Genomic DNA, 72089 nt, shown 5'->3' with positions numbered 1-72089 from the left:
CAAAGGTTCCAAAACCTTGGCATTTGCTATTGATAGGGACTGGCCTGCAGAGCAGCAGGCAGCATTGGAAGTTCTTGCCATGAACAGCTGTATAACATGTGCCTGCCTTCTGCATTCTCCCATCACCTTGGACAGCTTCACAGTACCAGTCACGTTGGCCTGATCCATTGCCTGTGCATTCCTTCAGGGGACCAGAAAACAAGGACCTCTGAGCTCAGCTGACTTGAAGAACTGCTTTCTCGGTGTGCACCTGTCTAGGTCATTCCGTGTCAATGCTGTGCCCCTCTTGCTAGCCTACCACCCGTTACAGCCCCCAGCATTCTGAATGAGGCCCCCTGTTCTTCCTATCTGTGGAGCGTTCTGTGTGCACCATCTACCTGTGCCCCGATGTGCTCTCTCCATGTGGCAGGAAAAGGCCAGAAACGCCTGAGCCTCCAAAAGCCCCCGGAGACTGTGACAGGGCTGTTTCTGATCCAAGATTGTGAAGAAGGTACACATGGATAGAGGGTCTCTTCCGATAGCAAGAATGGAACCGGAGGCCATAAAAGTAAGGTGGCATCCCTACACGTCTTCCTTTCTGTTTAACACTACCCATGCACATGGGAGTCCCCCAACAGATGATGCCCTGGGGAACCTGCAGGTTCTGGGCCCAGAGCTAATGCCTCCGTTGGACAGAAAGCAGCGTTACTATCTCAAATGGACCAAGAGGGCTTGAACCACCCATGCCTCAGTGATTTGCTAAATGCCAAGGCTCTCTTTCAGGTGCTCTCATTAGCCCAGGTAGGACTCCCTACAGTCAGGCATCCCTGCTTCCCTACACAGTACCCGTGCCAAGGAAGCCAGTGCGCGGTTGGGCCCAGGGATATCCAAGACGGTCACCTGGAAGGCAGCTTCCCTCTGTGTCACCTGGGTGCAGATTCCCTACAACACAATCAGAGATTCTGCTCCAGCAAGACTACCAGAATCCTCCTTCAGGTACAGACGTGCACCTTTGACACTCAGGCCCCCAAAGCCAGGGGCAAGACCCCAAAGAAAAGGAGGAATTCATATCAGAACTTTCAGCACAGACCATGGGGTATCTTTGGCAGGACCGCTACTGCCTAGAGTCTGGACCCTGAAAACCAGCAGGCCCTGAACTGCCCCAGGGGCTTCTCTGTCTCCACTCCCCTGAGGTCCCTTAGGACATGCAGTTTACCCACCGCCCTTGTCTTTTCTCTGTTCCCTCCCTCACAGGCATATCCTGGATAGGGTCACACAGGGAAACCCACTTACCCATTCTTAGCCTTTGGGCCCTTCCAGGGAGGCAGGCTGGAAGTGCCTGGAGGCATGCCTTGCTTACAGACCATGTCTCTCCTAGGATGCCTGTGGTTTGGCAGATACAGCATACTTTAGCGCATCTCATGTTTTGTGTCATATTGTGCCAGTGTGTGCCACCCTCAGGGAGGGCGTGTGCTGGCTGCTGGGCTGATCCGGGGAAGCACTGGTCCAGGACCTTCCCAGTTCTCCTTTTCACATGTGTGTGGAACAATCTCCAGTGCAGCAGGCAATCTATGACTCTTTCTCCTTCAGCTCTCTGCCCATCTCGGCAGGACCTTATCCTCACCATCCCAGATCTTGCCATAGCCACGTCCCTCATTTCCAGAGGCCAGCCCATGGCCCCACACACGGAGGGCTCCACAGGCAGTGGTTTCAAAGCCCCACCCCACGTGATTTGCTCTGTGTGAATCCTTAGACCATGAAACCCTCTTCCTGATCCAAGCACACACAACAACACGGTAGAACTGATGAGCGTGTTTTGTATCTGGTCTAATTGCAGATATCTGGAGCCACAGTCTGGAGTTATCACTGGCCATCCTTTCCTTGTTCCCATCCTGGGCAGGGTCAATGCAGAGATGAGGCGACAAACCACCTTCAGCCTGGTCGCCTCATGACTCCTCTTCTGTTTGCTCAGCACCTCCTCTCCTGCCACCTTCATCTCTGCCTCTGCCCTGGGCCGGACACAAACACACACACACACACACACACACACACACACACACAATCACAGCCAGCATAAATAAGCACACGTGTGTATACCCACACATGCTCAGCACGGGGACACAGATGCAAACAACGAGCATAGGTGTTTAAGGAGGTGAAGACGACCGAGGCCAGCAATGTCGGGGGTGGCGACAGTAGGCACCAAGTCCTGCCCTTGGGGCTCCCTGTTCACCTTCTCCACGAACTCTTCCATATGTTCCCAAGGCAGCCTGAAGCCGCTTCCAGCGCAGCATGTTTGGTGGTTGTGAGACAGTGAGTGCTGAATGTGGAAATTCACAGAAGATCCCAAAGTCAGCACACAGGTGCACTGGGACCCCGGAGAGGACAGCTTTTCAATGATAGGCCTTCCCTGGGTAAGGGGCGGGAGTGAAGTGCCCAGGCAATCTCAAACTCAGTGAGCAGCAGGAGGCCAGGTGATGAAAGGACCCACAAAGGATGAGTCTGACAAAGATACTTAATACACACTGCCTCTAGTAGTATCACCTGGACTCTGGTGCTGCCACCTCAGCTGATTTGGTGGAGACTTGCTTCACTCACGGACACACCAAGTCCCCAAATAAACAGTCTCAGGAGGTCACCTGCTACAAGTACGATCCAAACTCAAGCTCCACAGCCAGCTTGCATGAGTCTGAGCATCCCCATTTTGGAAAGGACAGTGTCCCTGTAGTATCACACGAGTGTCCCTTCAGGGCCCACCTTCAGACCCCATCTCCACACATGTTTCTGTCAGTTACTCTCATGGAAGAACCTTCCTGCCCAGGGTACTACTTCAGGCGATCCTCCCACACATCTTGGCCAACAATCCGCTGGCAATACGAGCAAGGTGAGCCAGCAGCCAAGAATCCCAAAGTGAATTGCTGACTGTGTTCAGGCCCTAAGCAACCACACCTCAGCAATCCTGTTTGACTCTGAGCAGTTGTGACCTGACAACCAGCCGAGAAAGTTAAGGCTCCTGGTGTCCACGCTGCGGCTGGATGCTCCCCATTCAAAGTCCCAGAACCAGTGGACAGGAGTGGAACAACGTGCCCTATGCCCTACAGAGAGACGGGAGATGGGTGTGGATCCCACAGGTGGACACTCCACAACCTTGCACACCCACACTCATCACCCCAGGAACCACGTTTCACAAGTGATGTCAAGGTAATTCTACTTAGTGGTCACTGTGTTCAAGAAGTAGGGGGGTCCTGAAAGGAAAATATCAACTTGCAGTGGGACGATGGATGGCTCCGCAACAGCACCTGTCAGGATAGGGAGCAGGGAAAAGGTTCCTGCGCCGCCTCCTCTTCCTGAGCAGCAGACTTCAAAGAGCAGCAGAAAGGATACAGCTACGGCCCAGAAGCAAGGGATGCCCCAGGTGATGGCGATCCTCCAAGCCAAGTCAGGCTTCCTCCTCTGATGGTTCTTGCACATGAACTGGAAGTAGGCCCTGCAGTTCTTCTTATGCTCAGAGCTCAGTTCCACCAGCAGGGCAGCCAGTGCCTGCAGCGCATCTTGCCCTGAAAGCTCAGTAGCGCTCCCGGGCCTTTCCTGGCCCTGCTCCTCCACCGTCTTCTCAGCTCCTGGAAGAACCCCTATTGCTGCTCCTCATCTGCCACAACCTCCATCTCCTCCATGACGTCTTCCGCAAGCAGCTGGAACAACCACCCAATCCCCACCACGTCTCCGTCCACCAGGGGCTCACCGTCGTCCACCGCCTCCACCCTGCATAGCGTGGCTCCTTTGCCTGGCATGACAACTTGTGGCTGTAAGGTCCCAGCCTCAAAAAGCCTGAGGATGGCTGGCCACCAACCCCAGCGCCCTGAAACCGGAGCTCACAACTAGGAAGGTCTGGGGTCCCAGGATGCTCCTGCATTCCTCTGACGGCCTTTCACACTCCTCTTGGCCCTGGTCGTGACCCCAGGCTGGGGCAGATGCCAAGGGATGCGACATAATAGCACAAGTGGTGTGCAAATGCGGCTCAGGTTTCAGTAATCCTGTGGGACCCACTAGCTCTTTGGGGGCGAGGAGTGAGGGGGATGGTAGGGAAGCGGGGGCTGGTGTGTGTCCGGTGGCCTGAGGCTGAAGAAAGGGGTGGCAGACAGCACGGGACAGGGTGAACAGGCCCTGGGGAAATCAGCCGAATAGGCGGATCCCTAGGCTGTGAGCCACGCGTAGGCTGCTGGCCCAAATCTAGTCCAATGGCCGAGAGAGTGGTGGGTGGCACCCTTCTGGATACGCCCCTCAAACGTAGGGAATCTTCCACAGTTCCTGGGCTACAGCGCACCCACATGGCATATACCGCTCCAGGGAGTAATGGGTTTTGCATCTGCTGATACTCCAGGCGCTGTCATTGTCCGGACTCTGGAAATCCCAATGACGGGTTTCTGCTTCACAGTCTGAACAGCTTACTCCTGTGTCCCTCAGGACCCTCAATAACTGAGAAATTTCCCTGAGGATTCAAAGCATAAACAGGGACTCCACGTGGCTGGATACTTTTTCTCCATGGGACACAGAACCTGTTGTCCGGATGCTAGGGGAGAAGGGAAAAACCACACTGTTGGCTACAGTTGATCTCCACTGTTCAGGGACACCAGAGCCTTAGGGTACAGAGCTGGCTCTTTGTCTCTTCATCTCTGCTTCTGGCATAGCACTGTTTTGGGCAATCCTTCCATGTGTGTACCAAGGGCTGGTGTCTGTTTGTCTCCATCTCTCTCAGTGGTGCTCTTGCTGTCTGTCACTCTCTGCACACCAGTGCTCATACGAGAAGTTTATATGAGAAGGCAAGCCCTGCTCCTCCTTAGTGAGTTGCACCCATGGGAGATAGGACTTTGTTAGTCCACACATTCGGAGAGTGCTTTCTCAAACTTGAAAGTCAACGGTGCGCGGTCACTGCTGAACTGCAGAAGGTGCCGTGTGACCCTCCCTCCGTCGCTGGACAGACGTGAATAGTGCAAAGGCCTCAGGTAGCTTGGCCACACTTTGCACAGATGGAGAAATGGGCCATGGCCTGGGGCCTGAGGGAACTCCCTGAACATTATTTGAATACCTGCCAGGGAGATGGTAAGGACAGCTCCCCATTAAGTTCCATGACACACTGGTGCCAGAAACATGCATGGCTGCCAATTTACCCTATCGAGGCCCTTTCTAAGCGGTTCTGTTCTCCATGTGAGAACACATTCAAGCCTGCCTGGTCACCCAAGCCTGTGTGGCTGGGAGCAGCAAGAGGATCAAGATAAGCCATCCATCCTATATTCCTGATACCAAATATATGTGTTCTGCAAGGAGTACAAAGGGTGATGATTCAGACTGGAAGACTGCAGGTAGCAGGTGCTTATGCTGCAGTTATGGTCCATCACTGAAACCACACAAAATAGGCAAGGGTTGCTCATGCTCATGGTAAGGTCAGGGAAAGTATGCCTGGCACTTGGGAAGGATGGAAAGGCCCTTGTATCAGGGTGTTCAAAGGGCTGTGGGGTCACCCACCGTGGCTTCTGTGTCTGGGATTGCAACCTGTTCTGTGTCTCAGATCTTCTGCACTCTCACTGGTCACCCCCAGGCACTTTATTCCTGCCTCTCCTTTCTGCCAGGCATCCTTGCTGTACCACTGTGATTCCACTCAGAACTTGCTCACTCAGTGAGATAACGGGGATCAGAAAGTATGCCTACATATGTTCTCTGGGTTTGTGTATGTGTGTGTGTGCGCGCACGCACGCGTGTGTGTGACTCCCACATCTAAGTTATTTTCGGAATCATTCACCTTTACAACAATAACTGTCAGCTAAGGTGGCTCTGATGTACTGTCTCTGGTCATTTCTGACTTAGAGGCTAATCCTCCTCAGATGCAGGCCTGAAGGAGACACAGAGACTCATGGCTGCAACACTTACAGGAGTGGCCCTGCCCGGACTCTACTCAGCTGTGCCTTTGGAGCCTGCCAATTGCCCAGTACCACACTTCCTTCAGGGTCCACCATTCTGCCCCCTCGCCTCCACCCCTCCTCCTGCTCCTGCCTCTGCACCTCCCCCTCCTCCTGAGCACTGGACCACAACGAGTAGCAGAAAGGATACCACATTGGCCCAGAAGCCAGGGATGCCCTGGATGTTGGCACTCTTCTGAGCCAAGTCACGCTTCCTCCTCTCATGACTCTTGCACATGAACCAAACGTAGGCCCTGCAGGTTTTCTCAGGCTTAGAGCTAAGTTCCACTTACAAGGTCGCCAGTGCCTGCATCACATCTAGTGCCGGGAGCTCACTCGGGCCTCCAGGCCTTTCCTGGCACTGCTCCTCCAATGTCTTCTCCTCCAGCTCCAGGGAGGACCCCTGTTTCTGTTATTCATCTGGCACAACCTCCACATCCTCAGTGATGTCCTCTGCAAGCAGCTGGAAACCCCGTCTGATCCCTGCCACCACTCCGTCCACCTGGGCCTCGCTGTCCTCTCCTGCCTCCACTCTGAAGAGGGTGGCATCTTCGCCTGGTGTGGCCACTGGTGGCTGCAACGTCCCAGCCATTCACAGCATCACCAGGACAGGCTGTTGCTGGCCAGATGCTAGGGGAGCAGGGAAAAACCCCACCGTTTGCCACGTTGTTCTCCATTGTTCACGGACACCAAATGGGAAAGGGGACGGAATGAATCAAATTCCCCTTTTGATCACTCAACAGGAGGTCCTAGTCACCAGGTCCCATTCATGTTCCTGAAAAAGAAAGCTTGTACTTCAGCACATAGACAAGTTTCCTCTCAGCGATGTTACTGTGTACACGCATATATTTGTGCACATGTGCACGTAGAAATTTTAGTGCTTACCAAAATTCAAGGTCTTGGGAAAGAAAGCTTGTACTTCTGCATATGGACAGGTTTCCCATCAGCGATGTAACTGTATTCACCCATCTATTTGTGCACATGTGTGTGTAGAAATTTGAGTGCTTACCAAAATTCATGTTCCTTGAAAAGAAAGCTTGTACTTCCGCATACGGAGAAGCTTCCTCTCAGGGATGTTACTGTGTACACGAGTGTGTTTATGCACATATGCGTGCAGAAATTTTAGTGCTTACCAAAATTCAAGTTCCTGGAAAAGAAAGCTTGTACTTCTGCATATGGACAGGTTTCCTCTCAGCGATGTAACTGTATTCACCCATCTATTTGTGCACATGTGTGTGTAGAAACTTGAGTGCTTACCAAAATTCATGTTCCTTGAAAAGAAAGCTTGTACTTCCGCATATGGAGAAGCTTCCTCTCAGGGATGTTACTGTGTACACGAGCGTGTTTGTGCACATATGCGTGCAGAAATTTTAGTGCTTTCCAAAATTCAAGTTCCTTGAAAAGAAAGCTTGTACTTCTGCATATGGACAGGTTTCCCCTCAGCGATGTAACTGTATTCACCAATATATTTGCGCACATGTGTGCGTAGAAATTTGAGTGCTTACCAAAATTCATGTTCCTGGAAAAGAAAGCGTGTACTTCTGCATATGGACAAGTTTCCTCTCAGGGATGTTACTGAGTACACGTGCATGTTTGTGCACATGTGGGTGCAGAAATTTGAGTGCTTACCAAAATTCAAGTTCCTGGAAAAGAAAGCTTTACTTCTGCATATGGACAGGTTTTCTCTCAGCGATGTAACTGTATCCACCAATATATTTGCGCACATGTGTGCGTAGAAATTTGAGCGCTTACCAAAATTCATGTTCCTGGAAAAGAAAGCTGTACTTCTGCATATGGACAGGTTTCCCCTCAGCGATGTTACCGTGTACACATGTATGTTTCTGCACATGTGCGTGTAGAAATCCCTGCCAGTTCGCTTGTGTGTATGAGCTACTGCAACTGACCTAGCCAGGTGATAGAAGTTGGACAGCGAAACCATGAAGTTCTTAGGGAACGGTACAGAGTCTCTGGCCAGCAGAAGCACTGAAGCCAGGGAATCGCTCCCCGTTTGCTCACTGAGCAAACACGTTCTAGGCGGAATCACAGTCGTGCACCAAGGATGCTTGGCAGAAAGGAGAGGCAGGAGGAGAGAGCCTGGGGAGTGTGAAGACGAAAGTCCACTACATCTGCAGTTTATGAAAAGTAGAAAAAGTATCTAATGAGCTGGGAGGACAAACTGTACTTAATTAATTATCTAAGAGGATTTCCATCCAAACAGTCAAAAGTGCTTCCTGGTTTTTTCTTGCTGCCTGTAGTAAAACATGAAGGGAATTTTTTTTTTAATGTTTAATATAAAGATTATTAAAACAGGGGACAAAACTTGCTGATTTGGGAACTTTCCAGTCATTTAAGATGACAGAAGTTGTTAAAATTAATGACTCTCAAGCAAGATCATATCCAGGGCATTGAGATTAGGTGGTCTAAATACAACATTTTACACCACCGATAGGCCAGTTCTTCTTCATATTATTTTTTATAAACAAAGGTGTTCTAAAGACGAGTGTGACTGTAAAATTCTTTGTTAAGCCTCAGAAAGCTGGAAGGGGATGCCTCATGGCATTATTTAGTCAGGCCAATACCCTCCAAAGAGTTTAGGGGTGTCACTCAGAGATCCTTTCAGTCACACAATAAGACTTCTACCAAGGTTCAGGGTGTTATCCCTCAGCTATCTCAGCAGAAAACCAAGACAGAGTAAGCCTTATTATGAAGACATGTGTGATTGTGGCTTTGGAGTGGGGTGCTTTGCCTTGAACACCAGTAAGAGTATCAGGAGACACACCAAGGTTTTCAGATAACAATTTTAGTTCAGCTCGGACTGAAAGGACCAGCAATAGTACAAAATAGGAGCTCTGGACTTCTACCTTCTACAAGCAGGAAGCAGGCTAGGGAGACTGTTTCATGTAACCATATACTAGCCACCTTTCATGCAATGGCATCATGTCAGGGGGTAGAATGAAAAAATCAAGAGACTGAAGCATAGGAAGTGTCCAGGCCTTAAATACTAATCAAAGGACTGCCCGCAAGAACCCATGGGATTTCACAACTGCTACTATTGACTCCCATCTCCCCTCCCCTTTCTGGAACAGGAGTGTCTATGAAGGTTATCTATGCCTGAACCACCACTGTATGTTGGCTGTGAAAGGGAGCAGATTAACTCATCTCTTTTGTTCACACATCCTCAAGTCTAGAGGAACTAAACTTCTATAATTTGAACTGATGTGTTGCAGACTTGAGAGGCTCTTGGACTGCAAGGAGATCAAACCAGTCAATCCTAAAGTAAATCTCTCCTGCATATTCATTCGAAGGACTGATGCTGAAGCTGAAGCTCCAGTACTTGGGCTATGTGATGGGAATAACCGTCTCATTGGAAAAGACCGTGATGCAGAAAAAGCTAAAGGTAGGAGAAGGGGACAGCAGAGGATGGGATTGTTGGATAGCATCATCGAATCAATGGACTTGAGTTTGAGCAAGCTCCTGGAGTTGATGGACAGGGAAGCCTGCAGCGCTGCAGCGCATGGGGTCGCCAAGAATACGACACAACTGAGCAACAGAACACGAGATACTGTACACGTGGACCCTGATCCATAGCTGGACCTGACTTAGATGACAAGGTCCTGAACTTCAAGTTAATGCTGTAACAGATAAATTGTTTAAAAGCATTGGCAGGAAAAGGCATTTTGGACATACACGCATGTGAACAATTTCTGGCCATGTGTGTACCACGTGGTTTTAAATTATGTCCACGGTTCCTTCCTCCGCCCCTTCACATGTGTGGTGGGCTTAGTGGCTCACTTCTTATGTTAGAATACGGTAGAAACGAACAATGAAGCATCTGAGACTAGGTCATAAAAGGCACTGCAGCCTCCTTGCTCATCCTCTTGGATCACTCACTCTAGAAGCCAGCTGTCATATCTCGAGAACACTCAGGTAGCCCTTTAGAGGCCCATGTGAAAGAACTGAGGCCTTCTCCCAACAGCCAGCAAGCAAACTGGTTTCATCAGCTATGTAAGTAAGCTATCTTGGAAGGAAATCCACCAGCGCATGTCAAGGCTTCAGAGGATGGCAATCTCATGAGACACTGAGCCACAACACTCAGCTGAATTACTCCTGGATTCCCAACTTTCAGCAGCAGTATGGAATAATATTGTTTTAAGCTGCTAGTTTTGGCTAACTGCTTATGCAGCACTAGTTCATTAATGCACTGCCAACTTTGGGCAATGTCTTTATTCAGGGCTGCCTGTCCATCTAGTCCAATCTAATCCAGAATCTGCTACTTCAGTTTAGAAAACATAGCCCACCCTTGATCTGACCACCCTCAGTATCAGATCAAATATCATTTCACTCACCTGAATATCTTATCAGCCTTGCCTAGCCTCAGCAATGATCCTCTCAGTTGAGCCAGAGTCCACCCTCACGCTTATAGTCCTCATTTTAATACGTTTCCATCCACTGACACCCATTCTGTTATTGTTGTCCATTGCTTTTCAGTCTCCCATCTCTGTCTGCAATCCCATGGGCCCACCCTGTTCCTTAGCTATAAATCCCAGCTGCACCCCTCCTGGAGTCACACATAAGCTCAATCTCTCTCCCATGTTGTAATACGCCACTGTAGTACTCTTACCTTGAATAAAGTTTTTCTTGCCACCTTTCGTAAGTGTTATGAGTACTTTTTGAACATTCCCAAGTTCTGTTAGTAAGGATTACTCTCAAAGGAATCTAGTTTTATATCTTTATTCTTTATACTATATTCATTTGGGGGAACAAATTTCTAGAATTAAAACATTTCATGTTTTTACCATACAAACAGAAAATATCTTTGAAAATGCATTTACATATCTTAAAACATGTAGTAATCTGAAAAGGATGTGTATATAGACATGTCAGTGTATATACACACATACCCTCAGAGCTCCAAGGAAAACTTAATTCTCAGTAAACAATAAATGAAAACATTCAGCCTGAAAATAGTGAACTCTTTGGATTCAACTTGCCAAAAATCTTAGACAATGAAATTTTAATTAAAAAACATGGATACATAAAAATATTTGGGATTCAGACAAAATTGCTAAATAAAGATAGGTTTACCCCTAAATCATCTATGGAAAAAAAAAAAAGAAATCCTCAGTATCATGTATAACCTATAATGGAAAAGGACCTACAAAAGAATAGATACGTATCTGCATAACTAAATCACTCTGATATACATATGAAATTCAACATTGTAAATCTAATATATTTACAGGAAAAAAATTCTGAAGAAACTTCTAAAATACAACGTTATAAAGAAAAAAAAATCCTAAAGAATGTAGAAAGTAGCTATGAATTGAAACAAAAATAAAAAACAAAAATAAAGCTTGTTGGGATAAGACGACAAGAGCTGCTTCTTGGAAAAAGAAAATCAGAAACATTGATACAACTGTGGCAAATCTAATAAGGGGACAGGGAGGTTAATTCCAATACTAGAAATGAGGAACGAAATGGGATTCTGAGAGGATAACATTCAACTCTGAGTGGAATTCCTTTTGTTTCAGGAAAGGTCCAGTCAAGCAACAACCTGGGGAAAGAAAGGGAAGGAAAGAAAGAGGAAGAGAGACAAGGGAAGAAAGCAAGAAAAAGAAAGGAGAGGAGAAGGAAGGGACAGTAAATGTCTCAACAAATGTTGTAAACTATCCAATAAAACAATTCTCTTCAAGATCTAAAACCAGAAACGGAAATTTACTAAGCCAGATACTCACTGCTTTTGATGGTACTCAGAACAAGAAAGCCCACTTACACATCACTGTTTAGAAGTTTAGAACTGGCCAACACAATACGATTATTTAAAAAACATAAAAATATGCCATGTTATTTGTAAAAAGACAGCAGAAATAATTTTTAAAACATTATTTCTACAAATACTAATTTTACTTACAATGTTTTGGCAACATTAATAAAATAATAAATTTTTCCTGAAACAACAAGCAAGGCAGACAAGGGAATTCACAAAGGGCAGTAACAAAATAATAATCTTGACACATCTTCAATAATTTGTAAAGAAAACAAAGTGTCATTGTGTGAACAAAATATAGAGGTATCAAAAGAAAAACAGAGGAAGCTCCTGAAAGAATTCAACTCACTATTAACTATCTTTGATTTGCAGGCACAGAAACTGACTCAAGTTAATTCTAAGAAGCAAAGCCCTGATGTTATTATCTCTTCTCTTTTTCATTTTTCTCTTTCTTTTTTTTTTTTTTTTTGTGAAAACTTAGGAAATTTAGGCTGGAGAGGGAAGAAGAGGATAGAGACTTCAAGTGCCTTTAAGGAGGAGGAGGAAAGAGAGGGGGTTGGAGATTTGATTGTGTTATTTGAACAGCATTGGTGAAGCTCAAACAAGGGAGCCATGCAGGCCTACGGGAAGAGTATTTCCAGAAAAACAGCACTTGCAGTCTGGATCGGGAAGAAACAGAATTTGATGGAGGAAAACCAAGGCCTGTGTTGTCAAAAAGAGTACATTAGTGGGGAAAATAGTAGAGTAGAAGACAGAGAATGGAAGAGAGGAAGCAGTCAGGGACCATATTGTGGGAACCTTTTAATTTGGCAATAAATACAACTTGTACTCCTTAGGGGCATACTTCACAGCAACTAACAGCAACCGTGTTGATGATACTAAGCAACAGTAAAAACACGTAACTAAAACATTTCGTATTTTTTACTATAGAAATCGAAGAAAGCAGATACAAATGCAATAGTCTGCATATTTATTTATACAGAGTTTTCACCTGAGACCAGAACACACACACACTCTTTATACAACTAAAAGTGGTTTCAGCTGACACTTAGCAAAGCGCTTTGGCCCAAGTAAACTAACCGGAAAGGCCTAGTAAAGTATTCAAAGTGCAAATAAATCAATCAAGCTTTGAATAAATAAACACAATTTATTTGAATTTGAATTTATACTCACGAATTACCTAAAATGGAGACAACAGATTCATTACAGCTTCATCATCTGTAGTCCTTCCTCTTCAGTTCTGAGAAGGATGCTAACCGCTTGGTGATGATCTCTTTCCAGCATTTTGTGAAAGCTTAGAGGACTTAAAGAAATTGAGGACTGGGGAGAGTGGCGAGAGACAAAGAGGAGGAGAAAGGAAGAGGAAACGGAGAGATTGCTCCTGGCATAGGTCTACAGACAGGATCCCAGCTTCCTGGAATGGTGCACAGAGATTGCTAGGTATCCATGCCAGAAGTGGAGAAGGGGTGACATTCAACTGCAGGAGGAGACTCAACTCCAAGAACCTACAGAGGCAGCCAAGTGTGCTGATGTTCAGGCACCAATACTTAGAGGGTACCCCACAGGTCTGTGAAAGAGCCCTTGGAGACCGCAAGAAAGAAGGTTTCCACAAGTATAATCACAGATTAGATGGTTGGATACATTAGAGGAAGGGTAACTCTATGACCTGATAATTACTGAAATACATGAGACAATTCTTGCACATCAGACTGTGTCAAGAAAGATGGAAACTCAGTAAGTTTGATACAATGGGAAATTACAGACGCAAAGAATTAGCTGTTAACTGTACTACATTTGTGTCCAAGGCAAGATAAGATACAGAACCGAAATCTTCACATGGTCAACTCGGGTAAGACACATGTAACTGGAAAATGGAAGGAAGAGTTCCAAAAAGGCTTTAATCACCCTGGACTATTTTTGTCCAATATATTTACGATTCTTGGACAACTCTATTGTAGCTTAAGGGTAAGAGAACTCAATTTAGCCCAATTCAAAAGCTGAACAGATTTCCTGTGTTTGATCCTTTTCAGTTACATCTATGGGTCCAGCGCAAATCAAAGTGGACGTCAAGGCTCTTTTTCCTTTGGGAATTTTAACTTGCTTTGCTACTGTGTCTGACACTGATATGCCGACCTCACTGTGACTACAGGCCAGCCAAATGGGAAATGGGACAGAATGAATCAAATCCCCCTTTTGATCACTCAACAGGAGGTCCACAGGCACCAGGTCTCATTCTATTAACTATCTCTGCTTCTCCAACTGCAGTCAGTGCTACACAGGGCCTGCTTCATGCTTGCCAGCGTCTCTCACCAAACACAGGCATTTTAGCGGCTGGCATCCTTGAGATGTCCCTGGGCTAGGTGAAAGCACTCTGAGACAGTGTTCCTTCTCCCTTGGCTCTGTGCCTGCAGTGAATGTATGCCTCTTCCTCAGCTGGGACAAGAAGCCACAGCTCTTCACTGATTAAATCCCGTGTCTGGTCCAAACTCACATCGTAGCTTCTCCATCAACCTCCACTGCACGCTTTCACAGCCAGGTTATCTTAGATCAGCCCAAGAGGCACTTCAGAGAGTGACATTCAGATCTGGCTATATAGCTGATACTGAGATCTGCAAGGCATGAAAACACTTCAAAATTACGTTGCTAAAAAACTCTACAGATTATATGTATAGGAGAGCTTTCGAACTTACAAGTAACATCAAATACCAAAATAGGTTCTTACTTTTCCTTTCTCCACTTCTCTCATTCTCTCTCTCTCACACACACATGCGCACATCCTTTTTACATGTTAAGACAATTACACGAAAAACAGATCATAGATTTTTAAATAACATCTCAATATGCAGATCAAACAAAACTGTACTTCCTCTATTTAAAACAAAATCACATAAATTACCCATCGGTTTCCCTATATTTGATATTACTGAATAATGCTATAAGTTGATCTTTTTGTTTTTAATGGGATTTTTAACTTTGACTGAAATACTTGCTTCAGACTTACTGAAGGCAGAATTAACTATTTTTTTTTTCTGTTTTGACCTCCTCCTTTTAGATTTGGGGGGTGATGATTCAAAATCAGATGTGTTCACAGTAATGGATGCTACTTCCACCAATCCTGGGTGAAGGGGTCCCAGTGATACATGAATAACAATTTTTGTTTCAGGAGACAATCCTTCTATCTGCTTAGGCTTCTTAAACATTTGATGACACTGGGTCTTGTGCTCCCTTTCCTCTTTGGAAGTTAAAAACTGTAGCCGACATTTGGAACACTGGTGAAAACTCTTTTCCCAGTGCCCTCGATGATGACGTCTGTATGCTGTTGCAGTTTTAAAAAGTTTGAGACAAAACGGGCAAAGTAAATTCTTGGTGTTACCACGGTATGCTCTGAAATGTGCATCCACATCTGCAAAAAATGATGATCTGTAACTGCAAACCTGGCATACATAGGGCATTTCACCAGGCTTATGATTGTCTTTCATGTGCTCTAAGAGAACCTGATCTGTCTCAAAGGACAACTCACAGATGTGACAGACTGCGGAGGGCTCCTGGGCCGTGTGGACACTTTCAATGTGACACTGCAGCTGGAAGGGAGTCGGAAACTGGCGGAGGCAGTGCTGGCAGGTGGTGTGGGTTTTCCAGCTGTCACCTCTCTGCCTCTCAAGTTCCAAATGGTGCTTCATGTGATTCATAAACTTGACATTTTTTAGAACTTTCAAGCAGCTGAGGCATTTAAACGCCGTGTGGGTCTTCGCTTCTGGCTGCCCAACTCCTCTATGCTCGCCATAGTAGAAGTCGCGAAGTAACACAATCAGATTTCCTTCTGTGGGATCACCAATTTTCTTTGGACTTGCCAAACTTGGAAAATCAGTTTTTGTCCGTCCACTTTCCCCTAAAGGTCTTACAGGCTTGCAATGAACACTGTCCTTTGGAAAAGGTGTTGGACAAGGTTCTCCATTCTGAACATGGCTTAGTGAGGTATGGACACGGTCTGGTGTGCTTTGCTGAGTGGTCTCTGTATGAAAAAAACCTGGCGGGGAGAAACCTAAAGAATGTTCCCCTACAATGCCATCACTGAGTTTAGGCCTTCTGGGATTTCTGCGATTTGTTTCACAAGGGGAAACTCGCTTTGATACATGAGGACTTTTATTCATATCTCCTGCAGAAACTGCTGTTTCTACTGGATGCTGCAATGAACTTGTGAAGGTAATCAAAGAAGAACATAACTCCTTCGAAAAGCAATCAGGCACTATTTGTGGTGAAATATTTTTATAATCAGCTTGAGACGGAGGTTCAATAATAATAGGACTACCTGTTGATCTTGAGTCAGAGTCAGACACTGGAAAGACAGCCTTTGCTTCTGATGTAGGAGTCACATGACTCACAGGCTGTAATCTGTGAGCGTTACCTCTCCTGAAGTGACCATACCTTTTCCTCCTTGAATAAGAACTTGGGGTATCTCTGTTCAGTATGTTTGAAACGACTGGTTTTGAAGCTGAGCTCATCCCAACAAAGATCACGTCAGCATCGTCATTTACATGTTCCACTCCAACCAAGATCACTTCATCGTCATCATCATCATCATCTACTTGTTTCGTCTCTCCCTCCCTTTTCCGTACTTCTGGCTCTTGTTCTTCTTCACGTAACATACATGGGAGTTCCATATTTTTAATACTTTTTTATTCTTAGAGGGTGCGGCCACAAGTCCCAGTGCTTCCTTTATACAAACTGCCACCTAAGTGTAAACATACTACAGATTAGTTAAGTACAGAAAAATGGGCTATTTGATTATCTCAAAATCTCTAGAGTACTTATACACACCCTTATCTTACATACAAAGACACTGAGTGTCAACCAGACTCAATGACAGCTAAAAAATCTACGACTACAAGTCTACATGGCTCTAGAATCATAGCTTTGTCGCATGTTCACTTTAACCTCTTCTACTTAAAAAAATAAAGAGGGGAAAAAAAACCAAAACGCCACACTGATCATTACGTGAAATCACATGTAAAGGATGAGTATTTTTACAAAAGCATTGTTCTACAGCGTTTCGAAGCATGGACTTTGGAGTCATAGGAGATTAAGTTGGAATTCTAACTTAAGCACACACCAGTTGCGTCTTCTTGGGCAAATTTGTAACTTTTAAATGTGTGTCTGTATCTTAAAGACAAACATGCTTATTTCTTAGACTTAAGGTTAACAGCTTTTTTAAAAGGCATCAGCTATTCAATGGCATCTTGTTTTGTAGTAAAAATGGAAGAAAATGTATCTTAAATGCACATTACAACCGATCCACAAATTCTAATTTCGTAAATGTTAACAAACAAAATAGGTAGCAAATTCAAAGTATAATCTATCTATACCTAGTTAACAAACAGCATAATTCAATGTCAAGCACTTAACAGAGGCCTAGGAAAAGGAGAATGGGCTCTCTTTGATAATCTCACCCCAATTCCACACTGATATATCCTAAATTTCTCCCTCTAATCCTGGCTAAACTTCAATCCAACAATGCTTCATCCTTTATGCCACATGTCTCTTCACCACATAGCAGGCAAAGTGATGCCAGTCTTTCTCTCATACCAATATCAGACAGAGATATCACTCACACACACACACACACACACACACACACAAACACACACACACCTGATATCCCTCATGAATACAGGTGAAAGAGTCCTCAACAAAATACTGGCAAACAAAATCCAACAGCATATAAACAAGACTGTATACCATGATCACATGGGATTTAGGGAGGTATGCAAAGTTGGTTCATGACAGGAAAGTCAACCAACATTATGCCATTTTAAAACAATAAAACAAATAACACATCTGCCTGAAGAAAAAGCATTTCCTTGAATCTAGCACCTTTTCATAACCAGGGTTAAAAGAACACTTAATAATTAAGAAGAGAAGAGAACTTTCTCAATCAAAGGGCACCTGTAAAAAGACCCACAGCTAACATCATACTTAAGAATGAAAAACTGAAAGATTTCCCTCTAAGACTGGGAACAACACAAGGAAGTCTATTACACACTTTGGCTCAACATTATACTGGCAGTTTTACAACCAGAGCAATCAGGTAACAAAAGAGAATTGTTGCTGTAGTTTAAAAAAAAAAAACAACACAATGAAAAAACAAAAAACCGCTTTCAGAATGGAAAGGAAAAATCAAAATATTGGAGATAACATACCTTTGTATATAGAAAATCTTGAAGAAAACACAAGTATTAGAATTAATATATAGCTTGCAGAATAGAAGACAAATATTTTAAAAGTCAACCACATTTTACACTGTAGCAACAAATGTTGTTGAGTAAATACTTGAATCTACACTAGCATTCAAAAGAATACTTAGGAAGTCAGAAAGAGGAAGACAATATATTCTTTCGAATGGCTGAGTAATACTCCATTGTGTATATGTACCACAGCTTTCTGATCCATTTATCTGTTGATGGACATCAGGGTTGTTCCATGTCCTGGCTATTATAAACAGTGCTGCGATGAACACCGGGGTACATGTGTCTCTTTCAATTCTGGTGTCCTCAGTGTGTATGCCCAGCGGTGGGATTGCTGGGTCATATGGCAGTTCTATTTGCCATTTTTTAAGGAATCTCCACAATGTTCTCCATAGTGGCTGCACTAGATTGCATTCCCACAAACAGTGTAAGAGGGTTCCCTTTTCTCCACACCCTCTCCAGCATTTATTGCTTGCACACTTTATAGGAATCAATTCTAATGAGACGGATGAAACTGGAGCCGATTATACACAGTGAAGTAAGCCAGAAAGAAAAACACCAATACAGTATACTAACACATATATATGGAATTTAAAAAGATGGTAATGATAACCCTGCATGAGAGACAGCAGAAGAGACACAGATGTATAGAACAGATTTTTGGACTCTGAGGGAGCGGGAGAGGGTGGGATAATTTGGGAGAATAGCACCGAAACATGTACACTATCATGTAAGGTAGTCGCCAGTCTATGTTTGATGCAGGATACAGGATGTTTGGGGCGGTGCACAGGGATGATCCAGAGAGATGATATGGGGTGGGAGGTGGGAGGGGGGTCAGGATTGGGAACTTATGTACACCTGTGGTGGATTCATGTCAATGTATGGCAAAACCAACACAGTGTTGTAAAATAAAATAAAGTAAAAATAAAAATAATAAAAAGGAGAGAAGACAAATATCATATGGTATCACTTACATGGACTCTAAAATATGACACAAATGAACTTATCTATGAAACAGAAACAGACTCACAGACATAGAGAGCACACTATGTGATTCCCAAGAGGGGAAAGTTGGGGTAGGCACAGATTGGGAGCTGGTGATTAGCAGATGCAAACTATAATATATACAAGAGAGAAATAAGAGCGTACTGTATAGCACAAGGAACTATATTCATAATTTGTGATAAACAATTATGGAACAGGGTATGAAAAAATTGTATGTGCATATGTGTGTGTTTACATATGAAGGAAAGGAAAGGACAACTGTTGGCAAGCACATACAGAAATTGGATCCTTGTGTGTTATAGATAGATTTTAAAATGGTGCAACTGCTACAGAAAACAGTTTAAAGGCTTCTCAAAAAACTAAAAAACTAGACCCGATACATGATTCAGCAGTTCCACTTGCGGATATAAAATCAAAGAAGTTAACATGGGGTCTTGGGATATCTGCAGAGCCGTGCTCACAGCAGCACGAAGCACAACAACTAAGAAGTGGAAGCATCGAAATGTCCATCAAATGTGATATATACACATAATGAAATATTATTTAGCCATATAGAGAAAATTCTGTCACATGCTACAACATGCATGATCATTTCGGACATCAAGCCAAATGCAATAAGCCAGTCGTACAAAAAGACAAATACTGTAAGTTTCTACTTGCATGAAATAGCTAACACAGTCAAGCAATAGAAAGGAAACAAAAAAGAACGATGGAGTCCATGGTAGGTCAACGGGCAAGAAAAGAGGACTTGCTGTTTAATGGGACAGGTGATGGGTACAGAGTTTCGATTTTGCAAGCTGTAAAGGTGTAGAGATCTGTTTCATAACAATGTGATAAGGAATTCCCTCGTAGTTCAGAGGTTAGGACTCCACAGTGTCCTATCAGGGGCCTGGGTATGATCCTCAACCAGGGAACTGTCATTCAAGCTGCACAACACAGCTAAAACAATGACAACAACAACAAATCAACACTGTGACTACGTGTGTGTATATGTCTTAGTCACTCAGTTGTGCCCAACTTTGCATCCCCAGGGACTAAAGCTCACCACGTTCCCTTCTCCATCAGATTTGCAGTGGGTTGCCATTTCTTTCTCCAAAAGGCTGATGAAAGTGTGCAAAATACTTAGCATGCAAAAATGGTTAAAATGGTAACAATTTAACTTAGATGTTTTCTACAACAATTAAAAATAGAAAAGCATTTAATAACCAGGAAAAGAATTTGAATAGACATTTCCGACTCTTTGAAACCCCATGGACTGTAGTCTACCAGACTCCTCCATTCATGGGATTTTCCAGGCAAGAGTGCTGCAGTGGATTACCATTTCCTTCTCAAGGCGATCTTCCCCACCCAGGAATTGATGCCAGGTCTCCTACCTTGCAGGCAGACACTTTCTCTTCTGAGCCACCAGGGAAGCCCTGAGCAAAATGTCAATCAGTCTCACTGAGATACTACTTCACACCCATACCACTTCACACCCAATCAAAAGGACGAATAATAACAAGTGCTGCAGAGGATGTGGAGAAAAGGAATCTTCATGATATTGTTGAGGTAATTGCTGTAAAATGGTACAACCACTCTTGCAAAAGTGGTTGGTCAGTACCTCAAAAATTAAATGTAGAGTAGACATATGATCCAAGAATTTCCATCTTTTGTATATATGTACCAACACTGAAAATGTTCAGTCCATGCAAAATCAGTGTTCACAGCAACATTACTCGCAATAGCCACAAAGAGTACACCATCCACGTATTATCCATTCATTGACGAATGGATAAACAAACTGTGGTATATGCTCAAAATGGACTGCATGGAAGCCATTTACCATATTCATATACCATATTCAGCCATAAAAATAAAACAAAAACATTCACTGCTATACAAGCATGAACACGATGAATCTTGAAAGTACACAAAAGAGGGGACTTTCCTGGCGATCCAGGGTTTAAGACTCTCCACAGCTGCCATCCCTGGGCTGGGAACTAAGATCACACATGCCACATAGCTAAATAAATAAATATTTAAAAAGAAAATACAACATCTGAATAAAGCCAAACACAAAGGTCACACATTGTATGTGGGAGAACTGTAGGTGGAAGACAAGCAGGAAAGAGAAGCACTCTGTAATCGAAGTGAAACATTTTTTTCAGGGAGGAGGAAATGAACTATGCTGATAAAGGCTGCCAACAAATTAAATAAAATAACAATTAAAAATTCACCACTGAGTTAAACATTTGAATTCACCTGTGGCCTTGACAAGAGTGGCTTTATGGGAAAATGAGAGAACTCGAGATAACAAAGTCTAGGAACAACTCTGCAGAGGTCTATAACAAGCAAATATGAAATAAAAGCAGCAGAAGCAGGAGGTGTCACCAAAAGATGGATTTTTAACGACAGGTCACATTATAGTCCGTCTGTTTGCTGATGGGAACCATCCAGAGAAACAGAAATCTTAATCCAGGAGGACAAAGAGGAGACTTGCTAGAATATCAAGAAATGAGTAAGTCTAGAAATGAGCAGATCAGGAATTGAGTACATCAAACCACAAGAGCACACAAGCTGGAGAAGGCAATGGAAACCCAAACCAGTACTCTTGCCTGAAATATCCCGCAGACGGAGGAGCCTGGTAGGCCGCAGTCCATGGGGTTTCGAAGGGTTGGACATGACTGGGCGACTTCACTCTCATGCACTGGAGAAGGAAATGGCAACCCACTCCAGCGTTCTTGCCTGGAGAATCCCAAAAAAGGGGGAGCCTTGTGGGTGGCTGTCCATGAGACTGCAGAGTCAGACACGACTGAAGCGGCTTAGCAGCAGTAGCAGCACACAAGAAGGTTACACAAGCCAAATAATTTGCTCACATTGACAGAGCTGAGATCATATAAAAAAAAGGCTGGCATAGTGGATTAATGGGTATGGTAACCAGCCTTCAAGTGAATTCAATCTCCTGATATTCCCACCCCTGTGTAGTTCTCTCTCAATCTATCACAGGGTAGACCTGTGAGACTAAGCAAATACACAAGTGCAGATGTGTAACATCTCAAAAAAACTCTGCACTTGATCATGGGTGCAAGTACTTTCCTGAATCACTCATTCTGAGTAAAGACAGCAGCCTCCACAAGAGAAGCCCCTTGAAGAGGCCCACAGAAGGAGGAACTGAGGCTTCAAGAGTACAGACAAGTGAGAGAGCTTAGATTCAACTAGCTGTCTTCAGAGGTTGCCAAGCCAGACAAAAGCTTGACTACTACCTCAGGAGAGATGCTAGGCCAAGAGATAACAAGTGGTAAGTTCTTTCAAACTATTCCATTTTGAGATCATATGTACAACACAAACATTTCAAGTTCGAATACCATTCACATCATACTTACACACAGAACAGTTCTCCTATAAATATAGCAAAAATCAAAACACACACAGACACACAAACACACACACACACAGACACACACACACACACCCCTATCCACAGCACCGAAACACAGGAGTTGCCTGGCAGTACAGTGGTTTGGTTAGGACTCAGCCCTCTCACTGCCAGGATCCTGTGTTTGATCCCTGGCTGGGGAACTAATATCCTATGAAGCCACATGTTGTGACCAAAACAAAACATGCGGTGAAGTTCAAAGCTGTACCAGCAAGATAAGTATACAACACAGCTGTAGGCACAAGTTGCTGGGCATAGAGATCCTATGATCTTGTTTACGCGCATGAAATGAACTCAGATGGTGCCTCACCCCCATCCAGTGGAGTTCACTTACTTAATGAAGAAAAGCCCTTAAGGGTACAGAAATGAGCAAGTAATCTCACGTGAACATGTTAAATCACAGGATAATTTCTCTGAATGAACCACCGAATTCATTCATTCATTTGGCCATGCTGTTTGGCTTGTGGGGTCCCAGTTCCCTGACCAGAGACTGAATCCAGACCACTGCAGTGAAAGCCCAAAATCCTAATCACCAGGCCACCAGGGAACCCCACACCTGCATTGCTTTGCTTTCCTAGCTAAAACCTTAGGATATGTGCATTGCCCCATTTTAGCCTCACCAAGTGGTAGGAGTCAGCTCTACACAGCTTAAGACCCATGGTGCTCTTACTTTTTTTCTTTCAAGAAGGCAGGAGAAAGCAAGTCACCCTGCCTGTTTTTAAGCTTGCCACTCAGAAAGCTGCAAACCTGAAACCATGATGGCCCTGAAGTCAGCACCCGCAATCAGGGTCAGGTAATCCCCAATCAGGAATACTCTCTCTCAACAGCACCGTGTTAGCCGACGAATGAAAGGAGAAAAACACAAAGTAAGAAAGCCACAACTTTGTCCCTTGTTGTAAAGATGTCTGTCACCTTACCTCAGGGGCCCACTGAAATCCTGAGCGCTTGAGACCTCCCAGGCAGCACACGGTCACATCCTGGGGACAAGCAGAGGAAACGGCCAGGGTGAGTCCCCTGTTCCGGGAACATTTTATCCCCCCAGGCCCTACCTGGTCCTACCCTACGGATGCTGACCAGGCGTCTCACACTCAACCAGACCAAGTGATTGAACTCCTTTGCCCTGAGCTTCTTCCTCACACCTCCCTTCTCTCAGTAACAAACAAATACCTCATCTGCCAACTTCCCGAACCAAAGGCCTGAATCTCAGGGCCCCCAGGGATGGGGCAGCCCTGGAGTCTGAGGAGAGGCCGAGGAAACAGGAAAACGACCAAAGCACCAGGGCAGTGAAGAGGCCACTAGATCGATTTTTTTTCTTTTTTTTTGCTGCGCTCGCCTGACTATGCCTGGGTGCAGGATGGGGTTGGGCCGTGAAGATTTGTGTTTGTGTGTGTTTAAATCATTAGGTTCCACAGGAGAGCTGGGGGTGGTGCCCGGAGCCAGGGGCCTAAGAGGCCCTTTCCTGGAGCTGGCTTGTCCCACCCGCCTCCCGGGCCGGAAAGCTGCTGGAGAGCTGAGCCCGCCCAGACTAGAGAGGAGAGAGGGCGAAAGGCACCTGAGGCCTGTGGGTCCTGCCGCACGCTCCCTCCTGAGGGCCCGCGGGCCCTCACCAGCCGCCCCACCGAGCAAGGCCTCGTGAGAGTGGGGACACGAGAAACCCTCCCTTTAGCCGTCAGGCACCGCTTTGGCTGATCCACGCTCCAGTCCTTACCAGCCCCCGTTGACGGAGGAGACAGAACTGCCTGCGGCTCACCTGCCTTAGGCAGTTCCCGGATCAAGCCTGAGGAGGCGAGCCCGAGGGGATGAGGCCTCCTCAGGTCAGGGGCGCCGCCTCAGCTCCCTCTATAGGCGAGCGGGCTGCCTCCGATGATTGGCTGCCAGGTGTCGGCTCCTGCAATCTGATTGGCCGCCAGGCCGAGTTGGGCGCATGCGCCCGCGATAGACACCCCACCCCCTCCCCCCACCCCATAAAAGCACCCCCTGTGGGCGTGGTCAGGCTGAATCTGAATCTCAAGAGTATTGGGTCAAGATTGCTCAGCTCACCAAACGCGAAGAAAGAAAAAACAGATGGCACAGTCGCCAGGGCTCAGGGCTGAGAACGGCCTCCGAGTCTACCAGGGGAGTCCAGTGATGGTGTCCGGCACTCACAGCCCTCAGGGGTGACCTCCCTTAAGCCAGTTCTTTGCTTAAGGAACTTGACCTTACAGTGCATCTTGGCGCCCCTCCTCTTGGAATTACATTTCAATCAAGGCAGGGCAGCCTGCCCCTGTTTTTGCACTGTCTATTGTGAGCTGAGAATGAGCTTTACTTTTTCTTCTTCTTCTTCTTCTTTTTAATTTTAGAGCTTTACGCTTTTAATGGCTGAGGAAAACCGAAAAGACTTTTATTTTCTGACGTGGAAATTGTGTGAAATTCAGTTTTCGGAGTCCTTAAATTTGGAACAGGGACTTGCCAGTTTCTTTCGTTGTTGTCTATGGCTGAAAACTTAATCGCCAATGATCATATTCGCAAAGCCTAAAATATTTCTTTTTTGGCCCTTCACAGAGTCTTTTTTAAATGCCCTGTGCTGCTGGAAGTCTCCTAGTAGACCGTTGAGATCTCCTATGGGAGGATAAAGTTTTGGTTTTGTTACATTATTTTCTTCTCTATTATATTCATTTTTCATTCTTTCCTAATTTCATTCCTTCACATCGCTATAAGTTTGTTCTGTTGCTCATCTTTACAACTTTTTGAGATAACTGTTTGTAACTCTCATTTCTCTTGTATCTAATGCTATAAAGTTACCTTAATTTGTTGTTGTTGTTCAGTCCCTCAGTCATGTTGGACTCTTTGCAACGCCATGGACTGCATGCAGCACACCAGGCTTTCCTGTCCTTCACTGTCTCCTGGAGTTTGCTCAAACTCATGTCCATTGAGTTGGTGATACCATCCGAACATCTCATCCATCGCCGCCCACTTCTTCTCCTGCCCTCAGTCGTTCCCAGCATCAAGGTGGTTTCCAATGAGTTGGCTTTTCCCATCAGGTGGCCATACTATTGGATCGTCAGATTCAGCATCAGTCCTTCCAGTGAATATTCAGAGTTGATTTCCCTTAGGATTGACTGGTTGAATCTTGCTGTCCAAGGGACTCTCGAGAGTCTTCAACACCACAGTTCAAAAGCATCAGTTCTTCGGCACTCCACCTTCTTTACGGTCCAGCTGTCACATCCATACATGACTGTGGGGAAAACCATAGCTGTGACTAGATGGACTTTGTCAGCAAAGAAATGTCTCTGCTTTTTAATAGGCTGTCTAGGCTTGTCATAGCTTTTCTTCCAAGGGCCACATATCTTTTAAGCTCATGGCTGCATTCACCATCCACAATCATTTTGGACCCCAAGAAAATAAAGTCTGTTACTCTTTCCATTGTTTCTCCGTACAACTTTAACTGTGTCCCGCAATTTTTGCGAATAGACTGTTCATTATCATTCACGTCCGAGTATATCCTAATATTCTCTTCTGAAGACAAGCCTAAATATTGCATGGGCTTCCCTGGTCACTCAACTGGTAAATCGCTTTCCAGCCAATGCAGGAGACACAAAAGGCCTGGGTTCGATCCCGGGTCAGGAGGATCCCCTGGAGAAAATAATGGCAATCTGCTCCAGGATTCTTGCATGAAAATTCCATAGAGATATGTGTTAAGATAGTTATTTCTATTTTCCAAGTGAATGGCATTTTCAAAGATGTTTCTTGGTCAATTTCTCATTATTGCATTATAGTCAGATGACACAGTCTAAATATTATTGATCCTTTGTATTCGAAGATTTCCGTTAAGTATGCCGTACTTCAGATTTCCATCTCCGTGAAGTCAAAATGAAGTGGGTGTTGTGTAGAGAAAACACTTGCAATGTCTGAAATGTATGTATGTGAAATGACTTCCTTTATGCTTCACAATTATTCCAGCATCTTTCAGTAGGGTACCTTTAACTAATTTCCAGGGTTTTCTCAAATTTTACCAGTTTTTCCACAAATGTTCTTTCCTAGTTTCATAGTCCCATATAGGATACTGAACTGCATGAGAATATAGAGCAAAAAGCTACAGATACCTCCCTTAGCTTACTCTGGTCTATAGCAGTTTCTTAAACTTTCCTTGTTTTTCAAGACTTTTGACAGTTTTCAGGAGTCCTTCAGGGACAGGTATTTTGCAGAATGACTCTCTATATGGGTTTGGGATGTTTCTCCTGATTGCCCTGGGGTTTATATAATTTTAGAACTATACCTCCAAGGCAAAATATCTTTCTCATCATCTCCCATCAAGGATTCATACTATCAATATGACCTACCACTAGTTCGTCTGCTATAAAGTTGTCTCCTTCCTGCTGACGTATTCTGTTCTTGGAAACAAGCCGCTACACACAGCCTACATTTAGGGAGGGGCATGGAATCTCATCTTAAGGAAAATATCGAAGACATGCACAAATTACTGAGTATACAAGTTAATTGAAACTCCTTTGTAAGGAAGATCTGGTCCTTCTAGCCATATCTTTTAATGTTAAATTAATTAAAGTAAAGATTTAATAGGTTTCCAGTTGGTGCTAGTGGTAAAGTACCTGCCTGCCAATACAGGAGATGTAAAAGATGTGGGTTCAGAGGAGTCTGGTGCGCTACACTGATGGGGTCGCAAAGAGTTGGACAGACTGAAGCCGCTGAACACACACAAAGATTTAATACCGCAGTCACACTGGCTACATTTTAACATTTGCAAAGTGGCATATTAGACACGGACATAGAAAATATCTTTTACTGAGAATTCCTTAATGATCGGGTTGTTAGAGATTTGTGCTTCCACTGCAGGGGGCAGAGAGTCAATCCCTGGTTGAAGATCTAAGATCCCTTAATCCTCACCGCCAGGCAAAAAAAAAAAAAAGAAAGAAGGAAAGAAAACAAACCCTGCCGGATGAACACTCCATCTGAATATACAGATAAAGGATATAAACAGAACACCTCACAGAAAAGAAAAAAAACATAAGCATTTATATATGTGAAAAGCTGATCGCCCTTATGAGGGAATACATGTAACAATTATGAAAATGTTTTCTATTGCTGCAGAAAGGTCTGTGAATAGCACTGACTTAGGTCATTGTTTTTCCAACCTTTCTTCTTTTCAAATGTGATGCATATTAACACATGAAACTGCTTTAGCTCTGTCTCAAAAATTTGCTATTTTCACTATCATTCAGTTCAAATAATGTTTTTCCCATAACAATTTCTCTTAGGAGCAATAAGTTATTTAGGTTCAGAAGCAGGAGAAGGAGAAGCCTAAACCACAACATTAAAGAGGCTTGTGAATTACAGAGGTGCCGCTTTTGCACTTTGGGTTCCTGGCAATCCTTACTCTATCCTCAGCCTGTGTGCAGTGCCATTGCTTCATTTTCAAACTTTGGGAGTTCTGTACTCCTCAGTTATCTTTCTGGGGTTTTGTTTGGTCATGCCACAGAAGCTGTGGGATCTTAGTTCCACAACCAGGTGTTGAACCCTGGCCATTGACAGTGAAAGCATCAAGTCCGAACCACTGAAGCAACAGGGAATTCTCATACCTCTTTCTTTCTTTCTTTCAAATATTTGTTCATTTACTTGGCTGTGCTTGTTTTTAGTTCCAGCACAAGGACCCTTCAATCTTCATTGTAGCATGTGGGAGCAGGGATTTTAATTGTCACATGTGGTATTTTTAGTTGCAGTATGTGGGATCTAATGCCCTGACCAAGGAATGAACTTGGACGCCCTAATCTGGGAGCACCGAGTATTTCCACCGGACTACAGGGATGTCCTTCCCATGAATGAACCCAGGTCTCCCACATTGCAAGTGAATACCTTACTGTCTGAACCACCATAGCTTTGACTATAAGAATTTTGGTCAGCAGAGTGATGCCTTAGCTTTTTTTTTTTTTTTTCTTTTTTGATGCTGTCTATGTTTGCCATAGCTTTCTTCCAAGGAGCTAGCTTCCTTTAATTTTGTGGCTACATTCACCATCCACAGTGATTTTGGAGTCCAAGAAAATCAAACGTGCTGTTATTTTCAATTGTTCACCATTTCTTTGCCATAAAGTGATGGGACCAGACGTTGTGATCTTTGTTTTTTGAAATTTGAGTTTTAAGCCAGTCTTTCACTCTCCTCTTTTGCCACCATCAAGAGGCTCTTCACTTTCTGCCCTTAGGGTGACATCATCTGCATATCTGAGGTTGTCGCTGTTTCTCCAGCAATCTTGATTCCAGATTGTGCTTCATCCGGCCCAGTGTTTTTCATGATGTACTCTGCGTTTAAGTTAAATAAGCAGGGCAACAGTATATAATCCTGACGTACTCCTTTCCCTATTTGGAACCAGTCGCTTGTTCCATGTCCAGTTCTAAGTGTTGCTTCTTGCCCTGCATACAGATTTCTCAGGAGGCAGGTCAGATGGTCTGGTATTCCCATCTCTTTAAGAATTTTCCAGAGTTTGTTGTGGTTCACACAGGCAAAGGCCTCATCACTTCATGGAAAATAGATGAAGAAACAATGGAAACAGTGACAGAATTTATTTTCTTGAGCTCCAAAATCACTGCAGATGGTGACTGCAGCCACGAAATTAAAAGATGCTCACTGCTTGGAAGAAAAGTTGTGACAAAGCTAGGCAGTGTTTTAAAAGAAAGAGACATTACTTTCCCAACAAACGTCCATAAAGTCAAAGCTATGGTTTTTCCAGGAGTCAGGTACAGATGGAGGAGCTGCACCATAAAGAAGGCTGAGTGCTGAAGAATGGATCCTTTCAAACTGTGGTGCTGGAGAATGGAGAAGACTCTTGAGAGTCCCTTGGACTGCAAGGAGATCCAACCAGTCAATCCGAAGGGAAATCAACCCTGAATCTTCAGTGGAAAAACTGATGCTGAAGCTCCAATACTTTGGCCTCCTGAAGGGAAGAGTCAACTCATTGGGAAAACAAAACAAAACAAAACAAAACCCTTGATCCTGGGAACTATTGAAGGCAGCAGCAGACGGCATGACAGAGGATGAGATGATTGGGTGGCATCAGCAACCCAACGGAATGAGTTTGAGCAAGCTTCAGGGGATGATGATGGACATGGAAGCCTGGCATACAGAAGTTCATGGGGTCGCAGGGAGTCAGACACGACTGAGCAACTGAACAACAAAAGCCAGGCAGGGTCTTTATGTACAGCTGGCTGAACCTCAATGGGGCTTTTCTGAATTTCTGGAGGTGGGTAGAACATAATTTTTTAGCCAGATCCCATGCTGCAGCATGTCTGGAATATTTTGTGCTCGTAGTCAATCTTTTTTGTGTGTTTTCTGGGTGGCACTTGGGAGTCAGTGTTCCTCACAATGATGGATGCTGTCTCTCTCAGTCCCAGCTGAACTGAACTTTGGATCATGACCTCTGTATCAGGAGGCAACCCTGGTAAGTTCTCTGGCTGTTTGAATGACTGATGATTCTTGGTTTGGTGCTCGGTCTTTTCCTTCACGTTCAAACTTTGTAGCCAGCACTTGCAACATGGAAAGACCCTCCTGTTGCAGTTCCTCTGAGCGTGATTTACAAAGGATGTCACCTATTTGAACATTTTGAGGCAAACCAGACAAACAAATTGTTCATGTTTCCATGCCATGTTCTAAAATACGCCTCTACATTGGCAAAAGCTGACAATCTGTAACTGCAAACACGGCAGACATAGGGCATTTTGCCAGGTTTGTGACTGTCCTTCAGGTACTGTAAGAGAACCTGATCTGTTTTGAAGGACAATTCACAGATATTACAGACCGTGGAGGGCTCCCAGGAAGCAGGGACACTTTCCATGCGACACTGCAGCTGGAACGAGGTGGGAAACTGGTGGTGGCAGTGCTGGCAGGTAGTGTGGGTTTCCCAGCTGTCACCCTTCTGCCTCTCAAGCTCCAGATGGTTCCTCAGGTGGGTCATAAACTTGACATATTTTAGAAGACTCAAGCAGCTGAGGCATTTGAAGGCTGTGTGAGTCTTCTGTTCTGGTGCCGTCTCTTGTATGCTCCAAAGTAAAAGCCATCAAATAACATTTACTCTCATCAGTGAATTTGATCCCAGATTTACTTTCATGGGATCAACAGTCTTGCTCTGACGTGCAAGAGTCAGAAAGTCCATTTTCTCCAGGCCTGAAAAACTACATGTTCCTTCTGGATCCATAAGACGGAAGCATGCCTGGCCATTGGTGCGAGTCCGTGAAAATGATGCCCCACCATGCACACGGCTCGGTGAGGTCGGGGAATCTTCCAAGGTCATAACCGTGTTTTTCCAGGAGAGATACCTGGAGGGGCCATGGTGGAGGCAGGTCCCCCTGGGATTCCATCGCTGAGTTTGGGTCTTTTGGGATTCCCACTGTTAAAATTCACATCTGAAGTGGGACACCGCTTTGAATTAAGAGGGCTTTCATCCTTGCCTCCTAATGAGAGAACGGCTCCAGAGAGACAGGGAGGCCGCAGAGAGAACAATTCTGAATTGTGAAGGACAGTTTCCGGCGAGCTCGTTTTCTAATCAGGTTTAGATGAAGGCTCCGAAATAATAGAACTGCCTCTTCCTCCCCATGCACACTGAGAAACTGGTGATACGGCAGCTGGCTCTGATGCTGGGGTCCTCAGATTTGCAGGTTGCCACCTGCAGGAGGGATCCGGATTCACGTGGTCCTTCATTCTTCTTGAAGATGAGTCCCTGGTCACTCTGTTCAAAACATTAGAAATGACTGGCTTTGAAGTTGAAATCACTCTGACAAAGAAGGTTTCAGCATCCTCCTTGACGTGCTCCACTCCAACAAAGATGACCTCAGCATCGTCATTGTCCTCACCTCTGGATTTGGACACGGCGGTCTTTTTCTCGGGTTGTGGTGGTGCTTGTGCTTCCTCACACGGGAAGAGATGGGCCATTTTGCAACCACTTGTGGCTTCAAGTGGCCCCTTCTAGTGTTTTTCTCCCCCTAAAAGCAATCACCAGGCAAGGTCATCCCCTCTGATCTCAGGTGTCAGTCTCTGTGGTTTCAGGTCACCCTCAGTTGGTCACCGAGAATATTAAATGGAAAACTCCAGAAATATACAACTTATGCATTTTAATCTGCAGGTAATTCTGAGGAGAGTGATTGGAATCTCACACCATCCTGCTTCCTCCTGCCCAGAATGTGAATCGTTCCTTAGTCCTGAACATCCCACGCGTCTGTCACTCGGTTACCACAATGACTGTTGAGATGCCACGGGGCTTGTGACCAAGTTATCCTTACTTTACTCAATAATGGCCCCAAACCGTAAGTGGAGGGATGCTGTCCATTGACATATGCCAGAGAAAATCCATTAAGTGCTACCTTTCAGTGAAAAGATCGAAGTTCTCAATTTGATATAAAAGAGAAAGAAACAATGTATGCTGAGGTTGCTAATATCTGTGGTGAATGTGAAGAAGAGAAAATAAATCTGGGTTAGTTTTGCTGTCAAACCTCCAACTGCAAAAGGTATGGACACAGAGCGTAGTAAGTGCTTAGTTAGGGTGAAAAAAAATCGCTCAATTAGTACAGTAGTATATTTTACATAGCGACTAGACTCACAACACTTTTATAAAAGTATATTGTTATAATTGTTCTATGTTATTATTACACCTTCCCTGGTGGCTCAGATGGTAAAGTGTCTGCCTACAATTCGGGAGAGCCAGGTTCAATGCCTGGGTCAGGAAGATCCTGTGAAGAAGGAAATGGCAATCCAGCCCAGAATTCTTGCCTGGGAAATCCCATGGACAGAGGAGCGTAATAAGCGGCAGTCCATGGGGTCGCAAAGAGTTGCACACGACTGAGCGACTTCACTTTCACTTTCCTGCTATTTTTAGGCAGTAGCTATCTCTTACTGTGCCTCTATACAGTAGACTGCATCACAGGTGTGTTTGTATAGAAGAACCATTGTGTATATAGAGTTTGATACTGTGTGAGGTTACCGATGTCCCCTGGGGGTCTTGAAACTTACTCTCTGCCGATAAGTGGTGATGATTATATTTCTTTCAAAAGACAAAATTAGTACCTGGTTTAATCACTGGCTGAAACATTGAGATAACTATTAGCACCCTTAGACATAAGGAAACATCTCAAACTCAGTGAAATGACATGACCCTTTTAAACTTCCTTCTCCAGCCACCACTTTTGCCTTGACTCCCCATGGTGGCCCCCGTGCTCCTGTTAAACTCTGCAGGAGAGCTGGTAGGCACCATTTTGCTTACAGATCTACAATCTCACTCAGAAATGCTGACCGACAGAAAATGTCCAAAAGAGCCCCCAGCTGTCCCTTGGGGGTGCCTCTCACTCCCTCCACTCTCCGAGTCCAGAAGGCACCATAGTCTATACATGGATCCAAAATATTTGTTTTAAATCCCAGCCATTTCTAATAGCAGGACTTGAACCTGCCTCATGCTGGCAATTCTCTCTCTCTCTCTCCCTCCCTCCCTCCCTCCTTCTCTCTCTCCCTTCCTCCCTCTCTCTCTCTCTCTCTCTCTCCCCCCCCTCTATTTCTCTCTCTCTCTCTCTCTCTCTCAGAGAGGGAGAGCATTTACACTGTACTTGAAACTACTTCCACAGCATCACCATTGTATTAGGTATTATAAGGAATGTGGAGATGATTTAAAACATGTGGGAGTATCCCCTTACGTTACATGCAAAGACTGCACCATTTTATGTAATGGACTTGATCACCCATTAATTTTGGTGTCTTCAGGTGCAGGGCTCCCAGACCCAATCTCCCAAGGGTACCGAGGAGGGAGGGACGGGACTTCTCAAGACTTCTACTGCTCCCCCTGCCTTGGATGCTGTCTCAATTACCAGCACCCAACTCCTGAGCTGCCTCGGTCCACAGTTTCTCTGCCAGGCTTTCCTGACCATGATGTCAGAAATCACAGCCTCCCCCAACTCACATGCTATTTTCCCCTCCAGAGCTATTGGGCTGCTGTATTTTGGTTTCTAGAACAACATGGAATGTCTGTCAGTGCTACATGCCTGCTGCAGAAATAAACAGTAACTGTTATTAAACAATCATTTACCTGTACCTCAAGCTCGGCCCACTCATTCCTGGCTCCCCAGGTACTTACACTTGATCTTAGCCAAAAGGCTGAGAAGCAATTTCTCCAAGCATTTGATGACTTCCAAATCTGAATGGATTAAAACTATCAGGCAAGAGAGAAAGTCAGCCAGTATGTAGCTGGATGCTGACAGGGGCAGTGGTGCTCCTTGAAATTAAAGGTTTGTAACACAGTTTCTCTCCATATAATACATTTGTTGATAGTTTCCATGCCATTAACACGTTTCATAGACATTAAAGGACATTCTAAAGTTTACATTTGGCCATTTGTGATACCAGATCACATTTCATCAGTAGCATATCATAGTTTGTTTGCTTGTGTGTAAATGATGTCCCTAGCGGTAAAGGTCCCTCCTGCCAATGCAGAAGACCTAAGAGATGCAGGTTCCATCTCTGGGTCAGGAAGACCCCCTGGAGGAGGGCATGGCCACCCACTGCAGTATTCCTGCCTGAAGAATCGTATGGACAGAGAAGAATCGTGGGCGACAGTCCATAGGGTTGCAGAAAGTCAAGCATGACTGAAGCAACTGAACACACACGCAGACATATGTATATAAATATATATTTTATAGTGGTATGAAAAATAGTGCTGTGGGACCTCCCTGGTATTCCAGTATTTAAGACTTCTCACTTCCAGGCCAGGGACACAGCTTCAATCCCTGGTCAGGGACCTGTGATCCCACATGCCACTGGGTGTGGCCAAAGGTAAATGGAATAATGTATCTTACAGCTGATGTCATCTTAGATTTATTGAAGATTTCTATTTTTCATAAGCAGAATCCAGCCTACTACATTCATGTCACAAGTCACTAATGGCATGCTAGCTGCATTATATAGGCAAGTGGTTTAGACAGGGATTGACAAATCGGCTTGCTTCCCGATTGTTTTTTTTTTTTTTTCTTTTAATTTTTAAAAACGTTTAATATTTTTTACATTGAGGTTTAATTTCGGGAAAAACAAAGGAAAGGTTTGTGACATGTGAACATTATATGATATCTAAATTTCAGTGTCACAAAGAAAGTTTTATTGGAACACAGATGTGATCATTTGCCTCTGCCTGAGGCTATTTCACCCTGCTAATGGGAGAGACCTCATGGCCCTTAATGCCTGGTTACTCTCTAGCCCTTAGCAGAGAAATTTTGCAGACTCATGGCTGCAGAGAACAAAAGGAAGCATTCCAAACCCCATGGCTCACCAGCTCCTGAAGTCCAGTTGACTCAGTGCAGCTAAACACTTCCTACTCTGAGACCAAGTGGAGGGTGAAGCTGGAGTGTCTTTGTCTCCACGTCCCAGAAAGATTTCTCTGGGAATAGCAGCACCGCTTCCTGTGTCCAGTGTCCGTGAAACTCCTACCTGGCTCTCCAAAAGCCTTTTCCCAGTGAGGCGGCATCAGGAGATTCCACGCCTTTTAAAGCCCATTCTAGTCCAATCCATAGTACCCAAACCAGGCTCCAATCAGGTTTCTGAACCAGTTTTTCCCCATAGGATCTTTCAACTAGAAACCTTTCTAGCAAAATGTTGGAGAGGGGAAAGAATCTGAGTGGGGCTTCAGGGCCCCTCCCAGGGGCTATTTTCCAGGTCTCAGTGTGGTGAGTCCCCACTTGCATCTCCGGCATCCAGAGGCCCACCACCTTATCTCCAGTTTATCTGAGTCTTTAGATATTTGGGGTTCAATAGCTCAAGGGCAAGGGAAGGTGGTCCACACAGCTATTCCAACAGGGCATGGGCTGATGTCAGGAACCTAAAAAGTCAGGAGTTCTCTTCCAATGGCAAAAAATTCTCCAGCTGCAAACAGCGAACCCCTGTCCTCTTCCGAGGGCAAGGGGGTGGGTTGGGGAGGAGGCAGGGTGAGGAGGGCAGGAAGCAAGCTTACTCCCAAGTGATCTGCACTTGAAGGCTCAGCACCCGCTGGATTCCCAGGGTCCTCACTGTGAATCTACATGCTGAACCCCAGGAGCTTTTTCTAGGCGGGGGCTCATGCGTTCTTAAACCACGTCAGGGGTGTCAGGTCACACCCTCACCGCCCTCCTGCACCCTTCCCCCCTGACTCGCCCTCTTCTCTGTCCTCCTTTGCAGCACCTAGATTATATCTCAAGCTTTCCCTCCCACTGCCTTTACAGCCCTGTGCACACAGATTCGTGGGTTTCAGAGAGGGTTTCAGAGAAGAAACACGTGTATTTCCATTCATTATAAGGTAATAGAGTCACTGAATTAGAACAAAAATGATGTCCACTCATGAACGTGATCTCAAATGCTGTGATCAGATACAACATCAAAGACACCATTATCATCAAATCAACATGTTCTCCCCTTAAACTTACAGAAGGTATGTCCATTACATCTCAATGAACCAGGGAAAAAAGAAGAAAAACTGACCATTAGAAAGAGCTCGTTTTAGACTCTTTTAAGAAGCATGATGGCCGGTGCTGTGCCTAGGAGCTCAGCTGTGTCTGACTTTTTGCGACCCCATGACTGCAGCCAGCCAGCCTCCTCTACCCGTGAGTGCACCAGGGAAAAATGCTGGAGTGGGTTGCCATGTCCTCCAATGTCGGTGAGTATCAGAACCCAGGGCTAGGGATTTCCTGGCGGTCCAGTGGTTGAGGATCTGCCTTCCAATGCTGGGAATGTGAGTTTAATAGGTGGTGGGTAAGATCCCACATGCCAGAGGGCCGTAGAACGGACAAAGGATCCTGCATGACACGGCTAAGCCCCGAAGAAGCCAAATAAGTGAATAAAACTGAATATTTTTAAAACTCTATGCTCTTTACATTCTTCTGGATATGTTTGAAAGCACGATATTAACAGTTTTATTTATTTATGGACACACCATGAGACTTCCTGCAGGAGCTTAGTTTCCTGACCAGGGGCTGAACCCCGGTCACCAGACTGAAAGCATTGAACACGAAGTGCTGTCTTGCCAGGCAATTCCTAGTTTGATGTACTTAAAACGGTTTATTTTGATTGTCTGCCATAAGGTACATCCTTTGCAGTGTTTACACTTACAACAGAAACATTTTGGGTGTCAGTTTTAAAATGTTTGCAAAAACTTAGGAGAGAGGAAGAAACATTTTGACTACCGATTTATGCTTCTAGGCATCCCTGATGGCTCAGAGAGTAAAACATCTGCCTGCAGTACAGGAGACCAGGGTTTAATCCCTGTGTCAGGAAGATCTCCCGGAGAAGGAAATGGCTCTCCACTCAAGTATGCTTGCCTGGGGAATTCCATGGACAGAGGAGCCTGGTGAGCTACTATCCATGGTTTGGCAAAGTGTCAGACACAACTGGATAACTAACACTTTCACTTTCATATGCTTCTGAAGATTGCTCAAATCTCAGAATCACCTGGGACATTAATAAACACAGAGATTCCAGGGCTGCATATCACACCTAAGAAATTCAAATTGCCCTAGGAGAGGGCCTGCAAACCTGAAAATTCAAAGCTCACCTCACTTGATTCTGAACTGAAGTGAATCCCACGGTGTAAAGTCATCCAACACTTTGGGAAAGATTGATCTCTGGTGGCTCAGCAGTAAAGAATCCACCTCTTAATGCAGGAGACCTGGGTACAGTCTCTGGGTCGGAAAGCTCTCCTGGAAGGAGAAATGGCAACCACGCCAGGATTCTTGCCTGAGAAATCCCATGGACAGAGGAGCCTGGCAGGCTACAGTCTATGGGGTCACAAAAGACTCAGACACACAACTTAGCAACTCTGCCGCAACAGTGAAAGTGAGAGGTGCTCAGTTGTGTCCAACCCTTTGTGACCGCGTGGACCATATGCAGTCCATGGAATCTTGCAGGCTAGAATACTGGTGTGGGTAGCCTTTCCTGTCTCCAGGGGATCTTCCCAACCCAGGGATCAAACCCAGGTCTCCCGCATTGCAGGCAGATTCTTTACCAGATGGGGCGCAATGGGAGCCCAAGCAACAATAAGAACAAGCTTAAAATGCCCAAGAATATACGCCTTCAGGAGACCCTAAGGGTTGAGGGTCAGGAATGCATTTTTTCCTTCATGTGACACACTGAGCACCTGCCTTGGGAGGAGCAGGTTATTGGCAATTCAATAAACTAAAGAGATGTAGCTTGAGCTGGGAGCTTCATCCTCCCCACCACCCTTCAGAGATTCTAGGAGCTCCACACCCTCTTTGGGGGCTTCTGGAGGTCCTTCGTATTGAAGGAAGTTAGGATATAATCAAAGCTGAGAGATCTGGATGCAGACATCTCCGTTTGGGCCACACTTTCAAATCTCCTGGGCTGTGCTTCTTCACCGTCAGTGAATCTAAGGAATTGCCTATGTGTCTTGTGCAAAAACACATTCTCATCCAACAGTTGTGGGTGGGGCCTGAGAGTCTGAGTTTCTCCCAAGCTCCAGGTGTTGCCCAGGCTGCTTAAGGTGTCCATATTAAACAGTGAGTACTAGAGAGCTTTTGAAAAGTACGGACGTTCTGATTGATTCTGTCAAGCTTACTCCCTGCCCACAGACTCAGTGTCTCCAGGAATGGGACCAGGGAGTCAACATTATTAAAGGTCTCAGGTATTTCTAAGGAGCAGATAGGGTGCAAATGTGTAGCCAGGCAAATCACCCTACCATCAACCCTGTTTTGGGCTTCATTGTGTCCTGCAAAATCCATATGTTGCAGGGACTTTCCCAAAGGTCCAGTGGCTACAACTCTCCACTCCCAGTGCAGGGGGCTGGGCTTCTGTCCGTGGTCAGGGAACTAGATCCCACGTGCTGCCAGGAAGACCGAAGACCCCACGTACCACAACTAACACCTGGTGCCGTCAAATAAATTAATTCATTAAAAAAATCTGTAGAATATCTAAGCCCCAACACTTTGGAATGTAATCCTCTTTGTAGATTCTGCCTTTAATGAGGTGATTAAGTTACAACGAGGTCACTAGGGTGGGCCCTAGTCCAAGCTGATGGTTCTCTATATAAAAAGAAAGAGGGAAATTCCCTGGAAGGCCAGTGGTTAGGGCTCAGATCTTTCACTGCCAAGGGCCCAACTTCAATCCCTGGTCTGGAAACTAAGACCCAGAAGAAAAGCAGCATGGCTGGAAAATAAAGAGGAAATTAGGACACACAAGACATCAAGGATGCATGGACATAAAGGGACAGGAGGACACGAGAATGCGGGTGCCTGCTCATCAAGGAAAGAGACCTCCAGAGACACCACACTGTCAACACCTTAATCCTGGATTTCTAGCCTCCAGAACTGGGAGAAAACAATTTCCTGTTCTTTAACTCTCATGTATTTCTGGTGGCCACCTGAGAACATTAACGTGTTCTTTAGATCAGGAGTCCCTAGAGAGGGTTCACCTCAAGGACAGTAGGGGGTATGCAGGTGATGACTCGGCTTCCAGCTGACTCCCAAACATCAACAAATGCCGCCCACCCAGATCTTCCAGGACGCAGCCTGCTCCTGTGGACCCCATCTTGCAGACCACTACTGCTAAACGTCCCCACACAAATCTCTTTCTGCCCCCCCCCCTTTGTTTGTTTCTTTGTTTGTTTGACTTCTCTCCTAGACTCTGAGGGACAGAACCTTGAGAACAGAGTGAGGCCTGTGCTCACACCATCCTGGATGTGAAGGAGAGTATGTGTTTTAACCCCCCCCGCCAAAAAAAAAAAAAAAAAACAACAACAAAAGGAAGAAAACCCAAAGCTGTCAAGCAGAAGCTTGTCACCAAGTGTACAGAAAAGCCTTCACATGATAGGTTAGGAAGAAGCAGAGGACATGATTTCAACCTCTTCTTCAGGGAAGGTTTCCAGGAAGGAGGATAGCATGCTTTCTGTAGATGGACTGAGGGCAGATGAATTTATTGGAAGGCATTGGGTAGCCAGGAAAGGAATATGAGTGGAGAGGGGTATGTCATCCATTCTGTCAAGTTCCAGAAGTTTCTATGATACGGGCCACGGTCACAGGTCTCCCAGAGGTCAGGGAGAAAGGAACGTTTGGTGACCTCATCAAAGCCTGGCCCATAGAAGCCTGGCTCTCGGCAGCCAACATCAGGCTTCCAGGGCATCCACCAGGCTCAGGAAATGACCTACTGGGAACTCTCTGGTAGTCCTGGGGTGGTTAGGACTCTGCACTTTCACTGCTGAGGGCATGGATTCTATCCTTAGTTGGGGAACTAAGATCCTGCAAGCTGTTTTGGCTGGCCAACAAAAGAAACCAAAAAAGAAAGACAGACATGACCTATTCCTGCCTTTCGTTCCGCGGACAACCCCAAGGCCAACTCCGGTCCGGGTTCATTGCTGTGGTCAAGGAGGAAGCTCCCTGGGGCTTGTGGCCGTGGAGTGATATGTGGTCAGCCTGAGTGTCCACCAACAAGGCTGATCATCTCACACCAACTGAGAAGCTGGTACCCAGGAGGAGATCAGGCCCCTGGGACAGGGCCGTGTGAGAAGTGGGCTCTACAAGGTGTCCAAAGGGCACACCTTTCAAGACAGCACTAATCCAGGTGGCTAGCCTCTATCCACTTCCTCCATCTCTAGGGGAGAGCTTGGCCCTTCCATTGTTCTCACAAATCTTTTCCTCTTCTACTCTCCCTGGAACAGCTTCATCTTAAGAAATTGTTGTTGTTCTTTTGCTCGGTTATATCTGCAACCCCAGGGACTTTAGCGCACCAGACCTCCCTGTCCCTCACCGTTTCCTGAAGTTTGCTCCACTTCATGTCTAGTGCATTGGTGATGCCATCCAGCCATCTTATTCTCTGTTGCCCTCTTCTTCTGCCCTCAATCTTGTCCAGCATCAGGGACTTTCCCAGTGAATCAGCGGCTTATACCACATGACCAATATAGTGGACCTTCAGCTTCAGCATCAACCCTTCTAACAAGTACTCAGGGTTGATCTCCCTTAAGATTGACTGGTTTGAACTCCTTGCTGTCCAAAGGACTTCCAGGAGTGTTCAGCAGCACCGCAACTCGAAGGCAACAATTCTTTGGCGCTCTGCCTTCTTTGTGGTCCAGCTCTCACAACCGTACATGACCACTTGGAAGACCATAGCCTTGACTCTACAGACCTTTGTTGGCAGAGTAACGTCTCTGCGTTTCAACACACTGTCTAGGTTTGTCATAGCTTTCCTGCCAAGAAGCAACCGTCTTTTGATCTCATGGTTGCAATCACCATTGCAGTGATTGTACAGCCCAAGAAGAGGAAATCTGTCAGTACTTCCACCTTTTTGCTTCTATTTACCATGGAGTAATGGGGCTAGATGCCATGATCTTAGTATTTTGAGTATGTAGGTTTAAGCTGGCTCTTTCACCCTCCTCCTTCATCCTCACCTAATCAGTGCAGAGCGTCTGGCTTCTTGCTGCTTCTTCCCTCAGTTCGAATTCCCTGAGTAAGAAATCATAAAGGGATGGTTTTGTAGCTTCAATGCAAGGGTGGGACAGACAGGGACCAAAACATGGGATCATGACACATTGAGAAACTCAACCAATGACGACTTGCACCACCTGCTTACCTACAGGATTAAAGGTGACGTGAACGTGTTAGTCAGTCCTATCTGATGCTTTATGACTTCATGTACTGTAACCCAACAGGCTCCTCTATGGAACTCTCCAGGAAAGAATACTGGAGTGGATTGCCACTCCCTTCTCCCAGGGGATCTTCCTGATTCAGGGACTGAATTCTGAGCCTCCTGCATTGCAGGTGGACTCTTTACCACCTGAGTCACCAGGAAATCTCAAACCAAGGCAGTGCTAATTTCCAGGACATTACTATAGCAAAATTTTGGTGGTCCATGCCGGTCGCAGCTTCTCGGTCACAAAAAGTGGTATAGTTGGAGCCCACCACTCTGAAGGGGTGCTGTTGTTTGGTTTAGCTGCTAAATCTCCTCTGACTCTTAGAGGACTTGGTCTCAGTAAAGAGCTCTGGTGGGAAAAGAGAATTAGTTTAAAAGCCTTAGTACGGCCAGGTTGGCAGAGAACTAGGATTTGGAGGAAATTTTATCTTTACCATTTGGCTTAAGCTAAATACCTCAGGAATAAGGTTTTATTAAAAAAAAAAAAGTTACAGATGAATGACACCAAGAAGAAAAATGCCAAGTTACACTCAACACTGAAATACTGAACTCATCAGTGACATTTTTGGACGATCGGGAATAGATTTCCAGCAGCCTTTGAGTAAATATTTGTGTGTGAAAGTGTTTATTCATGTAAAAACAGAATAAAACGTGTGGGGATATGAGTGACATAAACGCACATTTGGACAATGGATTCGGGGATGTTGGGTTGTCTCTTAGCAACTGGAGGCTTGCCTGGCTGCTCAGTCGTGCATGCAATGCAGGAGACCCAAGTTCAATCCCTGGGTTGAGAAGGTCTCCCGGAAAAGAGATCTGTTACCCACTGTAGTATTCTCAGCTGAAGAATTCCATAGGCAGAGAAGCCTGGCAGCTTACAATCCATGGAGTCCCAAAGAGTCAGACACGGCTGAGCAGTGGGAAAACTGGCATGGGCTGGTGGGTCCCAGAGGCTCCAGGTGGACTGCGGGTGAATATCACCCAGGACTCTGGGGCTGATTTTGCACAGTGAACCCATTTTGGCACCGCCAGGGTACGAGATGGAGGATTTGCATCTGCTGAATCCACTGGGGAAAATGCTCCAGTCCAGGGCCTGGGTGAGGGTCCCTTGGAAGAAGGTTCCTCTAGTGATGCTCACTCCTGGACACTTAGTTCAGCTACCAAAGAGGGAATCAATGCAACACATTCAGACAGACAGACTAGGCCGCATCCTCTCAGCTTTTATCACTGTGTTCAAGGCAGAGCGACAACCTGCTATTGAGAATTTCCTATGTAGTCAGAAGTCTTAGAGGAAAACAAGAATTGTAATTTGGACTTAGATTGGAGCCACTTCAGCAATGATGCTTATGTAACTTTTTATCTTCTCTGGACTGCTTAGGAGCTGCAATTTCCCCTCACGGTCCCTCCTTGTCATCTCGAGAATCACCTACTTTCCACAGCTCACCTGGAGCCTAAAACAGCTCAGGACAAATGTGGCAGGTGGGAGGGAGAAACAGAGTTTCGGACTTCAAACCTCACGCCTGATGGACCAATGTCCTCCTTGCTTAATTATTTGTGATCGCCTCAGCTAAGACATCATTCTCTTGGAAAGAATTCCCAAGGGCATCACACCTGACCGCCACCGTGCGGACTCCCAGAAAGAAGTCCGCTTTGACAGCATCTAACCTAGGCCACACCTCTGACCCTAGTCAGGAAGGTGACTGACAAGAAGCCCGGGGACAGAGCGGCAGCATCGTGAGGACTTTCGAGTGACCCGGGCACCCTGGCAATGTCCACAGCAGGCACAGAGTACACGTCCTGACGGCAACGAAAGAGAGAGGCCCATTCTGGTCTACGGAGCTGGCGCCATGCCTTACCTGAGCACCCGGTGCAGGCGGCTATCGAGGAAGGAGATGGAGTTCAGGTAGAGCTCCTACAGGTGGGGCAGGTTCAGGAACTGGGCCGTGAGCTGGGTGATGCAGTGCTCCTCCTGTTTGGGGGCTGTGTGCGGCAACACATGGATGCGCCAGAGCGGCAGCCGGGGCAGGTTGCCCATCTGGCCCAGGTGGAGCACAAACCTGCCCAAAGTGGCCCGATTCCAGGTGCAATTCACCTCCAGGTCCTCGACACAGTCCAGCTGCAACACCTTCAGGATCCTCCTGATGCTCCGCGTGGGCATGGTGGAGATGCTGAGCTTCTGGCAGCTCAGGTGCAGCAGGCTCCTCCTGTTTGGCCTTCTTCAGCAGGTAGCTGAGGGTCTGTTTCAGGGTGTCCTCCTTGAGGCACAGGTCGAGCAGCACCTGCACAGGGGCCTGTGCCGGCTATAGCCCACCTGCACCTCCACCCTGCACCTCTTCTGCATGGACTGGGCTGGCTCGGGCTCCAGCAATGAGCAAACACTGTCCGTGTGGCTGGATCACATGGTCCAGATGTCCTGGTGGGCTTTCCAGTGCAAGTTCAGCAGCTGCAGCTTCCACTGCCTGCAGGGCCACAGGAGACACGCTGAGCTGTGCAGAGGCTGACTGGCACCAGGACCACGCGAGGGCTCTGCACTCCATATACCACTGCCCCCCCTGGCTTCAGGAACCCCCTTGGTCCCTACCTTAAGGGACACTGGTGGGGAGCACACGCCTTTCGTCCCTTCTGCCCCTCAACCAGTCCTGTACATCTGGACGCCTGTCCAAGTGAACCCCTCATCCTCCTGCTCTGGCTGCATCTTGCTCACACCCCCAGGCCCCACCAGTCTGCCCGGTTGACCTTACCTGGGTTGGACCCTCTGAGCAAGCACGACGTCCAGGTCATCGAGTGGAGCCTGGAAGGTCTCCAGATGAGGCTGGTGTTCCTTCATCAGGGTCCCCAGCAGAGGCAGGGGAAGGGCCTGGACTGCACCACCACTTTCAGGGCCTGGGTGTGCCTCCCGGCAAAGGCCACCATAAACAGTGGCGGGAAGAGCTCTAGGGGCAGCTCCTCCAGGGCCACCATGGCCAAGGCCTCATTCCACAGCAGGCTCTGGCCCGCCAGGCCCAGGAGTTGGGGTGGGTCCTGGACACCCGTTCTGAAGAACCTAATACAGAGTGAGTCATGGGGGGATGTCAGAGAGCAAGTGGGGGCATGGTCTTCTCTGGCCAAGGAACCGGGGAGAACTTGCTGTCCCTCCACCCTAGCAGAACCCAAGGCAGGCTCAGAGACATCCTCTGGCCACAAAGACACAGTTTTGGCCACACTTGTACCCGGAGAAGCATCTCTCCAGGCAGCAAAAAAAAAAAAAAAAAGGGACAAGGTGACCTCTTGCCCCAACCCGTATCTACCAGTTGCTGCATTTAATCCTAGCCCTGCTGGCCAGTAGATACTTAGGAGCCTGACAGCTGGCCCCACTTTCTTCAGAGAAAGCTTCTGATTATTACTCAAGGGCTGAAAACAGGAATAAGGAGGTTAGTCCACACAGTCTGTCTCTAAACTCCAACCAATAACTCACGCAATGGGTGCTGTTATGCCACTTAATAAAAAGACATACCTTACACTCTGTGTCTCTTCTACAAATGTTACTACCATTCAGTTCAATGGATAAGTCACAGTGACCGCGCTCACCACACACCTGAGCTACTCGGACGTGGGAAGGACACAAAAGGCAGTCCCAACCGAACCTGCGCCTCTGAGGGCTTACCTGAGCACCGAACCTGAGGTCGGCTTAGACCTGGGAGGTGCGTGCAGCCTAAGGCCGGCCTCAGACCCTGGAGCAACGTAGAGCCTGAGCGGTGTGCACCATGAGCAGGGGCAGGCCCAGTGCGACTGAGACACTGAAAGCACACACAGGTGTTAGTTCTTTGCAGCATCCCTCCCTCCCCACAGTGCAACTGAACAAGAGAGCCAAAAAAATAAAAAATAAAAAGTGTCCACCATGCCCTCCCCCCGCCCCTTATTAGGACGGAAATCAGACACTGAAGATACCAGCAAACAGAAGAAATTAAATGGAGGGAACCGCCTTGGAAATAACCCCACAACACCAGAGAAAGGGCCAGAAATATCTTTACTATTTTTATGACCATTTCTTTTTCTTTTTTTCTTTTTCGCTGATGTTGTTGTGTGGTAGTTTTTCTCCTTTTCTTTTTCTTCTTCTTCTTTTTTTAACTTTTAGAAATATTTAAGTCCTCTATGTATCCTTTAATTTTTATTCTTATATCCTACTATTACTTAAAAAGAAACCTATTTTTAAAAGCAAACACTGTATATAGTCTTTGTGTGGTTGTTGTTGTTGTTTTAATAGTTCTTGTGGTTTTTTTTTCTTCTTCTTCTTTTCCTTAATATTGCATTTTTTAAAATCCAACCTCTATTCTAGATTTCTAATCTTTGCTTTTTGGTATTTGTTGTCAATTTTGTACATTTAAAAACCCAAACTTCACTACCCAATTTTACCTGAGAGCGAGATTACTGGCTTGACCACTCTCTCCTCCTTTGGACACTCCTTTTTCTCCACCAGGTGGCCTCTGTCTCTTCCCTCCCCCTTCTCTTCTCTACCCAATTCTGTGAATCTCCGTGTTCCAGACGGTGGAGAACACTTCAGGAACTGGTTACTGGCTGGATCTGTCTCTCCGCTTTTCATTTCCCTCTTTTATCCTCCTGGCCACCTCTGTCTACTTCCTCCCTCTCCTCTTCCCTGTATAACTCCGTGAATACCTCTGAGTGGTCCAGACGGTGGAGCACACATAAGGATGTGATTGCTGGTTAGCTTGCTCTCTCCTCTTTTTTTTTTTTTTTCTCTCTCTCTCCTCTTTTGACCCCACCTCATCTTATTCCAGTCACTTCTAACTAACCCCTCCCTCTTCTCTCCTCCATGTAACACAGTGAACCTCTCCGGGTGCCCCTCACTGTGGGTAAACCTTTCATCTTTAACCTAGATGTCTTATCATCGGTGCTGTATAGGTGGAGAGGTCTTGAGGCTACTGTAAAAATAAAACTGAAAACCAGAAGCAGGAGGCTTAAGTCCAAATCCTGAGAACATCAGAGAAGTCCTGACTCCATGGAACATTAATTGATAGCAGCTCATCAAATGCCTCCATACCTACACTGAAACCAAGCACCACCCAAGGGCCAACAAGTTCCAGAGTCAGACACATCATGCAAATTCTCCAGCAACACACGAACACAGCCCTGAGCTTCAATATACAGGCAGCTCAAAGTTACTCCAAAACCATTGGCGTCTCATAACACATTACTGGTCACTCCATTGCACTCCAGAGAGAAGAAATCCAGCCTCGCCCACCAGAACTCCAACACAAGCCTCCCGAACCAAGAAATCTTGACAAGCTACTGATACAACCCCACCCACAGTGGAGAAACTCCATAATGAAGAGAACTCCACAAATTCCCAGAATATAGAAAGGCCACCCCAAACGCAGCAATATAACCAAGATGAAGAGACAGAGGGATACTCAGCAGGTAAAGAACAGGAGAAATGCCCACCAAATCAAACAAAAGAGGAAGACATACGGAATCTACCTGAGAAAGGATTCCAGATATTGATACTGAAAGTGATCCAAAAATCTTGAAATCAAAATGGAATCACAGATAAATAGCCTGGAGACAAGGATTGAGAAGATGCAAGAAAGGTTTAACAAGGACCTAGAAGAATAAAAACGAGTCAATAGATAATGAATGACTCAATAAATGAGATCAGAAACACTCTGGAGGCAACAAATAGTAGAATAACAGAGGCAGAAGATAGGATTAGTGAAATAGAATGGTAGAAATAAATGAATCAGAGAGGAAACAAGAAAAACGAATTAAAAGAAATGAGGACAATCTCAGAGACCTCCAGGACAATATGAAATGCTCCAACATTCGAATTATAGGAGTCCCAGAAGAAGAAGACCAAAAGAAAGACCATGAGAAAATCCTCCAGGAGACAATAGTTGAAAACCTCCCTACAGTGGGCATGGAAAGAATCACCCAGTCCCAAGAAAACCAGAGAGTCCCAAACAGGATAAACCCAAGGCAAAACACCCCAAGACACATATTAATCAAATTAACAAAGAGCAAACACGAGAACAAATATGAAAAGCAGCATGGGAAAAACAAGAAATAACACATGAGGGGATTCCCATAACGGTAACAGCTGATCTTTCCAAAGAAACTCTTCAGGCCAGGAAGGAATGGCAAGACATACTTAAAGTGAAGAAAGAGAATAACCTACAGCCCAGATTACTGTACCCAGCAAGGATCTCATTCAAACACGAAGGAGAAATCAAAAGCTTTACAGACAAGCAAAAGCTGAGAGAACTCAGCACCACTAAACCAGCTCTCCAACAAATGCTAAAGGATATTCTGCACACAGGAAACACAAAAAGGGTGTTTAACCCCAAACCCAAAACAATAAAGGAAATGGCAACGGGATCATAATTATCAGTAATTACCTTAAACGTGCTTAGTCACAGCTCCAGAAAGCTATTCTCTTTTCCTTCTAAGGACAGGCTTACCTCTGTGGGGCTTGGTATTTAAGTATTCCCTTTGGTTAGATTCCTTGCCTTCAACCCCAGCTCAGCGCTGACAACCTTCAGGTCTCAAATAGCATACTATGCAACTGGTGCATTTTACATTCTTACCAAAGAAAGTAAGTGTCAGTTGTATCTCCACAGTATTAATTTAGCCACAAGGAATCTTCGGCAAAACTAAACAAAACGTTAGAGAGATGACAGCACTTCTACGAAATATGTTGTCAGCTTTACAAACGACCTATAAACTACAAAGTCATCACGAAATAGACATCTACTTAATACACATTTCATTATTAGATTCTTTCTTTGTATATAACCATTTTATACTTTCAGATTTGCAACTGATACTTTTCCAAATAAAACTGGTGCTTTTTTTTTGCTTGTTTTTAAGCCAAGATTTAACTGATGTCTTTAAGATGTTCATTTCAACATTGACATCATTCATAACTCCAAATACATAAAAGATGATGACAAAAACATCATAAATACAAAAAATAAAAATGTAGCAATATTACTATCGCCTCTGATAAATGATAGCAAAACTGGAACAGAAGCATTTTAAAAACACTTAGTGATGTTTCAACATTTTTCTAATCTTTTTTGATTTCATATTTCTCATGTGCTTTAGAATGCATTACAACATCAGTAGAGTATTGGGCTTCCGTGGTGGCTCAGAGGGTAAAAAGTCTGCTTGAAATGGAGCCCTGGGTTCTAATCCTGGGTTAGGAAGATCCCCTGAAGAAGGAAATGGCAACCCATTCCAGTATTCCTGCCTGAGAATCCTATAGATGGAGGAGCCTGTAAGGCTACAGTCCATGGGGTCGCAAAGGGTCAGACACGACTGAATGGCTCCACTTTCACTTTAGTCGAGTATTGTCATATGTTTAAAAATCTATAAAAATATGGTAAATAATACCGGTACAAATTTCATCATTAAACATACATATTCAGCTGTTTTAATGCATGATGAGAGAACTCTGAAACAACTTGCGTTTTCATTGTTATTGGCGACCATGCCTGACCTGCCTCTTGAGAAATCTATGTGCAGGTCAGGAAGCAACATTTAGAACTGGACATGGAAAAACAGACTGGTTCCAAATAGGAAAAGGAGTACATCAGGCTGTAAAATGTCACCCTGCTTATTTAACGTCTATGCGTAGTACATCATGAGAAATGCTAGACTGGACGAAACACAAGCTGGAATCAAGTTTGCCGGGAGAAATTTCAAGAACCTCTGATATGCAGATGACACCACCCTTATGGCAGAAAGTGAAGAGGAACTAAGAATCCTCTTGATGCAAGTGAAAGAGAGTGAAAAAGTTGGCTTAAAGCTCACCTTTCAGAAAATGAAGATCATGGCTTCCGGTCCCATCACTTCATGGGAAATAGATGGGGAAACAGTGGAAACAGTGTCAGAGTTTATTTTTTGGGCTCCAAAATCCCTGCAGATGGTGACTGCAGCCATGAAATTAAAAGATGCTTACTCTTTGAAAGAAAAGTTATGACTAACCTAGATAGCACGTTCAAAAGCAGAAACATTACTTTGCCGACTAAGGTCCGTCTAGTCAAGGCTATGGTGTTTCCTGCGGTCATGTATGGATGTGAGTTGTACTGTGAAGAAAGCTGAGCACCGAAGAATTGATGCTTTTGAACTATGGTGCTGGAGAAGACTCTTGAGAGTGCCTTGGACTGCGAGGAGATCCAACCAGTCCATTCTGAAGGAGATCAGCCCTGGGACTTCTTTGGAAGGAATGATGCTAAAGCGGAAACTCCAGTAGTTTGGCCACCTCATGTGAAGAGTTGACTCATTGGAAAAGAACTCTGATGCTGGGAGGGATTGGGGGCAGGCGGAGAAGGAGACGACAGAGGATGAGACGGCTGGATGGCATCGCTGATTCGATGGACGTGAGTCTGAGTGAACTTCGGGAGTTGGTGACGTACATGGAGGCCTGGCGTGCTTCATTTCATGGGGTCACGAAGAGTCAGACACAACTGAGTGACTGAACGGAACTGAACTGAACGGAACTGAAGCTAGGGACTGTTGGTGGCAGAGGTAGAGGCCCTAGTCTGTGTATCCAAAGTTGGAGTGATGGAATACAGTTTAAAGTTACTGTAAACATAGGGAATTTAGAAAGATGGTAACGATAACCCTGTATGCGAGACAGCAAAAGAGACACAGATGAGTAGAACAGTCTGATGTGAAGAGCTGACTCATTTGAAAAGACCCTGATGTTTGGCAAGATTGAAAGCAGGAGGAGAAGGAGACGACAGAGGATGAGACAGTTAGATGGTATCACCGACTCAAAGGACATGAATTTCAGTAAACTGCGGGAGTTGGTGATGGACAGGAAGGCCTGATTTGCTGTAGTCCATGGGCTCACAAACAGTCATACACAACTGAGCAGCTGAAGTGAATCAAACAAAGACATGCTCACAATTCTCCTGGCAAGACTTTAACAGCACATTCACCTAGAAGTTGCAAATGTTCAAACTGGATTTAGAAAAGACAGAAACCAGAGGTCAAATTGGCAACATCCATTGGATCATGGAAAAAGCAAGAATATTATTGAAAAAAACAAACAAACTATGTCTGCTTTATTGAGTATGATAAAAATCCACTGTGTGGATCACAACAAACTGCAGAAAATTCTTAAAGACATGGAAATACCAGACTACCTACATGCCTCCTGAGAGACCTGTATCCAGGTCAAGAAACAACCAGTGAGAACCAGATAAAGAAGAACAGACGGTTTGAAATTGGAAACAAACAAACAAACTACTACATGTGTCATCCTGTTGATTTAACTTATATGCAGAGCACATCTTGGAAAATGCTGGGCTGGAGGAAACACAAGCTGAAATTAAGAGAAAAATAGAAATATCAATAACTTCAGATATGCAGATGACACCACCGATATAGCATCAAGCAAAGAATAACTAAAGAGCCTCTTGATGTAGGTGAAAGAGGAGAGTGAAAAAGCTGGCTTAAGACGCAACATTCAAAACACTAAGATCCTAGCATCTGGTCCTATTATTTCATGGCAAATAGATGGGAAAACAATGGTAACAGTGAGAGACTTCTGTTTCCTTGGACTCCAAAATCATGGCAGGTGATGACTGCAGCTATGAAATTAAATGACACTTGTTTCTTGGAAGAAAAGCAGTGACAAACCTAGACTGCATGTTAAAGAGCAGAGGCATCCCTTTGCCAAGAAGCGTCCATATAGTCAGAGCTATATTTGTGTTTTTTTAAGCAGTCATGTGACGATGTAAGTTAGACCATAAAGGAGGCTGAACGTTAAGGAAGTGATACTTTTGAACCACAGTCTTGGAGTAGACTCTTGTGAGTCCCTTGGGCTGCAAGGAAATCAATCCAGTCAACTGTAAAGGACATCAATCCTGAAAATTCACTGGAGGGGCTGATGCTGAGGCAGAAGCTCCAATATTATGGCTATCTGATGTGAAGAGCCAACTCGTTGGCAAAGACTCTGATGCCGCAAAAGATTGGAGCAGAAGAAGGGGACGATGGAGGACCAGATACTTGGATGGCATCACCGACCCAGTGGATTTGAGTTTGAACAAGCTCCGGGAGATGGTCAAGGGCAAGAAGGCGTGACATACTGCAGTCCATGGGATTCGAAGAGTTGGAGATGACTGAATGAATGAACAACATATAACAGCCAGCAACAACAAATCTACAGAGTGCCTTTGACCGTGAGTAGTTTCAGGAGCTCTTGAAGCATGTCACAGATCTGAAACCCAAGATAGTGGCAAACCACTGAAGGTGTTTGACTTGGAGTTAGTGAAGCAGCCATTAGTATGTGCTACAACATTGAAACAATGAATGTCGATAACCTGTATGGTGTATTTGTTGTGGAGTAAGTGAAGAACCACTTGAAGTGGGTTTCATGACTGAAACACTGTATGTTCACACTTCAGATGGTCTGTGTTTGATCTTGTATATAGAAAGAAGCACAAGGAGCCTGTCACAACACTGAAACTGGATCATGGTAAATCATTGTGTATGAAGAGCTGTGGTAGTTGAAAAATCAATGAAAGTATGTACTAGCCCTGAATCAATGGATGGTGATAAACTAAGAGTGTGCTCAACCTTGAGTGGACAAAGGACCTTTTGAAGCATATGCCAGAATTAACACTCTGGATTGTGATAAATTATTGGTTATGTATTTTCTGCAGAGAATGACGAAGCAGTTGAGCAGGAAACAGCCTTGAAACACTGGATGATGATAAACTTCGGGGTTTGTTTGATACATGTTGAATGAGGAGAAACTGAAAGCATGGCACAGACGAAAACATGGGACCATCATAAACTTCTGAATGCGTTTTATCTAGAATGGCTTAAAGAAGGACTTTAAACTCAGCACAGAACCGAAACAGGAATTGTGATAAGCTACCTACCATATTTTATTTGGAGAGGATAAAGAAGTACATGAGGCATGCCACAGTACTGGAACACTGGATAGTGGTAAACGACAGGGAGTGTTTGACTAAATGAGACAAAGGGACCCTTCAAGCCAGTAATAGCGCAGCATCAACGAATGATGAAAATGTACAGGGTGTGTTTTACCTGGAGGGGATGGAGGAGGCTCAAAACATGTCACAGTACAGAAAAAATGGATGGTGATAGCTGTCACATTAGTTTCTTCTGGAGTGGATTAAAAACCACTTGAAGCATATCTAAACTTACACACTGGATGGGGATATAATATTGTGTGTATTTAATGCCAGTAAGAAATAGAGGGAACAATAGAATAGGAAAGACGAGAAATCTTGCCCAGAAACTGAGAGACTGTAAGGGAATATTTCATGAGACATGGGCACAATCCAGGACAGAAGGGGTATGAACCTAGCAGAAGGAGAAAATGTGATGGAGTGCTGGCAAGAGTATAAGAGAAGAGCTGTACCAAAGCAAGGTCTTAATCACCTGCTGCCGCTGCTGCTGCTGCTGCTGCTGCTGCTGCTATGTTGCTTCTCTCGTGTCCAGCTCTTCGTGACCCCATGGACAGCTCACTACCAGGCTCCTCTGTCCATCGGATTTTCCAGGCAAGAATATTGGAGTGGGGTGCCATCACCTTCTCTGCTTAATCACCCACATAACCATAATGGTGTGATCACTCACGTAGAGCAGACAACCTGGGGTGTGAAGTCAAGTGGATCTTAGGCAGAAATACCACAAACAATGCTAGTCAAGATGATAGACTTGAAGCTCAGCTATTTCAAATTGTAAAAGATAATGCTGTTAAAATGCTGCACTCAAGGTGCCAGGACATTTGGAAAACTCATCAATGACCACAGGACAGGGAAAGGTCAGATTCACTCTGATCCCAAAAAGGGGCATTGTGAAGCCATGCTCAAACTGCTGCACAGTCGTTCTCACTTCATATGCTGGCTGGGTAATGCTCCAAATGCCTCCATCTAGGTTTCAGCAGTATGTGAACTGAGAACTTTCAAATGTACAAATTGGATTACGAAAGGCAGAGAAACCAGAGATCAAATTGCCAACATTCATTGGATCATAGAAAAAGCAGGGAGTTCCAGAAAATGACCTACTTCTGCTTCATTCACTATGCTAAAGCCTTTGACTGTGGGGGTCACAGAAACTGCGGAAAATTCTTAAAGAGGTGGGTATACTAGACCACTTTACCTGGCTCCTGAGAAACCTGTATGCAGGTCACGAAGTAACAGAATCAGACAGGAACAATGGAGTTGTTCAGAATTGGTAACGGAGTAGGTCAAGGCTGTCCTGTTGTCACGCCACTTATTTAACTTACATGCACAGTATATCACGCAAAATGTCAGACTTGATGAAGCGCAAAGTGGAATCGAAATTGCTGGGAGAAACATAAATAAACTCAGACATGCCCATGACAGAAAGCAGACGAGGGATTAGAGCTCTTTGCTGAGATTAAAGTGGAGATTTAAAACATTGACTTGAACCTCGACATTCAATAAATTAAGATCATGTCATCCAGTCCCACCTCTTGATAGGAAATAAATCAGGACACAATGGAAACTGTGAAAGAGTTTTATTTTCATGAGTTCCAAAACTACTGTATGTATTTGAAAGAGGATAGTTGAGGAAGCACTTGTGCATTAATCAGCACTGAAAGAACGGATGTGTGTATTAACCCAGAGCAGTTAAGGAAGCACTGTAGTATGTCACAGCACTGATAGAATAAATGGCGAAAAAACAGTTGTTGAGTTTCACCTCTGGGGATCAAACAAGCGCCTACTAAATGCCACAAGTTACGAGCCTGAAACCTTGGCTAATGATAAAATGCTGGGAATGTTCAACTGATGTGGACTCGTAAGCACTTGAAGCATATCACTGTACTGAATATTGGATGATGATACACTAATGAGTATGTTTTTCAGGAGAAGATGAAGCACATGAAGCACATTACAGCACTGAAGCACTGAAGGGTGGTAAACTCCAAGGAGTGACAGGCCAGGATTGACAAAGGAGCATACTCAGTGATTCACAGTACTGAGATACAGATGTTGGAAAACTATTGAGTATTTGACACCAGGTGGACAAAGAAGCATTCGGAGCATGTCCTCTGTCAAGGCACTGAGCACTGCATGGTGATAAACTACAGAGTGTGTTTTTGCAGAGAGTGGATGAATAGGCACTTGAATCACGTCATAGCACTGAAACACTGACTTTAGTAAAGTACTGGATGTATTTTTCCAGTCTGGATGATACAGCAGTTTGTGTCACAGCTTGGAAGTGCTGGATGGTGATAAACTGCTGGTGTGTTTGATAAAGATGCACTTGAACTTGTGACAGCAGTGAAAAGCAGCAAGGGATAAGCTGGTGAGGCTATTTTACCTGGGGTGGAGAAAGATGTGGCTGAACCTCCTCTCTGAAGTGTGGATAATAAGCGACTTAGTGTGTTTGACCTGGGTGGATGGAGAAACACTGAAAGCATGTCACAGCAGTGCAACACTGGATGGAGATACACAACAGGATGTGTTTGACCCAGGGTGCATGAAGAATAACTCGAGGTGTCACTGCACTGAAGCAGTAGACGATGATAATCTATTGGATACGTTCAGCCAGTAATCAATGAAGAAGCACGTGGAATGGCACTACATTGTGATAAACACCTGCTTGTATTTGACCAGTGTGGATGAAGAAGTTCCTGAAGCATGTCCAATCTTTGCAACCCTGGATGCTGATATGTTCCCATCAAGCAATGTGTCTCTTTCATATGAGGTGTAAAAGCAGGCACTTAGAGCATGTCACAGGGCCTCTCCTGGTGGTCCAGCGGTTAAGCATCCACCTTGTAGTGTAGGGGATGAAGGTTCAATCCCCGATTGGGAAAGTAACATCCCATATGCTACAGAGTAACTAAACCTGCATAGCTGCAAATACTGAAGTTCTCACACTCCCGAGACTTCATGCCATGGTTAGAGTTGGCTTGTCTCAAGGACCATCTTACGTGACGCAACTAAGACCCAGCACAGCCAACTACATAAATGAAGAAGAATCACGTCTCAGGTGAAGCAGTGGTGACAAACTGCTGAGTGTGCTTTACCTGGAGGAAATGAAGAAACGCTTGAATCATCTCTCTGCACTGAAACATGGGATAGTGATAAGCTACTGGGTACGTTTGACATGCGGTGCATGAAGAAGACTTGTGGGATGTTCCGCAGTTAAGACATTGGATGATGATAATCTACTGAGTGTGTTAGACCTGGAGTGGATAGAAGCCCATCACAAAATGAAACACTAAGGGTGGTAACCTACTGTTGTGTTTAACTAGGGGAGGATGAAGAAACACTGAACCTGTCACAGCACTGAATGCTAGATATGTTTGTCCCAGAGTGAGTTGAACAAGCACTCGAAACAGGTTACAGAACTGAGAGAAACACTGGATGGTGGTAAGCGACACAGAGTGATGACCAGAGATGAAGAAGCAATGGGAACATGTCATGACAGTGAAACACTAGCTGATGATGAACAGTATTATCAGTGGCAAGATGCCTGCTCCAGAGTTCCGGTTCAAGACGCAGCATGTTTGCACTAGAATGCGGGCTTAGTAAGTTTGTGATGCCTCCCCTAAAGTGCAAGTTCAGCATTTACCACAGCCTACCCTGGATCGTGATGTCAGAAAGGGTAAAAGGAGAGCTGGAGGCTGCAAGCTCAGAATGTGCACGACGTGCACTAGAATGAGGGCTCCTTGGTGGCTGATATATGCATTAGATTGCAAGTTCAGAAGTTGTGACATGGGTATCCCATATCACCCATGTTGTAAAACCTCACACTGGTCTTCTATTTTTTACATATGGTACCGTACCCATTTAAATGCGCTTTTCTCAAGGCATCCCACCTTCACCTTCTCCCACTGAGTCAAACGTCTGTTCTTGAGATCCTTGTCTCTTCTCCTTGCCTGCGTAGAGCCCATCTTTCTAAATTCCACATCTGTGCATTAATATACAGTTTTGTCTCTCTCTTTCTTAGTTCCGTCATTCTGTGTAATAGATTTCGTGCTCTTCCCACTCATTAGAACTGACTCAAATGCATGACTTCTTATACCTGAGTAATACTTCATATGTATATGTAGCAAAACTTCCTTAACCATTCATCTGCTGATGGACCTCGTGGTCACTTTCACATCCTTGGTATTGCAAACAGTGCTTCAATAAACATTGGAGTACTGTTTCTTACCATTCTCCTTTCCTTGAAGTTCATGCCTAAGAGCGGGATCGCTGGGTCATATGGTATTTCTCTTTCCAACTTTCTAAGGAGTCTCCATAATGGCTGTACCAGTTTGCATTCCCATCCACAGTGTAAAATGTTCCCTTTTCTCCACACCCTCTCCAGCAGTTATATTGTAGATATTTTAATGATGGCCAATCTGACCAGTGTGAAATGATACCTCAATGTGGTTTTGATTTGCATTTCTCTTATAATGAGTGATGCTGAGCAACGTTTCTGTGTCTCTTAGTAATCTGTGTATCTTCTTTGCAGAGGGCTTTTACCTGTGTTTTGATTGGTGGTTTGTTTTACTGAGTAGTATTTGTAGCTGAGTATTGAGATGCGTGAGCAGCTTGCACATTTTGGAGACGAATTTTTTGTTAGCTTTTCAGTTGCTATTCAGTTCAGTTTAGTTCAGTCGCTCAGTCGTGTCCGTCACTTTGCGACGCCGTGAATCGCAGCAGCCCAGGCCTCCCTGTCCATCGCCAACTCCCGGAGTTCACTCAGAGTTGCTCTTATTTTCTCCCAATTCTGAAGCTACATAGTCACCTTAATTATAGTTTCCTTCATTGTACAAAAGCTATAGACTTTAATTAGGTTCCTTTTTTAAAAACATTTTTATTTCCTTTAGGCAATGGGCCACAGAGGACCTTGCTGTGACTTATTTTGTGGTGGTTATACCTATATTGTACTCTGAGGGTGGTATATTTTCTGGTCTTACTTTTCCACCTGTAATTCATTTTGAGTTTATTTTTGAACATGATGTTAGATAGCGTTCTAGCTTCTACACAGAGCTGTCCACTTTTCCCATAACACTTTTTTGAAGAAAATGTCTTTTTCTGTTGCGCATTTTTGCCTGCATCGGCAAAGATAATGGGGGCAGGAATCTATCATTGGACTTCATATTTTTTTTCCCATTGGTCTATATTTCTATATTTGTGCAAGTTTCATACTCTCTTGATATCTTTGTAGTGTAGTCTGAAGCTAGAAAATTTGACTCCTCTCGTTCCATTCTTCTTTCTCAAAACTGCTTTGGCTCTTCGAGGTCTTATGTGTTTCCATGCAGATCGTAAAATAATTTGTTCTAGTTTATGAAAAATACTGTCGGTAGTTTGAGAGGTATTGTATTGAATCTATTGATTGTTTTGGCTGGTATATTGATTTTAACTCTATCAGTTAGTCCAATCCAAGAACATGATATCTGTCTCCATCTATATATGTTTTGATTTCTTTCCTCAGTGCTTTCTTTTATCCTTCTGGGAAAGTGAAAGTTGCTCAGTCACGTCTGACTCTTTGCAATCCCATGGGCTATACAGTGTATGGAATTTGAAATTCTCCACGCCAGAATACTGGAATGGGTAGCTTTCCCTTCTCCAGAGGATCTTCCCAACCCAGTCCTCAAATGCAGGTCTCACACATTGCAGGAGGATTTGTCACCAGCTGGGGCCACAAGGGAAGCCCAAGAACACCATAGTGGCTAGCCTATCCCTTCTTCAGGGGGTCTTCGTGACCCAGGAACCAAACAGGAGTCTCCTGCATTGCAGGCAGCTTCTTTACCAATTGAGCCATCGGGGACGTCCTTTGTCTCTTTATGCAAACTTATTTCTAGTTGTTTTATTCCTTTCATTGCAATGGGGAACAGGATTGTTCCTTAATTTCTCTTTCTGATTTTTCATTGTGAATGTGCAGGACTATAAGGGTTTCTGGGTATTAGTTTTATACCCTGCACGTTTACTGTATTCATTGATAAACTCCAGGAATTTTCTGGTGGCATCTCTTGGGTTTTCTTTGTAAAGGGTAATAGCATGTGCAAATAGACAGTTATATCTCTTCTTTTCAAATGAGGATTCTGTTCATGTCTTTTTCTTCTTTGAAAACTGTGGCTAGAATTCCCAGAACGAGTACTGATGAGTGTGGGCACATTGTCTTCATGCTGACTTTAAAGGAAATTTTTTCAGCTTTCCATTATTGACAATAATGTTTACAATGGTTTTGTCATATTTGGCTTTCATTATGTTGAGGTATGTTCCACCTATGACTACTTTGGCAGAGGTTTGTTTGTTTGTTTTTTCATAAAAACTCTGGATTTTGTTGAAATCAAATGTGAATTTTGGGGGTTTTAGCCTCCAAATTATTTGTGTTTCCTCTAGTTGTTGTTGTTGTTGTCGTTTTCCTGTGGTTGATATCTGATCGAACAACATTGTGATCAGAAATTATGCTTGCAAATATTACAATATCTTGAAGTTTATTAAGGTTAGATGTGATCTAACCTTGGGTGTGATCTGTCCTAAGATAATGTTCCATTTGCACGTGAGAAAAAGGAGAAAAAAAGGAGAAACAGGTGAAATCTGTTCTTTGGCGGTGGGATGACCTGTAGATATCAATTAGCTCAAACTGGTCTAATGTATCTTCTAAAAGCTGAGTTTCCCTTATTTCATTTTCTGTCTGGATGATCTGTTCCTGTTATGAGTGAAGTATTAAAATCACCCAATACTATTGGTTAGTGTCTATTTCTGCTCTACTAGTTGTTGGCATTTGCCTCTTGTATTGAGGTGCTCCTACATTGGGTGCATGTAGCTTCTTCTTGGATTGATGCCTTGAATGTTCTGTAATGCAACCTTCTTTGTCTCCTATAGTGGTCTTTAGGTAAAGTCCATTTATCTGACATGAATATCGCTCCTCCCACTTTTGCTCTCCATTTTCACAAGATAGCTTTTTCCTGGCCATCACTTTCAGGCTGTATGTGTCCCTAGGTATGAGGTGGTTTTCTTGCAGACAGTACATTCTTGTATGCATTCACCCAGTCTTTGCCTTTTCGTTGGAGCATTTAGCCCATTTCTGTTTAAGGTAGTGGTTGATAAGTATGATCTTCTTACCATTTACTATATATTTTGTGGCTATGTTTTTATAAGCTTTTCTGTTTCCTATCTAGAGAAGACCCTTCAGCGTTTGCTGAAGTGCTGGTTTGGTGGTTCTGAACACTAACTGCTTTTGTTTGTCTGTAAAGCTCTTGTTTTGTCTTTTGAATGAGAATACTATCCTTGTTGGATAGAGTAATTTTGGCTTTAGGCTTTTGCCTTTCAGCACTTTAGGTGCATCCTGCCATTCCCTTCTAAGCTGAAGAGTTTCTATTGTAAGATCAGCTGTTATCCTTATGGGGATTCCCTTCTATGTTATTTGTTGTGATTCCTTTGTTACCTTGAATATTTGTTCATTGTGTATATTTATTTGTTTGTATGTTTTCATTTTGATTAATGTGTGTTTTGACATGTTGTGTCTTGGTTTTCCCCCTATGGGACACACTCGGATTTTTCATCTTAGGTGTCTGGTTTTTTTGTTTTTTTTTTTTTTCCCCATTTCAGGGATGTTTTTAACTATTTCCTCCTCAAATATTTTCTCATGCCCTTTCCTTTTGCCTTCTTTCTCTGAGAAACCTATGATTTATATATGGGGGGATTTAACATTGTCCCATAGTTCTCTGTGATTGTCTTCATTTCTCTCTTTCTTTTTTTTTCCTGCTCTGCTTCATTTATTTCCCATATCTGATCTTCCAGCTCACTTAGTCTTTCTTCTGCCTCAGTTGCAGTACTGTTCCTGTTGTCCAGAGTGATTTCTATCTCAGTTATTTCATCGCTCATTATTGATTGACTACTCATGATTTCTTCCAGGTCCATTTAAAACACCCCTTTCATCTTCTCAATCCATGCCTGAAGTCTATTTATCTGTAGATCCATTTGTTTCCAAGACATTGACTATTATTGTGCTGAACTGTTTTTCCTGTAGACTTCCTACCTCCTCCTCTTTCACTGGTTTGTTGATTTTCATTGTATTCCTTCATCTGCTGGATATGTCTCTGCCTTTTCATGTTGTTTCGAAGACTGTCTTCGAGGTATATTTTCTGCACACCGCAGGGCCATCATTGCTATTAATTGGGTGGTCTCCTCCAAGTGAATGTTGTGGGACCAGTGGCTTGTGTAAGTTTTCTTGTTGAGAGAACTTTTTGTTGTTGTTGTTAAAGAAGATGGCTGTTGATCTCACTTGTTCTGAGAGTCCATGCAGTGTCCATTAGGGAATTAGGAGCTCTATTATGGCTTCGATTCCAGATGAGCTATTTCAAATCCTCGAAGACGATGCTGTGAAAGTGATGTACTCAACAAGACAAGAAATTTGAAAATTCTAGCTGTGGCTCAGTTGGAAATGGTCAGTTGTCATTCCAGTCTCGAAAAAGGCAATGCCAACGAATGCTCAAACTACCATGCAATTTTACTCATCTCACATGCTAACAAAGAAATGCTCAAAATTCTCCAAGCCAGGCTTCCGCAATATGTGAACCATGAACTTCCAGATATTCAATCTTGTTTTAGAAAATACAGAGGAACCAAAGAGCAAATTCCCAACATCTGCTGGATCTTCACAAAAAAGCAAGCACGTTCCAGAAAAACATCTAGTTCTGCTTTACTGAGTAACCAAAGCCTTTGAGTGTACGGATCAAAATAAACTGTGGAAAATTCTGAAAGAGACGGTAGTACCACACCACCGGATCTGCCTCTTGAGAAGCCTGTATGCAGTTCAGGAAGCAACAGAACTGGACATTGAATAACAGACTGGTTCCAAATAGGAAAAGCAGCACCTCAAGGGTACATATTGTCACCCTGCTTATTTAACTTCTATGCAGAGAAATGTGTGGCTGGAAGAAATGCAAATGGGAATCAAGACTGCCAGGAGAAATGTCAAAAACTTCAGATATGTAGATGACACCCCCCTCATGGCAGAAACTAAAGAGGAACTGAAGAGTCTCTTGATGAAAGTGAAAGAGGAAAGTGAAGAAGAAGGCTTAAAGCTCTACATTAGGAAACCTGAGATGGCATCCTGCCCCATCACTTCATGACAAATAGACGGGAAAACAGTGGAGATGGTTGCAGACTGTTTTTTTTTTGGGGGGGGGGGTAGGAGGCTTCAAAATCACTGAAGATAGTGACTGCAGCCATGAAATGGAAAAACACTTACTCTTCCTAGACAGCATAAAACAAGACCAGAGGCTGACTGCAGCTCAGATCATGAAATCTGTATTGCCAAATTCAGACTTAAATTGAAGAAAGGAGGAAAAAACCACTAAACCATTCAGGAATGACCTATCTCAAATCCCTTATGATTACACAGTGTAAGTGAGAAATAAATGTAAGGGACTAGATCTGATAGAATGCCTGATGAACTATGGACGGAGGTTCATGACACTGTACAGGAGACAGGGATCAAGACCATTGCCAAGAAAAAAGACACGCAAAAAGGCAAAATGGCTGCCGGAGGAGGCCTTACAATTAGCTGTGAAATGAAGAGAAACGAAGCCAAAGGAGAGGAGGAAAGATATACCCATCTGAACACAGAGTTCCAAGGAGAGAGAAGAAAGCCTTCCTCGGTGATCAGTGCCAAGAAATGAAACAAAGCAATAAAGCAAAGCAATAGAATGGGGAAGACTAAAGATTTCTTCAAGAAGACCAGAGATACCAAGGGGGCATTTCATGCAAAGATGGGCACTATTAAGGACATAAAAGGAATGGACCTAACAGAAGCAATAGACATGAAGACGAAGTGGCAAAGAACACACAGAAGAACTGTACATCAAAGATCTTCACAACCCAAATAATCATGACGATGTGATCACTCACCTACATCCAGATACCTTGGGATGTGAAGTCAAGTGGGCCTTAAGAAGCATCACTATGAACAAAGTGAGTGGAAGTGATAGAATTCCAGTTGAGCTATTTGAAATCCTAAACGATTATGCTGCGGAAGTGCTTCACTCAATATGTCAGCAAATTTAAAAAACTAAGCAGCAGCTCAGGACTGGGAAAGGTCAGTTTTCATTCCAATCCCAAACAAAGGCAATGCCAAAGAATGCTCAAACTACTGCACAATTGCACTCATCTCACACGCTAGTAGAGTAGTGCACAAAAATATCCAAGCCAAGCTTCAGCAATACACGAACCATAAACTTCCAGATGTTCAAGCTGGTTTTGGACAAGTCAGAGGAACCAGAGGTCAAATGAGTGTATGCACCACTACTTCTGATGATGCATGCAGCAACTACTGAGGTTGAAATCACGAGTTTGCATTCTGCTTTTACTAAGAATTGAATTAGGACAGGTGCACTACTTAGCTTGCACTCTGGCACATACATTACAACTCTAGAGCATAAGTATCACAACCAAGTGCGTCTGCACTCCGGACCTGGCATGCGGTAACGACTGAAAATGCAAGAAGCTTTTCACAGTTACTGACCCCTGAGGTGAAGCCACTGCTGCTGCTGCTGCTGCTAAGTCACTTCAGTCGTGTCCGACTCTGTGTGACCGCATAGATTACCAGCCCACCAGGCTCCCCTGTCCCTGGGATTCTTGAGGCAAGAATACTGGAGTGCGTTGCCACTTCCTTCTCCAATGCATGCATGCATGCTATGTCGCTTTAGTCTTATCCGACTCCGTGCGAACCTATGGACAGTAGCCCACGACGCCCCTCTGTCCACGGGATTCTCCAGGCAAGAATGTTTGGGTGGATTGCCATTTCCTTCTCTTATGTCAAACCACACATGCTACAAACACTGAGCTTGCCCTCTGGAATACGTGCTTGTGGATACTGAGGCCGCCATCTAGAGAACGCTCGCAGGAACTACTTAGTTTCCAATCTGGATCACTCTTTCTGCCACTATTGAGACTATTAACAAGCTTCAGAACAAGTGCATTGCTGTCACTGAGACTGCACAGTAGAGCATACATCCCATCACTCCTAAACCCGGGTTCTTTAGGATATGGCCTGCCACTACTGAGCCTGTCACTAAAACATGCCTGTTGTAAACTCACATACACTTTTGGTGTATTACGCTCTGGATTCTGCATCCCTGCACTACTGAAATTGCCTTCCAGAACAAGAGTTCATCACCGGCTGAACTTTCACTCTGAAGCATGAACATCACAATCATCAGCTTGTTGCTTTATAGGTAAGTCAGGCCACTACTCGACCTGCACTGGAGTTCAGGTGTGCCTAAATAGTTACTGAACTTGCACTCTGAAGTTTCCTTCTGGACACAACTGAGCCAGCACTCCTGTAGACAGAGTGAGTTTAAACACTGGAGGACATGGTACGCCTCTCCTGAGCATGAGCTCAAGTGCAGGCATCCGGGCTCTGCTGAGAACATGCTCTAGTTGCACACATGCCAAAGTAACTGAACGTGCAGCTGGGGGTAAAGATCTCATGAATACAGAGTGAGCGCATTTCATCATGGGTTTTGCTCTTCTGAGGTTTACTCAGAAGCGTATCTTCCATCGTGACTGCGTGTGCCTTCAAGATCCAATGTTCTGACACTACGGAGACTGTGCTGTACAGTAAGAATGCCTGAACTACACAACTGCACACTGAATCATGCATCCCAGCAGTATAAATCCTAGCACTACAGCACACTTGTCACTTCTGAGTCCTTACACTAAGCAGGCATGGCACGGCTAGTAAGCATGTGGTCTAGAGCATATGTGTGGCCATTACTAATTTCAGACTCGGAAGCCTGTGTCTTGCCACTTGTAAGCCCAGGCCCCCAAATATTCATGTTTCAGCTACTGATATTGCACCCTGGCACACTCCTTTATCACTGCTGAGCCTGCGTTACAGAGCATGAGTTCCACTACTACTAATCTTGCTCGATGGCCTGGGTGCTTAAACCTGTGAGCCTACACTCTGCAGCTGAAAATTGCCAATGACTTGGCGTGCCTTCTGTTGCATAATTTCCCCACGCTTCTTCCTGCACTCTGGAGCACCTACTCCAGGAGGCTGCTTTCTAAAACACATATCATCTCCACGAGTGAACCGTCATTCTAGATCAACTGTGTGACCACTAGTGACCTTGAATTCTGAAGTGTTATATTACCTTCCTTGAGGTATTGCTCGAGAAGGTGTGTGCAACAATTACCCCAGTGACATTTTATACCAGTGTACCTGTATATCTGTGGATGACGTGCCACCACAACAGACCTGGTGTATACTTCATATGTCCTGCCTCAATTGATTGTGTGTCACCATACACATATGCCACAACCCATGCACTTGCACTGTTGAGGGGTTGTCTTCCCGCTACTGAGCTTGTGTGGCACAGCAGGTATATCACATTTTCTGAATTTGATCTCTGGATATGCAACCAAAAATAAAAACCCAGCTTTCAAGAGAACATGTCCCTCTGCAGTCTGCACTCTTGAGCAAGGGCACTGCAACTCCTGAGACAACACTCTGAAGCACATGTAGATCAGGCATGCTGCATCTGCTGAACTTAGCTCTTCAGCATGCCTCTCAACAGTGAAACACACTTTAGGCATACCCCTCTTAATACAGACCCATGATCTAGAGCAGGCATGCTTCACATCCTGAATCTTGGCTTTCGAGAACACGTGCTTCATCTCCTGAGATGGTGCTTTTGCCGATTCTCCCCACCACTACTAAGACTGTGCTCTAGAGAGGGTGTGACACTTTGGAGCCTGCATGCCTCACTACTGCGTCTCTGCTCTAGCCTGGAAGTACTGAAACAGCTTAGCTCGCAATCCGGAGCACACGTTCTGCCACTAGTGTGCTTGCACTTTAGAGCAGGCTGTCTGAGGCATCCCATTGGCACTGGCAACATGCGTCCAGCCACTGCTGAATGCACACTAGAGCACAGTTCCTGCCACTATTGAGCATGTACTCTACCACAAGATGTCTAAAACTGCTCAGTTGCATTGCGGAGCATGCCTCTTTCCACAACTGAACTTGCATTCTACAGGAAATGGTACACACACACTGACCTTGTGCTCTAGAATTGGCACACCATACATAATTTTCTTAACATTTGAAGCATATGTCTGGCCAACACTAAATCCACGCTTTAGATCAGCTGTGCTAAAATCACTGAGCTTGCCCTCAAGAGTATATCTGAACTCACATTTTATAGCCACACCTACTACCACGGTGGATTCTGTGCTCTAAAACTCTCGTGAGATGAGAGAACAAGATGGTGGAGCTATAAGTGGATGTGGAGTACATCTCTCCATGGATACATCAGGCATACACCTTCAGACACAGGAGAGTATTCAGAACGTTCCCGGAAAGTAGACAGGAGTACCTGAGAAGTGGGAAAGAATATATAGAACCACACAAAACTCAGTTGGGGGAAAGAACTGGGGGAAAAATCAGGAGTGTTAGTAGGACTGGATCTGCCCTGAGTGGGGGAAGGAACTGAAGCTGAGGTCCAATCCCACATTGGGTCAATCGTATGAATTGTAGACTAGACATTTAAAGCTGAGAGTGAAACAGCTGATCTGTGGAAAGCTGGGTGCAATGAGAAGCAGAGGGTCCTTGCTGCAGCCGTACATACCCCGTAAAAGGACATCCGTCCCCTGAAAGGCCCCGTGGCTGGCAGCTGCAGTTTAGGGACTTTGCAGCAATTCATGGGGAGGGCTGCTGTTTCCTGGGGAGAGATGGAGAGAGGGGGTTTGAAGGAGGACACTGTGGTAGGGTATGCCTGTGGAGGAAAGCCAGGCAGCCATGAAAGCAAGGCAATAACACCGAGTCACATGTCGGGGGTGGAGCAATCACCATAGCCTCTCTCTCCCCACATGCTAGCATCGGCAGTTACTACAATAATGAGGCTGACCCATCAAATGCTGAACACACTGAAATGCAGAGCAGGACACCACGCAGGGTCCTCCTTTAAGTGCCTGATGCACCATACTAGAGTAGAATCCCACTCAGGATGCTCCTTTAAGTGTCGGATGCACTGATTTACACAGGAGGACCCCAGCCAGGAAATTCGCTCTATGTGCTGACCCATTGAACGACAGAGAAGGATCCCAGGCAAGGAAGCCTTCTGAGTGGCTGAATAGGTGGAACTAGGGAGAAGACTGGCCAAAGACGCCTTCTTATCACCAGATACAAGGGCTCAAAAAAGAAAAAAAAGGCTCTGATAGGGCCATAACTCCTGTGGTGTAGTCAGTCTGTCTCCCTGCACCCTGCCCGTTTGACACCACCTGCGTCCCTCAAAGCCAAGCAGCTGCTCCACATTCACAGTTAACTCTCATTGGAAAAAAGCTGCTACAGGTTTAAAAAAAAAAAAACAAAACTCGTGCAACTATTTGCACAGGATTGCTTCAGTCCTGTCTAACTCTGTGTGGAACACATTTCACCACTACAGAGAAGAAGCTTCTAAATGCACATACTCGAACAACTGATCTTTTCCAGTCTTGTAGCCACTGCTGAGTTTTCCAAATTTGCTTGCATATTGAGTTCAGCCCTTTCATAGCACTCACTATCTATTAGGATTTGAAATCACTGAATTGGAGTTCTCTATCTCCGCTAGCTTTGTTTCTATTGATGCTTCCTGCGGCCCGCTTGACCTCACATTCCAGGAATGTTTGGCTCTAGGTGAGTGATTAGATCATGATGATTATCTGGATCATGGAGATCTTTTCTGCATAGTTCTTCAATCTTTGCTGTATAGATTTTTGCTACCTCTTCTTAATATCTTCTGCTTCTGTTCAGTCCATACAATCTCTGTCCTTTATTGTGTCCATCTTTGCATGAAATGTTCCCTTGGTATCTCTAATTTTCTTGAAGAGATCTCTACTCTTTCCCATTCTGTTGCTTTCCTCTATTTTTTGCACTCATCACCGAGGAAGGCTTTCTTATCGCTCTTTGCTATTCTTTGGTACACTGTATTCATATGGGTATATCTTCCCTTTTCTCCTTTGTCTTTTGTTTCTATTCTTTTCTCAGTTATTTGTAAGGCCTCCTCAGACAACCATTTTGCCTTTTTGCATTCATTTTTCCTGGGGATGGTCTTCATCACTGCCTCCTGTACAATGTCATGAACCTCCATATGTAGTTCTTCAAACACTCTATTATACCTAATCCCTTAAATATTTTCTCATGTCCACTGTACCATCATAAGGGATCTGATTTAGGTCAAATCTGAATCATCGATTGGTCTTCCCAATACTGTCTTCAACTTAAGTCTAAGTCTATAGCAAATACTGAGCTTCCACTTTGAACCTTCCTTCTTACAAGTATTTGTCCACCATTTTAGAGCACTTTTGCTACATCTCTTTATCTTCACTCTGAAACATATGTACCGTCACTCCTGAAAGGATGCTCAAGTGCATGCATTTAACTCCTACTGAGCCTACGCTCCACAGTAGTCATGCCGATCTACTAAGCTTGCATTCTGCCGCATTCATCTTTCACTATTTAGACTATGATACTGAGGTCATGCTGCAACTGCATAGTTGCAATCTCAAGCTTATCTTCTTCGATTTTCAGCTTTTATACCAGCACACATGTTCTGCCCCTCCTAAGCCCGCTTTCTTGAAGAGATATGAAACAACTGTTGAGGTTGTATTCTGGAGCATGTCCCTGCTATTTCTGAATGCATTCTTTTTGTATTTCTTCATATTTCTTTTAAAAAATGATTTATTTTAATTGGAATAGAATTACTGTGTATTACTGTGATGGTTTTCGACATATACATCAACATGAATCAGCCGCATGGATACATGTGTCCCCCTATCCTGAACACAACTCAAACCTCCCTTGTTACCCCATGCTTCTGGGTTCATCCACAGCACAAGAGTTGGATGCATCTTTCATGCATTGAATTTGCACTGGTCATCTCTTTTATGTATGGTAATGTACCTGTTTCAATGCTATTTTCTCAAATCATCCCATCCTTGAACTCTCCCATTGAGTCTCAGAGTCTGTTCTTTATATGTGGATCTTTCTTACTGGCCTTCATGCAGAATAATTGTTATTGTCTTCCTAAATCCCATTTATACGCATTAATAAAAAATATTTGCCTTTCTCTTTCTAACTTTTTTTTTTTACTCTGAATAATAGGCTACAGGTTGAACTGCCTCACCAAAAGTGACACAAATATGTGTTTTTCTGTAGCTAAGTAATATTCTCTTTGAATATATCGCACAACTTCCTTATATTTTCATCTGCTGATGTGCATCTAGATTACGTGCATGTCATAGCTTTCGAAAAGAGAATTGTAATAAACATTGGGGCACATGTGTCTCTTTCTATCGTAATCCCCTCTGGGTATACGCCAAGAAGGGGGGTTGTTCAGTCATATGACAGTTGTAGTCCAAGTTTCTCAAGGAATCACCAAACTGTTCTGCATACAGGTTGTACCAGTTTGTGTTACCACTAGCAGTGTATTAGGGTTGGCTTTTCTCCGCAGACTCCCAAGGATTTCGCGCTTGTAGAATTTCTGGTGATGGCCACTCTGAACCGTGTGATATGACTACACACTAAATTTTAATTTTTGTTTCTCTAATGTTGAATGATTTTAAGCATATTTCATGTGTTTGTTAGCCATCTGTATGTTTTCTTTAAAGAAACGTCTGTTTAGGGATTTTGCCCCCTTTTAGTGATGCTGTGAAAGTGCGTCCCTCAATATGGCAGCACATTTGGAAAACTCACCAGCGGCTAAAGGGCTGGAAAAGGTCAGTTTTCATTCCAATCCCAAAGAAAGGCAGAACCAAAGAATGCTCAAATCACGGCACAATTGCATCCATCTCACACGCTAGTAAAGCACTGCTCAAAATTCCCCAAGCCAGGCTTCAGTAATACATGAACCATGAACTGCCAGATGTTCGAACTGGTTTTACAGAAGGCTGAGGCACCAAAGATCAAAATGCCAACATTAGCTGGATCATTTTCAAAGCAAGAGAGTTCCAGAGTAACATCTATTTCTGCCTTATTGACTATGCCAAAGTCTTTGACTGTGTGGATCACAATAAACTTTGGAAAATTCCGAAAGCGATGGGGATACCAGACCACCTGACCTGCCTCTTGAGAAACCTATATGCAGGTCAGGAAGCAGCAGTTCAAACAGGACATGGAACTACAGACTGGTTCCAAATAGGAAAACAAGTCTGTCAAGGCTATGTATTGTCACTCTGCTTGTTTAATTTATATGCAGTGTATATCACGAGAAATACTGGGCTGGAAGAACCACAAGCGGGAACAAAGACTGCCAGGAGAAATATCAATCACCTGAGATATGCAGATGACACCACCCTTATGGAAGAAAGTGAAGAGGACCTAAAAAGCTTCTTGATGAAACTGAAAGAGGAGAGTGAAAATATTGGCTGAAAGCTCAAAATTCAGAAAACTAAGATCATGGCATCTGGTCGCATGACTTCATGGGAAATAGATGGGGAAACAGTGTCAGATTTTATTTTGGGGGGCTCTAAAATCCCTGCAGATGGTGACTGCAGCCATAAAATAAAAAGACGCTTGCCCTATGACAGGAAAGTTATGACCATCCTAGATAGCATATTCAAAAGCAGAGACATTATTTTGCCAACAAAGTTTCATCTAGTCAAGACTATGGTTTTTCCAGCAGTCTTGTTAGGATATGAGAGTTGCACTATGAAGAAAGCTGAGCACTGCAGAATTGATGCTTTTGAACTGTAGTGTTGGAAAAGACTCTTGAGAGTCCCTTGGACTGCAAGGAGGTCCAGCCAGGCCATTCTAAAGAAGATCATTCCTGGGTGTTCTTTGGAAGAAATGATGCTAAAGCTGAAACTCCAGTACTTTGGTCACCTCATATGAAGAGGTGACTCACTGGAAAACTCTGAAGCTTGGAGGGATTGGAGGCAGGAGAAGGGGACGACAGAGGATGAGATGGCAGGATGGCATCACTGACTTGATGGACGTGAGTTTGCGTGAGCTCAGGGAGCTGGTGATGGACAGGGAGTCCTGGTGTGCTACAATTTATGGGGGTTCAAAAAGTCACACACGACTGAACTGAACTGAACTGAACTGAACTGAACTGAACTGAAGCAACTGACAAAGAATTTAGCTCAAAAATATACGAACAATTCCTGAACCTCAATACCAGGAAAATAAACGAACCCATGATAAAATAGGCGAAAGGAGTAAACAAACATTTCTCCAAAGACGACATACACATGGCTAACAAACACATGAAAAAATTCTCAACATCACTCACTATCAGAAAAATGCTAATCAAAACGATAATGAGGTACCATTTCACGCCAGTCAGAATGACTGCTATCCAAAAGTCTACAAGCAATAAATGCTGGGGAGGGTGTGGAGACAAGGGAACGCTCTGACACTGTTAGTGGAATTGCAAACTGGTACAGCCACTATGGAGAACACTGTGGCGATTCCTTAAACATACAAACAAACTGTAAATAGGACTGTCATATGACGCAGCAATCCCACCGCTGGCCATACACACCAAGGAAACCAGAATTGAAAGAGACGCGTGTACCCCATTGTTCATCACAGCACTATTTCTAATAACCAAGGCATGGATGCAACCTAGATGCCCATCAGTAGACTAATGGATAAGAAAGCTGTGGTACATATATGTGATGGAGTATTACTAAGCCACTAAAAAGAAAACATTTCAGTCCGTTCTAGTGAGGTGGATGAAATTGAAGCCTATTATACAGAGTGAAGTTAGCCAGAAAGAAAAATACCAGTAGAGTAAACGAGCGCATATGTGTGGAATTTAGAAAGATGATCATGATAAACCTGTACGTGAGACAGCGAAATAGACACAGATGTATAGAACAGTCTTTTGGACTCTGTGAGAGAGGGCGAGGGTGGGATGATTTGGGATAATGGCATTGAACAATGTATAATATTATTTGTCAAACGAATCGTCAGACCAGTTCGATGAGTGATACAGGATCCTCGGGGCGGGTGCACTGGGGTAACCATGAGGAATGGTTTGAGGAGGGAGGTAGCAGGGGTTTTCAGGATAGGGAACACGTGTACACCTGTGGCAGATCCATGTTAATGTATGGCAAAACCAATACAATATTGTAAAGCAATTAGACTACTATGAAAATAAACAAATTTATATTAGAAATAAATCAAGTCAAATTGCGTCCAACGTGAGGAAAACAACAGCATGTTTGGAACAATATCACTAAGTAAGCTTCAGTTGCAATGTTCTGGGTTCAAAGTGCCCTCATAAGTATGAGCCCTAACTCTTATTACAGAAAGAATAGTGGAAAATGAGCTAGATGAAAGGAGAGCTTTTCAACATCGAGATGAATGTTTCAGCCAGAAAGAAATTAAGTAATGTAGGGCTTCCCAAACAGTTTATTAAGATCTGGGGAGCTAGCAATGAGTGTGCTTCCTAAATAAAGTTGCCTAAAATTATATTTTGACATATATACATATATACACCTGTCTATGCATGAGTGTGTGTATGAAAAAAAGTGCAATGGCTTTTAATTCATGTTAGGTGTAATAGAAATGGGAAAACAATAAAACCCAAATGTAGAATGATTCAAATTCTACTCGATTGTTGAATGTTATGTAAGTTGAAATACTTCAAAATATGTTTCCTTGGCTGCATGTAACATATGAGGACTCTTTTATATCACTCACCTCTCTCCTTTTCATAAATATAGACCAATTTTCAAATGTTTGTCCAGTTTAATGACAAAATACTGATATAGACATATATATATATTATATATATAAAGAGAGATATGTTTTCATATCATAAAATATTGATAGCAAGCCTAGATTTTAGAATTATTTCCAACTCCATGCTCCATCTCAACAGGAAAGAGCCAAAGTTGTTGCTGACTCAATCACTCCAAGAGCTGGGAAACCTGAAAAAGAAACGGAACCTGCACTGAGATTTTCTATCATATTTATGATCGAGCTCTAAGCCAAGACTTGTTTTCCTTTATTGTACTAAGCCGTCCCTTCTTAAGATTGAAAAGCATGGAAATCGAGAGAGAGAGGTAGGAGATTGTAGACCTCCTCATGTTCAAAAGGAATTTTAATCAGAGAAGCTAGAAAAGACAGAAACTAAGGAAAACAATCAAGTGATAGACAATAATAATGATTTAGCCAC

At 44.3% G+C, this 72089-nt stretch overlaps 1 pseudogene; it reads right to left on the bottom strand.

Moving 5' to 3' along the window:
* Positions 1–29560: 29560 nt before the first annotated feature.
* LOC138431485 (zinc finger protein 280A-like) lies at positions 29561–31273 on the bottom strand (annotated as a pseudogene).
* Between the last annotated feature and the right edge of the window lie 40816 nt (positions 31274–72089).

The sequence above is a fragment of the Ovis canadensis genome, chromosome Y (assembly GCF_042477335.2).
Source record: "Ovis canadensis isolate MfBH-ARS-UI-01 breed Bighorn chromosome Y, ARS-UI_OviCan_v2, whole genome shotgun sequence".
Classification (NCBI taxonomy): domain Eukaryota; kingdom Metazoa; phylum Chordata; class Mammalia; order Artiodactyla; family Bovidae; genus Ovis; species Ovis canadensis.
The sequence above is the reverse complement of the archived record's forward strand: the minus strand, read 5'-3'. Positions and strand labels throughout refer to the sequence as shown.